This window comes from Indicator indicator, chromosome 15 (genome assembly GCF_027791375.1).
Source record: "Indicator indicator isolate 239-I01 chromosome 15, UM_Iind_1.1, whole genome shotgun sequence".
Classification (NCBI taxonomy): Eukaryota; Metazoa; Chordata; class Aves; order Piciformes; family Indicatoridae; genus Indicator; species Indicator indicator.
In genome coordinates, this window is record NC_072024.1 from 20,446,974 (window position 1) to 20,519,062 (window position 72,089).

Below are 72,089 nucleotides of genomic sequence, written 5' to 3' on the forward strand. Positions count from 1 at the left end.
CTAGAGAAGATTGTGAGTGAAGTCGAACAAAATGATTATGATTATTATTAATGGTTTTATTAACAAAATAAAGGACAAGGTAATGAGGAAACATTGGACAGTCATTATTCCTTTTGCAGTCTGTTCTCCACATTTCAGCAGATTTTAACCTAAGCAGGGCTTCATCAGCTGGATACATTCTCCTCTCCCCCTTCCTTCAGTTGAAATTGAAATCAAATTGCATTGTGCAGCAGATTACTAGTGAGTTGAGTAATCAACTTGCAGAGGCAGTGATGACCTGGAAGCTTGGCTGTAAGTTCTCTGTCTCCCCCGCCCAGTCCAGTGCAATGGCTTTTTCCTAGATGCTTCCTTTCTGTTTGAGATGTCTAGAAATGTATGCACAGGACTATGAGAATAAGATTGATAAGGGAGGAAAAAAAGGTAGCTCTTAGAGCAGTTTCTGTTCTCATTCCAAATTCTTCCTGAAGGTGGAAGACACATTTCCTTCAGCTACATTCATGTATCAGCTGCTGTGTGTCTGTGATGGTCTCATGCTGTAACAGGCAGGGACTGATGGCATCTTTTTGTATTGTCTCTTCTCATGCTTACACAGCAAGATTGTAGATGTTCAAAGGTGTAGTGACAGTAGTGGTAAAATTACCTTTGTTTTGGGAAACTGAGAATATTTTAAAGTCATAGGGGGTTCTTTTTCTCTCTCTCTCTTTTTTTTTTTTTTTTTTTTTTTTCTCTCCCAGTCTGTTATTCAAGATGATTTTTAGCACCACAAAGGCTGGTAGGAGTTGCACTTCTTTGCACATTGGTCCAGCTGTGGTAAATTTTATGTATTCATAGAAATAACAAAACACTATTTGTTATATAAATAGCTGTTTGAGATTGTTAGAAGGTAAAAGCTTACATTTAAGTACAACATACATTTAAAATGTACTTTAAAGGATACTTATTAATATTTGTAATAATACTACAGCTTTCTGAGGGACAAACAACTTTGCACGTATGTAGAAACAGGAATTAGAAGGAACTTCACAGTGAAGTGCTTCCCATCTATAAATATCTGTGAAACCCTCCCAACTAAGGTAAGGAAGGCTGCAGGCTGAAGATTTAATCCTAGAAGACACCAGTTTCAGTGAGGATGGTGCTAGAACTCTGTAGCAAGTGGGGCACCAAAGGACTATGCTTTTTATAGATCAATATTTGACTGTGATAAGAGACAGATTATTAATTAGTTTAATTTTCTCTTTCTGGCACGAGTTTTTCTGTGCATCACATCCATGATATTGGATTGTTTCCTTGCAATTTTTGGTTTCTGGATTCAGACAATACTGCAAAAATTATCTTCCATTTATTTTTTGACTTTGTTTTTACAGAAACATAAAAGCCTTCATAATCGAGCAGGGGGGAAAAAAGCCTCAAATGTTACTTTTAAAAGAAACAACCCCCCCATTTTTTCTTCCTTGTTTTTGGAAGGAGTGACCTGATTTTTTTTTTCCTTTCAATTTCTTGGTAATAATGTCTACAAGATTATTCTGGGGCTGCTTTGGAAGCCATTTCTCTGCTACAGTAGTCAGCATTAATACAGATGCATGAAATTCCCAGCATGTAGCATTGCCCTTTTAATGTTCAATTGAGAGTGTAAAATAGCATTTAAACTCACTGGGGCAGGAAGTGCCTATGAAGTGGAGTATCCAGTTGCCAGCAGGTTTACAGACACAGAATCATTTAATGAACTTGAGAAAAGTGGCTGAAAATGAAGAAAGTACATATTAAGTTTAAGCCTTGATATGCTCTGTGGTGCCTTTTCACTAGAAGAGATTACAGAAATCAAGTAGTAGCATTCAGCATTTTGCTGTACTGTTTCCTTTAAAGAGCTCTTTCCTCTAGGAATTAAATCCAGGTTCTGTTAGATAAGCTCAAACTTAATATCAGAGCACCATGAATAAGGCATTCTTGTCAGCTGTGTTCTGTTGAATTCCATTGTAGTTCTGGGGAGTAGAAACCGGGGTTAGAATAAATCCTCCAAACAATAATTCTAATTGTAGTCTTAAAACTTAAGAAGATTCACCCTTGCTGGCAGGCTAATTTGAAAAAATGTTTGACATACACAAAAGGCTTCTTAAGGACCAACAGGCAGTCCCAGATTAAGATATTCTGTAATCTCTATTCTCTGGACAGCCTCCCCAGCGAAGGGAATGTCATTTGAAGTAGCTGTTTAGCACAGTGTGGCTGAGTGTTGCGTAATCTTGTGCTACAAATATGACAAGTATCTCAATAGACAGCAGAGTTCAGTGCATCGTGTGGGTTTTCGCTGTGAAAGGTTTCAGGTCTAATGGCTGTGTGAAGTGAATGAAGGCAAAAGAAATGAATTGTAGTCCCACGACTCTTTCAAAAGAGCCTGCAGGGAAATCCTTGGTGGAGAATGTAAGTGAGACTGAGGTGTGAAAGAGTGTGTTTAGTGACTGTTTTTCTCAGAATCCAGCCTAACTTCCCCTGGCTTGCAATCACAGAGTCATAGAACGGTTTGGGTTGGAAGGGACCTGAAAGGTCATCTAGTTCCAACACAATGCCATGTGTGGAGACCCCTTCAATTAGATCAGATTGCTCAAATACTGGAATACTGTAAGGAAAACATAGGAGTGAATAGGCCACAGGAGCTGACAGCATTGGTACCAAAGGCAGCAGGGCTAGGGCAGGCAAAGGAAGTTTTCTCATGCCTTGAGCATGAGAAAATTTGAGATATAATATGAATGAAAAGTTGGTTTCTTTTAACCTCAACTCAGAGAGAATTTTGCCCAATTTCCTCAAGTGCTGGATAAAAACAAAAATAAACCTATGGATGTTGAAAAAGCTTCTGAATATATTTGTATTGGATTGTTCATCTAAGTTCTGAGGAGAGTAAGAGGAAGTGCTGGCTGATGAAGCAAACCCATTGCTGGCAATTATGGGGGTTGGATTTGATGATCTTGGGCATTGGGACTCAATGATCTCCAGAGGTCCCTTCCAACCTCTAAAAACCTGTGATCCTGTGATTATGCCTAAAACTACAAAAAAAACCCACACAGGAGCAGAGGACAGTGGCAGTGTTTTGTCTACAGGTTTTGTGTGTTGGCTTTCTCCCCTGGAGACCAAAGGTGGGTTACTCTGTGGGGAAGATGGCAAACAGGCCAGAAATCTGTGCATTGCACCCACTGTCCTGTCTGCGTGTCTAGACTTGCTTCAGGTATGGTTTTCTATTTCTGGAGTGTTCTGTAGACTGTAGGCAAAATGCAAATTCATAACTGCATTTGAATCACTTGGGTATCCTCGCTCTTGGGATATTTTCCATTTCTGATAATTCAGGTTTATTTCAGTAGAAGTGTTTTGTTAATCTGATAGTTTATGAACTTTCTCATGTAGCCACCAGTGAGGCAATAGAAGCATCGATTAAAAACCTACTGCCATGCTATTACATTAGAAAAATGAAAAGTACTATGAATAAATGTAATCTTCCACAGATAATTTGCGCATAAAACATACAGTAGGCAAAACAGTCCCCTCAAAATAGGCACTGTTACCAAAGGCAATAGTACTGCTAAGCAGACGTGTGAGTACTGTGTGTCAAAAACGCATTTTAGTTTCACATGTCCTTTAGGAAACTTCAGGATGGTGAGGTTTTTTTTTTTGCCTTCTCTATTGGTAACATGATCTTTTGTAGTTTCTAGATAGAAGCAAAGGAGAAAACAGTTAGTCAAGAAGAGTAGGTAGAAACACAGCAGTTGAGGCTGAATGTGTTTCTAAGCTGTGTCCAAGAGGACACAGTCTCAAGCTGCACCAGGAGAAGTTTAGGCTCGAGGTGAGGAGAAAGTTCTTCATGGAGAGAGTTGTTAGATGTTGGAATGTGCTGCCCAGGGAGGTGGTGGAGTCATCATCCCTGGAGGTGTTCAAGAGGGGATTGGACAGGGCACTTGGTGACATGGTTTAGTGGTCATGAGGTCTTGGGTGACAGGTTGGACTTTGATGATCCTTGAGGTCTTTTCCAGCCTTATTGATTCTGTGATTCTGTGAATCTAAAAAATACTAATTGCCCATATATCTGAGTTGTAATGGGAATCTCATGGCTCTGTTCAGATGGACACCCTGTTTCTCAACAGCTCCTGGAAAAAGTAAACATTCAGTTCAGTTTCTGCTTTTCAGAGTGCATTAAGTACTTTTAATTTTCAGTTAACTTTCTCTTTATTTAGCTGTTTTGAAAGATGAACTGTAAGCAGTTGTAAAATGTAATTATAGAGACATTTCATTGCTGTAGAAATAAATGCTTTTGAATATAGACACAAGAACTCTCCATGGAGTCACTTCATTGTGTGTGAACCATAAAAGTCCTTTTCTGCTGTGTAAGTGTAACTGGCTGGGAAGTGCAACCAGTACAAACTTCACATGGCTTTAGAGACTGAGGTTATAAATCTGGCAGTGACAAAGGGCAAAGTGTGTCGGTGTGAGCTGAAATTCCCCCCCCCACCAACAATAACCAGGCTAGCTCAGTCTGGAAGCAAATGAAGGCTGTATTTACAAGCAGAGTCTAAAATCTACAATGAAATGCAATGAATATATACAAATATACAAAATTCACAACATTCACAAATATATACAATCAACAGAAAAGCACAACCGATCTCCCTTTGCTTCCCCCCAAGGGGACCCTCCCAAAGGGGCCTCTCTCTCTCCCAGGAGCTTCCCCCCAGACCCCCCTGGACAGAGAAGCAGAGTTAGTTAAGCAGAAAGTTGTTAACTTAGCTGCCAAGGTCAGTACGTGTTATCTTCAGCCAGAAGAGAAGAAGAAAACAGCAGCCAGACAGCCCAGCAACTGCCCCACTGCCGAACGCAGAATGTGCCGAATGCCTACTTTGTTTTGTGTAATAGTTCTTAAACATTTCTATCTATCCAATGGAAGTGTTTAGAACAATCGTTATTTTGCTTTCTTACACCCAATAGTGACTTATTTACATTCTTATACTTTCTCTGTTCTGAACTTTGCAAGGAAAAATTAAAAAGACAGTTTCAAACCATCACAGTCCACCCCTTCTAAACAATTCCATTGGCTGCTACTACCATTTATCTAATCTAAAATAATATCTACAACAATAGGTGAATAAAGACCATAGTCCATTCCGGCTATCTCAGATGTAGATGATTCAAAAGAGTCAAATCACAGGAAAAACAGCAAACAGCTTGTTTCCTCGCAGATGGAGCGAAGGAAGGAACAGGGACTCTCAGGTGACTCAGGGCTCTCAGGGTTCGTGCACCGTAGATCTCATGGACTCTCCTCTTGGGCGCGATGCTGTATCTGCGCAACACTCTGAATTTAACCTCTCTCAGCCAAAGTTAGATTTCTTTGTGGAATACACTGAATTTCACCATTTTCTTGCATCACCCAATAGGTGTGACCAGGACCTTCAGCAGAAACCACCCCTCGGACAGGTTTGGCCTCTCCTGAAGGAGAAAATACCCAAACAGTTTTGCCTAACAGATTCTTTTCTCTGATAACAGGAACTCTATCACCTTCCTCCTTTCGCAACAACTCTGATTGGGCAGGTCCAGCTCGATTCACTGAACCTCTACTATTCACCAACCAGGTTGCTTGTGCTAAATGTTTCTCCCAGTTTTTCAAAGATCCACCCCCCATGGCTTTGAGAGTGGTTTTCAGCAAACCGTTGTAGCGTTCGATCTTCCCTGCAGCTGGTGCATAGTAGGGAATGTGGAATATCCACTCGATGCCGTGCTCTTTGGCCCAGTTTTTTACAAGATTGTTCTTGAAATGAGTTCCGTTGTCTGACTCAATCCTCTCTGGAGTTCCGTGTCTCCACAGGATTTGTCTCTCCAGACCAAGAATGGTGTTACGTGCAGTTGCATGAGGAACTGGATAAGTTTCCAGCCATCCAGTGCTTGCCTCTACCATAGTCAGCACATACTGCTTACCAGATCGAGAACGAGGTAGAGTGATGTAGTCAATCTGCCAGGCTTCACCATACTTGTACTTGGACCATCGGTCACCGTACCACAAGGGCTTGATCCGCTTTGCCTGCTTAATAGCAGCACAAATGTCACAGTCATGGATGACTTGTGTGATAGCATCCATGGAAATGTCAATGGATCTGTCACGAGCCCATCGGTAGGTTGCATCTCTGCCTTGATGTCCTGACGAGTCATGGGCCCACCGAGCTAAGAACAGCTCACCTCGGTGTTTCCAGTCAAGATCAGGATCAGGATCAGAGTTTATGTCCACCTGGGAAACTCTTGCAGCTAGATCTGCCTGATGGTTGTGTTGTTGTTCCTCAGTAGCTTTGCTCTTAGGAATGTGAGCATCGATGTGTCTCACTTTCACTGGTATTCTCTCAATGCAAGCAGCAATGTCTTGCCACAGATCTGCAGATTGGCTTTCCTTTCCTCTGCCAGCCATTCTTCTTCCAGTCTTTCAGCCAACCCCACAAGGCATTGGCTACCATCCACGAGTCAGTGTAGAGATAAAGCTTTGGCCATCTCTCACGTTCAGCTACGTTAAGAGCTAGCTGGACAGCTTTTACCTCTGCGAATTGACTGGATTCTCCTTCTCCATCTCTCGCTTCTGCAACTCTGCGTGTTGGGCTCCACACTGCAGATTTCCATCTCCGCTTGTTCCCAACAAGACGACAGGAACCGTCTGTGAACAAAGCATATTTCTTTTCATCATCAGACAGATCACTGTAAGGAGGAGCTTCCTCTGCATGAGTTACTCTCTCCTCTGGAGGTTTAGCACAGCTTGTGCCTTCTGGCCAGTTTGTGATCACCTCCACTAAACCAGGCCTTTCGAGATTTCCCATTCGAGCTCTCTGTGTTATCAGAGCCATCCACTTAGACCAGGTAGCATCTGTTGCATGATGTGGTGAAGAACCTTTGCCTTTGAACATCCAATTCAGAAGTGGCAATCTAGGAGCTAGGAGAAGTTGTGACTCAGTTCCAATCACTTCAGAAGCAGCTTTCACTCCTTCATAAGCAGCGAAAATCTCTTTCTCTGTTGGAGTGTAGTTTGCCTCTGAGCCTCTGTAGCCACGACCCCAGAAACCAAGAGGACGTCCTCGTGTCTCCCCTGGAGCTCTTTGCCATAAGCACCAGGTTGGACCATTGTCACTCGCGGCCGTGTACAGAATGTTCTTAATGTCTGGACCAGTTCGGACAGGTCCCAGACCCATGGCTTGGACTACCTCTCGCTTGATCTGGTCAAAGGCTGCTTGTTGCTCAGGACCCCATTGGAAACTGTTTCTTTTTCGAGTCACATCATAGAGAGGTTTCACAATCTGACTGTATCCAGGAATGTGCAGTCTCCAAAATCCCACTATGCCTAAGAAACGCAGAGTTTCTTTCTTGTTGATGGGATTTGCCATGGTGGAGACTCTGTTTATCACATCCATTGGGATGTGACGGCGACCATCTTGCCACCGCACTCCCAGAAACTGGATTTCTCTGGCAGGTCCTTTCACCTTGTCTCGCTTGATAGCGAAACCAGCTTGCAAGAGAATGTCAAGGATTTTGTTACCTTTCTCGAAGACTTCTTCAGCAGCCTCACCCCAGACGATGATGTCATCGATGAACTGAATGTGTTCTGGAGCTCCACCTTTCTCCAAAGCATCATGGATCACTGCATGGCAGATGGTTGAACTGTGAATCCACCCCTGGGGCAAACGATTGAATGTGTACTGAATGCCTCTCCAGGTGAAAGCAAACTGAGACCTGCATTCCTCTGCTATGGGAATAGAGAAGAAAGCATTAGCAATGTCTATGGTAGCATACCATTTGGCCTGCTTGGATCCCAGCTCATATTGGAGTTCCATCATGTCTGGTACAGCTGCACTCATGGGTGGAGTTACTTCATTCAAGGCACGGAAATCAACTGTCAGACGCCACTCTCCATTCTGCTTTCTCACAGGCCAGATTGGACTGTTGAAAGGTGAATGAGTTTTGCTGATGACCTTCTGACTCTCCAACTGACGAATCAAGTTTTAAATGGGCACCAAAGAGTCACGGTTGGTTCTGTATTGTCTGTGATGCACAGTTTGAGAAGCAGCCGGCAGCTTTACATCCTCTATCTCATGTTGTCCCACAACTGCAGATTCATCTGAAAGCTCAGGTCTAATGGACAACTTCAATTTTCCTCCACTGAATTTCCTTGAGTTCAGAGGCTCTGCCAGCAGTTGCTAATCTACCAGGGTCTACATCCTGACCTACATCTCCATCATCCATGTGGGGTCTCAAGAGGTCTACCAGAGTTTTAAGGCTAACCCTCTCTTCCTCATCAGAAGGATCTTTCTTAACAGAGGGACCCTGAGTAGAAGGACCCTCATCTCCATCTGCACCATCTCCTGCAGCATCTGCATCTCCTTTACGCTTTCTGGTTACAGTGGCCACCAAATTTACTGGCTTGGTTTTCACATTCACAGCAGAGTTGGAAGAGCAAGTAGCCTTATGTCTTTCTTGACACAGTGCTATCAGTAGCCATATGATTATTCCAAGAAGCAACAAAATTAAGGCAAGCACAAGATATCTAGGGTACCACTGGTTCCAAGGACCCTCTGTAGTTGTAAGAGGAGTAACGAACTCATATGTGTCTGCTAGCAGATCCATAGTTGAGTTACCATAGCTTCTTAGCCCAATAAGACCACAACAGAATTCACCAACATTCAGTAGCTTATTCTTAACCCAAAGAAACGACTTATATGCCACATATCTCACAATCTTGTCTATCATGCAGGTAACAGCCCATCTGTAGACAATTGCACCGATAATAGATGAAATAAAATTACTCAAAATCCAAAACAGCTTCATTTTGCTTCCTAATCTGAGCAGAAATAAATCAAACAAGCAATCGAGCCCCACGTTGGGCGCCAAAAATAAAAAGTGTGTCGGTGTGAGCTGAAATTCCCCCCCCACCAACAATAACCAGGCTAGCCCAGTCTGGAAGCAAATGAAAAGCTGTATTTACAAGCAGAGTCTAAAATCTACAATGAAATGCAATGAATATATACAAATATACAAAATTCACAACACTTACAAATATATACAATCAACAGAAAAGCACAACCGATCTCCCTTTGCTTCCCCCCAAGGGGACCCTCCCAAAGGGGCCTCTCTCTCTCCCAGGAGCTTACCCCCAGACCCCCCTGGACAGAGAAGCAGAGTTAGTTAAGCAGAAAGTTGTTAACTTAGCTGCCAGGGTCAGTGTGTTATCTTCAGCCAGAAGAGAAGAAGAAACAGCAGCCAGACAGCCCAGCAACTGCCCCCACTGCCGAATGCAGAATGTGCAGAGTGTCTACTTTGTTTTGGGTAATAGTTCTTAAACATTTCTATCTATCCAATGGAAGTGTTTAGAACAATCGTTATTTTGCTTTCTTACACCCAATAGTGACTTATTTACATTCTTTCACTTTCTCTGTTCTGAACTTTGCAAGGAAAAATTGAAAAGACAGTTTCAAACCATCACAGGAAAGATTGTAGCCTTTGTTTTGTTTAGTGCTGCTGTATCCACGTTGTTAACCCCACGCCAATGACTCAGAATGTTTCATGGTGTCATGGCAAATGTGGAAATGCCAAATTTTAAAGTAAATGGCATGAGTGAGAAGAATGATGACTTGTATGAGCTGAGAAGATAAACCTTTGTGAACGTGTTCAAACAAGTCAAAAGCCTCATCAGTTGCAGTTACCAGGACATGGCTGTGCTTTTTGAAGTGATACAGTGTATTAATTACTAACATTTCATACTGAAAGAATAGGAAAGTCTGAAACCTGATGCATTTTGCCTCTGTCTAAGCTGATTTTTCTGTACTGCTTGATCTGGCAAAGATAAGCATGTGTATGTACAAACACAGTGTCATTTAATTACAACTCAGAGTAAATGGTGAGTGTGTGCATGTACATAAACACACACATGCTGTCCTCAGTGTCATTTGATTACCACCCAGAGCAAACAGATCTTTCTGTTTTCTGTATCCTGGGGCACAAAAGGAATGTTTACTCCATTTTGTTTGTTTTAAGGGCAATAGGCTAAGTATTTCTCGGAGAGATGTCATTTCATACCTATTTACCGAATAGATAAATGTGATAGAAGGGACTGTGACAATTAGAAATACATCATGCTTTCATGACATATAAGTATTTTGTACTGGATGAGATTGGTTTGTATGTCTTCTTTGTGTCTTGCTAATACATCTGATACTTGCATATACAGCAATGATAATGAAAATTTTGATCTGGCCTGGATGCTATAGATATGTAGTGCCTATTCTTTGCATGTGGACACACATTTATATATGTGTATGTAGAGTTCTGTTTTCCTTATTTGGGATTTTTATAAAATATTTTACAAAGGAATTAATAGTAAAGGTAAGTATGAAATGAGCAGAATGCTTGGGCTGCAAAAAAACCCAAGTTTAATATTTTAACACCCCCCACTGTCATCCCCTCCCCCCCCTCTTATTTTTTTCCCTAATGGCTTTTGTTTTCAATATGTTTGTAGCGACTGCCTTTAAGATTGTTGGAGTGAGTACAGACTAGGGCCACAAAGATGATCCAAGGGCTGCAGCACATCTCCTGTGCGGATAGGCTGAAGGAGCTGGGGTTGTTCAGCCTTGAGAAGACTTTATGGTGGGACCTCAGAGCTGCTTTCTAATACTTGAAGGGAACCTGCAGGAAGGCAGGTTGCTGCAGGAAGACTGGAGAGGGACTTTTCATAAGGGTGTCTAGCAATAGAAATGGGGGATGGTTTTAAGTGGAGGGAGACTTAGGTTTAGACTGGTTCTTAGGAAAAAAACTTCAGTATGAGGGCTGTGAGACTCTGGAATGGGTTGCTCAGGGAGGTTGTGGGTGCCCTCTCCCTGGAGGTGTTCAAGGCCAGGTTGGATGAGGCCTTGAGCAATCAAGTCTAGTTGAGAGACTTCCCTGCCCATGGCAGGGAGGTTGGAGTAGATGATCTCTAAGGTCCTTTGCAACTTAATCCATTCTATGATTCTATGAAATTAAGCTGGTATAAGGTGGTACAAAGGCTGATTTTCACATGAGTCCATAAAAGAATTGTTTGCATCTCAGTTCTTAAGGTGTTACTTTTATAAATGGTTTAAGTTATTTATCCTAATTGATATTTTTCTTAAGCTCAGTTGGACAATGCATCTGGTTGTAGGAAATGAGGCTTGAACATATTTGATAAACTATTCTCTCAGAAAAGTTGTAGTTGACCTCAGAATTGAACATTTTTCTGTCTTTGATATCAACTCCCCAGGAAGGAGAGAAACCCAAGCTGATAGCTCAACAGCTTGATACAAGGCATCGTTATTTTATGTGCATCTCTTTGTTTATGTAGTCACAATCAAGCTGCTGATTCAGCTTCAGCTGAATGTTGCTGGACCATTCAAGTGGGTAAAGAGACCTCAGTTAGTTTACCCGTAAATAGATACTTAAAGTAGAGAAATAAAAATAAGATTAGAAAGAGATCACTAATTGGCATCCTGTTGGTTGTCTCAGCAAGAGACTACCGAGGCAGAAATAATATTTATGCAGTGCCTGGGTACCACTGTAATAAATGACTGAGCTGCTTTCTCATCCTTGGAAGTGGGCCTTCCACTTGTGGGTTGAAGGCATGTCTGTGTAGCAACTGCCCTCTGGGGTATATCTCTTCTGCAGGTAAGTAATAGACTTCAAGCAGCATAACCTTTTATCCTTGCTGAAATATTAATTGTTCTCAGCATTCCAAACTGTGCACAAAGGACTCAAAATACAAATGCTAATTCTTGAGGGAGGAGACAGAGAAAACATTGGAAGTTGCTATCCAAAGCAATCTGTATGCCTAGGTAAGAGCTTAGAGAGAATTTCCTGTTGATGGCATCAAAGACAGGAAATCAACTGCCCAGCATTTCCCAGAGGAAGCTGTGAAGTCTTACTGTGTTGCCCTTTTACTAATACCAGCATTTAAGAATAGCAGTACTTAAAATGAAAGTCCTTTGCATTATTTAGCCCTGCTGAAGTTTTGGTTTTGGTGAGATGTGAACACACCTGAGTCCTGAAAGGTGCCTCTTAGCTATGCCTGGCAGCATAGGTGCCAACTAATGATGGTGTTCCTGTTATTCATATGGGCACCTATGCCCTAAGAATCTTAACTGGTGGTTCTACCCAGCTATGAGGAGCACACTTGTATTCCACACTGGACTAAAATCACTGTGAATTATTGCTGAGCTATAGTTGGTAAATTTTGTTTGCTTTCATATTCTTAGTGGCTGAACCAAATATTTTTGCAGGAAACAAAAGTGGAACTGAACTGAAAGAGTAATTATAGAATTGTTGGCAAAACAATCTATAAGGCTTTGCTTTTCAGAATAACATATTTGCCAGCTCAATTAAAATGAAATGTATTCCAGATTTTCTTAAAATTAGATGGATTTTGAAATGAAAACAGAACTTTATAAAAATATTTTACAGAAACATGAAATTTTCCAAAAATAAGTATTTCATTTTGATTTCAACATGAGATGTTTTATATTCTGAAACTTTTGCTCTCACATTTTTTCCAGCTTAGCCTCTTGGTCAAATACAACTTCAGGTAATAATTAGTTTTAGTCATGACCTCTTTCTTCTACTCCTGTACTCCCCAGCTATCCCTGAGACACAATTTTTCCTGCAGCTTGCTTGCTGTGTTATTACTGATCCCACTGACTTCTGCAAAGTGTTCGTCTGCTAACTGAATGTCCTGAGGAGGAATGACATGCTCTTTGCTGGGGTTTTCAGTCGGCTGCAGTTTGATTGACTTCTCAAGAAGACTCAGTCTGTTTTCTTCCAGAATGACTGCATGATAAGCGATGTGGACAACCCCTTCCCTAAGTACTGAAAGCAGGAGCGATGTCATATTCCTTCATGTTCTAATTCTCAAAATGGATTTAAAAATCTAAAGCGTGTATTATATTTAGGCTCATCAAGAAATGCACACATACATAATTCAGAACAGAGTAGAACCATGCTCTATGCCAGTGGCCTTCAGCTAAAATAAATGTAGCTATGTAGCTTCAGCCAGGGCATTTCCCACCATCTGATTATTCCAGAAGCTGCAGGTGCTGTTATGTGATGTGTGTAGGAAGAGCACCATGTGCTTTTCTCTGGTAAGTACTCTAAAAGCATTTTTGCTTGTTGTACCGTCATCGTTGGAAACTCTGCTGTTGCAGACTTGGATTAAAATTGTGTAACTTTGGAAGAAATACTTAATGGGGAGTTGCTGAAATTAGTTTTAGCCAGAGAGATATCAGTGCAGAGGATGAGAAAAGGTGCAGTGTAAAGCTGCTAGTCATACCTCATGTACTGCAGTGACTATGTTGCTCAGTGGCATTTTCCTGTCATTTGCTGTGAAGACTTCTGTGTATCTGTTAATCATCATTCCTGGTTTTAAATGCAAACTCTGTCTTCGATCTCCTTGCTCTCCTGCAGCCCTAATGTAGCTGTTAGGCAGGCTTTTCACAGGCCAAATATTATTTGTCAAAAATTCCAGAGAAAATGTCTGCCCACAAATTTCTCATTTGCATATTCATCTGGGCATATTCCTGGCTCACACTTGGCTTTTCTTTCTTTTCCTTCCATTAAAATCTTCTGCTAAGCAATGAGCTCATTGCAGCACTTTTCCTCTCCATTTCTCCTGGAGGAGACTTGCCCGTGTAAATCACTGAAATGGCATCACTGATTGCCACAGTCTTGTAATGTGGCTGCAACTCTAACAATGATTCATCTTTGGATCTTCTCAAGGTCTCTGACTATGAAAGAAAGGAGAAACAGCCTGAATTATATAGTGAGTTTTGCTGTGAATTTTTAATGCTACTTGAAGTCCACTGACTGACTGTTGTAGGTGATCAATATTGTCTATCATGTTTTTTTTTTTTTTTAATCCAGCTATCCAATTAACTTTGTTTCCCAGTGATGCGTGGGTAAAATAAGACCAGAGTTTTGCTAGTACACTCAGACCCTGCAGGTATGCTTTACCAATATCCAGAAGAAAAAGGATTTCTTTTGCAAATTCGAGCTCACACACAAAGAACATCAGGGGATAGATTTCTCTACAAGGATGAATTAAAATTTTCTCTAGTAAATGTTTTCCAAGCACTTCTAAGCCTACCAGAGAGAAGGAACAAACCCCAGCTCTCTGTATCAGATATTCCACAGAATGTGAAGGTAAAATGCATGTATGATTACTTCTGTGTTGGAAGGTAGTATCAGAGACAATGAGGCAACTGTGTTGCCACGAGGGCAGTGTAGCAAGGGCTGTGTAGTTTTCACAAACCTCATAGCCAGAGTGAAAATGGTAGCTGCCAGAATAACTTAGTGACACAACTGTGTGGTGGGTAGTGTCTGCTGAAATGACAGTGGCGTTAGCTCTAATAAATGCTAATATGCTTCCAGTTTTATAAGTCTTGGAAATAACCCTCTAAAGCGCCACATGTTTGGAACTTAGTCTTCTCCAAAACAGAACACCTACGAGACAGATTAGGAGACCTAACATTCCTCCAAGAGCTGTAACTGACGTCCTCTACTTATTCTCCAAAAGTTTTTAAAAAATGGAAATGTATTCCCCCACACTCCTCTGCCTGCTAACTGAAACGAATCCAAACTTCCACTGCCAGTAAAGGAGAGAGGGGGGAACTGGATCTGAGGCAAACAAAAATGTTTTGGTGAAATAGGATTAGTTTTTAAATCTCAAAAAAGCTTGTGGAGTCATGCAAAACAGAAAAGAGAGGTTTAGCCTGCATAGAAACAGAATCACATGAGTGCAATATCATTCAGACTTTCACTCGTGATGTTTGGTTGTTGTTGGAGACAAATCTTTGAGAAAAGAAGTACAGTAGTTTTTACAGATAAGGAGCTCAGTTTCCTTAGCTTTCTGCAGTACATGAAATGCAATTATTGCAAGGGGATGAAGTTGGGAATATGGCAAATACTCTTCTAATTTGGCTGCATGTTTGTTTTCTTTAAACAGCTGGTCTTTTCCTTTTTTTTTTTTTTAATTTTTTTAGTTTAGGGTAATGTGGTTTGATCTGTGGGCTGTAACACCAGGTGCAGCATGTGTCGCTGCTGGAGTTCCACAAGTAGTTGTAAGAGAATGACAAGGCATGGGGGAAAGTGTCAAGAGCTGCCATAGCAAAGATGCAGTTAAAATATCCTGATCCTGGAGATAGTGGCTGTAGAGAATGTTTGCCTGTAGGAACTGCAAAGTCCTTCCTTAATTTTCTTGCAGATCTGTCTGAATAATTGTCCACATCCACAGTGCAGCTGAAGGTTAGAGTCTTCATGACCATCAGCACCTGCAGAGAGCTTTGTGTTTAGTATGCTCTGCACAAGAAGGCATGAAGGATATAGTGTACTTCCTGGGGCTCAGTTCCTCTCAACTGCCTCATTCTCTGAATGAGTGCTGTTTGCATTTGGACTGCAGGAATGCTTGGCCTTAGCAGGTTGCTTGTTAGTTTTCTTAGTGTTTTTAAAAAACCTGGGGCTTGCCTGGAATACAGTTTCTTGATTAGCTCATTCAAAGGAGGCATAAAAAATAACATTCTGTTTCATGGGGTATTACTGAATCTTGAAATTCTTCATTACAAGCCACATACTGGAACTGGAGAAGGAAATGGATTCGGATATGGTAGAAGTGTGAGGGACCTCAAATGGAAAATCCCCTCTGAAAAGGCTTCCTTAGAAAGAGAATTCTGCTGGTGCTGCTGACCCTGCCTCTTTGCTGAGGCTTGTGGCAGTTCTTGAGGCACTCACATTATGTTCAGGGTCAAAGATTAGATAAAATAGGAGGTCAGTGTTACAGGTGTCAGAACAAACATTCTGTTCCCTTAGCACTTCTTTGCATTTGAACTTTCCCAGCATAACCTGGCCATCCGCATCGCCTGTGCAAGGTTTGTGTGCTGTGGCACCATTCTGCAGTGATGCCTTTACATGAATTGATCAGCGTACTTGGAGATCCTTCAGATGTTGTAGTTCTAAGTATAGAATCATAGAATCATTTTGGTTGGAAAAGATCTTTACGATTGAGTCTAACCATCGTCTAACTCTGTAAGTATGTTCTGCAATGCACACTGGTCTCTTCTTCAATCTCTTCTTCAGTGTCTTCTTTGAAACCTTTCATCTGTAATTTAGGGAAAGCTGAGCTGTGGTGGGTGTATTTTGTTCTTTTTATTATCCTGATTCACAGTATGAGTGACTTAAGGAGCATTCTCTTGCAACTATATCTCAGACTGGGTTCATAAAACAGGAAAAATGTGGGACTGATGGGAAAATGAAGTATTGAGCATTTGAAGCTCATTTTAAAATCCCCTATCAACATCACATTGAGAAAAGGATGTCCATTAGTTGCTGTGCATGTTTTCTATAATTAAAATTTGTTTTCTTGGTATTAGTAGATTAGAAACCCCTTCTTCAATCCAGGAAAAAAGTAAATCTCCTTAAATTACACTGTCCCATAAGACAAATTATGTATTAACCCTGAGATGAAAAATCATACTTCCCAGTGTCGAGTGATGCTTCCTAGGTGCTCTTCCATATGAGTCTGTCATCCTTCTGGCAAGTGGGGTGATGAGTCATAGCAATTCCTTTCCTTTGCCTGATAGGTTGTACTTGGCTTTTCAGTCCACTTTCAATTTGACTGAAGTCCACATTATAAAAAAATACTCCCTGTGTGTCTTCTCTGACACCCAGATACAATTTTCACTTGCATGACCCAGGATTCAACATGAATAGTTTTTATCCACAGTCATTGATAGGAAGGAAATAATATTCTGATGGGAATGTGTGTGTTTGGTGGTGGTTGTTTTTTTCCTAGCACATGGTATGGTATTATCCTAAATGATGTGAAGCTCCTACACACAGCTTCTTGTAGCTTTTGGTATCCTTAATTATCTCTGTTGCCTTGCCTTTGTCTTTGACATTAAGGTACTAACTGGCCCATAGTGGGTAGAAGGTAGTGTCTTCTGAAACACACTCCCAGAGGCAATGAAAGCCAGGGTAGCTTTTGGGTGATTTTGAAAGCAGGCCAGGGAATGGATTTATCATTCCTTGATAGCTTGTATTTCACCAATACAATTTTTGTCAAATCTATATTTTAGGAGAGAGACTTTTGTTTGTATTTTTCAGTAGAACAAATTACAAATCCAAATCATCCTGAATATAAAGTGGATTGAGGCAGTATGGTTGAAGGGGAAAAATATTTTCTCTGGTTAATAATTCTTACAGAAAAGTAAGCTTAAAGGAAATCAGTGTTGGGGTGTTAAATGAATGTTTTATTTAAATGAAGTAATGCCGCCAGCTATAAATCACTTGGTGACTCTGCCTTGAACATTTTTTCTCTTTGGGTAGACTTAACTGACTTCTAAAGGCAGGAAAGCTTTATTTGCATTGATCCCACAGTACTGACCTCAGGCTAAGTGCCATCAGCTTTGAGTTTAATAACATTTATTTGGATGGATTTCACATGATTGATGTGAAACTTTTTCATACCTTACAAATATTGAAGCTTTTCCTCCTCTTTACATGAAGAACAAACGGGAGTGTATAATCTTTTTTATAAACTCCACTGAGAAACCTCAGTGAAAATGCCACTTCTTTTCACCCTTTTTTTTTTTTTTTTTTTTTTTGGTAGTGAAATAGCCTCATGTCTCAAGGATCAGTTACTCAGTTGCCAACTCTGGACACCAGTTCTGTCTCAAGGGTCCTCCAGTACAACCTGTGGGGCAGTGGCACCAATATTTTCAGCTCATCTTGAGCTGTGCATTGATCTTGAAGGAGAAGACACTCCAGCACAGGTCTTTTTCCTTCCCTCTCTACCTCCAATGCCTGCACCAGTGGCTGCAGATAGATGCTGAACTCACAGACACACGTTTGGCTGTGCAAGAGTTCGAACATGAATAGTTGCTTCCTTGTTGCTCTGGAGGGAAGGCATAAAGTTATTTTTAATCTGGTTCTCAGACAGCACGACCATGCTGTGCTCTCAGATGATCCTATTATTTGAAAACAGGGTATGCTAAAAAAAAAAAAAAAGGAACAGTAATTAAGACATTGCAAATTAGCAATTTTTTTACTCAACAAATTAAAAATGGAGCATGGCCAGCAATATGAGCGCAGGGGAAGAAAGCTGCAGGCAGAGATACAACAGTGAAGTTCCACATACATCTCTGAAATTGCTGCCATAGTGGCTTGGAACCAGGAGATGCTCTCTGGTATGTCCCTTCAAAGAGGAAACAAGATATGGTTAGTGAGCTACAAATGTTTTCAGCCCTGTGTAGATGTCAGCTGGGGCTAGAGCTCACTTCACTAACAGATGAACAAAACAGTTAATACCAGTTGTTTGTGGCAAGCTTCTGAGACAAGGAAGTCCAAACTTTAAATCAAAATGGCAAAAGAAGATTTTGTTTCACTGAATGAGCTAGAACAGGCAAAGAGGTTTGTTGGGTTTTGCTCATTAGTGATTGAAATCAGTCACAGCTGACTTGAATTGGGTCAGAATTTCATCCAGCCTGCTTTTCCTCTCCGATTTGTTCTCTTGTTACTCCAATTTCCAGTGATTCTCAGCAAGTGGTGGTATTACAAAGGTACTGACACCAGCAAGGACATAACATGATCTGTTGTAAACTGTTTTGGAAGCCTGTGTGCAGAGCATACCAGAGGATCATTTACAACAAAAACAATAATGGGCAAATAGTAGCAATAGCAGGTGAAACTTTGAGCCATTTGAATGCTCTGATTCCAAGCTGTGAAAAGGCTGAAAGATGTGCAAAAGTGTTATGGACCTTGAGGCTTACCATTTTTTTTTTCTTATTTTGGTCTTGTCTTTGCTGTTCATAGCTAGCTTTCCCTTCCTCTCTCTGCTTACAGAATGTTTTATGGACTTTCATGGTCTTTCTCTGGCAGTTTGTGTTGTAACTTCAAACTATTCATGCAGTATATTCAACATGTTTCCAGTCGGTGGATTTCAGCTAAGGAGATTAGTTGCTCTTAAAGAATGCTAGTGGACAATATTAATACTTGAGATTTATTGTGTAAAATAAGGTTTAGACTCCCTGGGTCGATGGTGGTAAGCTGTAAATTACTTTTTTTTTTTTTTCCCCTGAAGTGCTTAATTTTCTCTTTTGCTCCAGATGGATGATTTCAGTTAGAGGCAAAGGTATCTACTGGGCATGCATGATGCTGAAGCTTTAGCTTAGTTTTATTTTGGATGATTATGGAATTTCTCAGAAACATCTAATCTAGGACCTTTGCAGGTAGTCTCTGGCAGTTTTATTTATGTAAAAACAGTTATTTAAATGGATACTGCAGGTGGTAAAAGTGTTATTTTATAAAGCAACAGTGTTATTTTATATGTTATGTCTTCTAGTGCATTGTTGTAAATGAGCTTAACCAAATATTTGCTTGAAGTCCCTAAAACAGCACATTACATTTCACTTTTGGTATAAACGGGTATAATTTCATTTGAGTTAATAGCATGTCATTCATCCTAAAATTAGCACATATTTAGTGATGATAACTCAAAATTGCCTGTTGGTGTAGTTTCTGGAAAGCAGAATTAATACTTCAGGTGTCTTGCTTGCAATGAGCAAGAACACAGAGATAGAAAGAAAAGACTTTTCCCTTTTGCCTTCTTCCTCCCCCTCCTCTTACATATTTGTTTCCTACTTGCTCCCCACAAGATGCAGGACATGGAATTACAGTGTGTGCTTGCACTAGTGAGAGATGCTGTCCAGTCCTTTGAGGGGAAGTTGATCCCACTGTGAGGGAATATTTCTGTAGTAGAAAGGGCTGGTTTGGAATTGCTTTTATACTAAAAAGTGATCTTAATGAATATATTATTTTAATGACTCAGCTTACTGTGCAATGCCCTTAAAAACTGTCAAAAGCACACTTAGCATCTGAGTGCTGCCTACAACAACCTTTTCTGGGCCATTCTGGTATTTCTAGCTGCAAGAGCTGATGGCTCTAAAAAATCTTACTGAATCCTAACTCTGTTTCATGGAACTGCGACTTGACATGTGAGAACTGTGACTTGACATGTGCATGGGCAAAGCCTCTCTTCAGAGGGGTTGCATCACCTTGTGCTTTTTGTTCTGCTGATTACATGCTATAAAGGAACTTCTGTGCTGAACTTCAATGTGTGTGTGAAGCTTGATCACAATAGCTTTATGGTAACTGCAATGGCTGAAAGTTAAAGAGAAGATTGGGAGAGTGAATAAATTTTATCAAAGCAGTTGATATAGCTGTAACTTGGAAATTTTAAAGTGTTGTGTGTGAGTGGGAAGGCAGAGCTAAATAGAGCAAACAGTTTGCCCTAAAAAAAAACCAGCAAAATGTAACTCTCAAAGAGTGTAGCCTGTGAAATTCTAGCTTAGAATATTCTTTTCTTATAGGAGTTGAGTGGAGTAAGAAAGAAGATTAAAAACTCATTTGCGTAGCTGTGAAATCTCTTTAAATGCTTCTTGTTCTTTTTAACTTTTAGCTATAATCTGTCTTCTAAAGTTTCTATTTTGGACCAAAAAAAAAAAAAACAAAAAAACAAACACAAAAAAAAAAAAAAACCAAACCCAAAAACCCCGAAAAACCCAACCGAACCAAATAGTTGTGCTGCAGTTTTGCTTCTCTTAGAATTCAAGACAGGAAATGAGAAAGTGTCAGCTAAAAATTACAGTGGCTGTTAAGGAGCAAAGGATGAGCTTCCACTTCTTTGGTACTAGACATATGCATGTGACTAGTCACAGTTTTGTTGAAGATTGTCGATGTTGGTGGCTAGTGATGAAGTACCAGTTTTGTTAACTTTATGTACATTTAGAGACTTTTTTCCCCCACTGTTCTTGCCAACATGGGACATGCTAACGCTGCCATATATCAAGATCCTGAACTGGTGACTTTTTCAGTATATTTTCAGGTGCCCATAGAAGGTGTAGGGTAAGCAGGAGAGGGTGAACAAGCCTGTTTAGATATAGGTTAGCGTCTCCCTAGGAGAAAAATGGTGTTTAGCTCTTTCTGTGAATGGTTCATGTGTTATCATTGTTATATTTTCATATTAGTGGGTTTATCAACCATTGTTACCTGTATGTATTTGAAGAACTAAAACATCTGTCTTGATCTCTGACCCTTCAGCACTACTGATGTTTACGCAGTAGCTAAACCAGCTGTAAATCAACTTCAGTGCCAGTGTGGGAGGTCACTTTCCGTGCAGTTGTTAGGACAAAGTACTCATTGGTGGTGGTTATGCCAAGAGGGTGAGATAAGAGCAGAACAAGTTGATATGGTGGCATTATCCAAGAAATTTTTTACGCTGTCATGCACAGAACTATGCCACCAAACTTGTTTTTGTATTTGAGATGCACAGATAGCCTGGATGCTTGTCTTCTAACTAGAGAGGTTGTGTGAGTTTGCCTGACACTTCCTCATGCCTGGGAATTGGCATTGTTGCTTGAGTGTTGCACTTGCTCCTTGGTGGGTGTCATGGGCTAGCTTCTGCTCTTAGGCTCTCCTGCTTGAGCTAGCACCAAAAATAAGTTGAGGCAAATGTAAGCCTATTCTGCTTTTGCTGAAGCAGGATGGGGAGCAGGGTGACACTTGAGAGCAAGCTGGGGTTATTTGATCTGGACTGAGCTGTGCAGTTGTGCAGGTTTAGTTTGTGTTACAGTGCAGGCAGCAGAAATGCTCATTTGATTACAAATTGTTATTTAGAGATGCTCAAATTTGTTTGTAAAACTCTTTACAACAACAACAAAAAAACTCCTCAGTGAGAGACTGGTGCCATCCAACCAAGTGCTTGCATTGTCTGGTTTGTTTCCATCCTTTCTGTTTGGTTGCTCAGAGACTAAAGACATTCTCTTTCTGTGGTGAAAAACTCATAAATACAACCTGTGCCTTTTTTTTTTTTCTTTGAGGTTTCAAGGAATTTGGTATCTCATCCAAACAGTGGGTCAAAATCCATGTTAGTGAAATTCCAGTCATGGCTTTTCTGTGCTGACCATCTCTTGTCAGCGTCTAGATGAGTATGTGTGTGCCATTCTGTCACTCATGGCTATGGTTTTTGAGTGAATGCTTGTCATGCCTTTAACCTTTGAATAGAAAATGTGGGCTTCAGGTGCTTAGCAGGTTTGTCCCTGAGCTTAGTAGGCAGATTTTTCTGAGTTGTTAAGCTCTTCTTTTCTTCAGCAAAGTATCTTCTTCTTATATACGTAAATATATATTCATACGTGTGTGCGTGAGTACTAATATATATATATTTCACTCCTCCACTTAATGGCATTTTCTCAAGTGTTTGCTATAGAAAGCCCTTAAGCTTCCTGGTGATGGAGCACTTGCATAGGGAGGAGGTGAACACTTCCCTCATCCTTTGCCTGATCTTCAGTTCTGAATTATCTTCCACTGATGATTGTATTCAACTTCAAATATTGAACTGTCATCTATTTAAGATAAAAAGAATGTGGTTTTGGAGCTATTATTGTTAAAAATGGTTTTAACATCCAGTCTTTTGTCCCAGGTCTTTAAACCTCAGAGAATTCATTCAGGAGCTGATAATGTGATCTGCTCACGATGAATGAAGATAAGAGGTCCAGGCTCTGTCAGCAGCCTCTGATGCTGTGGAGGTGGTTTTTTTTTTCTGGTGCTGCCTGGGCTAACATCACTTACCAGCTGCAACTTCTCTCAGGTTGCCAGCAGATGCAGCAGTGCTGCTCTCATCTGGATGGCTGTTCAGCTCCACAGCATTTGATTTATTGACTGCAGACCAAACGCCCAGTGTTGGTCCTGGGCCCTGAATGCCACTGGGTTTGGTGCAGTCCGAGGGGGAACTAATTCCTGTCTGAAGACAGCAGGGCTGCTCCTTGTGGGTGACCCGAGACTGCAGCTGGGCACAGCTCGTGTCCAGGATGCTGTGTGCCACCTGTATCACTGTGCAGGCCGAGGTCGGGTATAACTCGTGTCCGGGGTGCTGTGTGCCGCCTGTGCTGGGCAAAGCTTGTGTCCGGGATGCCTTGTGCCATCTCTGCAGTGCTGTGCAGGCTGCGGGCGGGCACAACTCACGTCTGGGATGCTGTGTGCCGTCTCTGCGAGGCAGAACTCGTGTCCGGGGTACTGTGTGCCGCCTTTGCGGCACTGCGCAGGCCGCGGCCGCACACCTCGCTACCGCTGTCCAGAGGTGCCCGCACGGCGCGGCAGGGCCCGGGCTGCCTCTGCCCTCTGCAGCCAGCGGGGGGAGCCGGCGACACGGGCGGGCCGAGGAGCTACGCCTGCTGCTACCCCCGGGCCTGCCTCCCACCGCCCCCTTCCCGCGGGGCTGCATGATGCTGCTGCCGCCGCTTGGCACCGCGGTCTCCGCTGCTTCCTGACGATGCGGGATGTAACAAACCTAAAGTATTCCTAAACCCACCCGGAGGGAGCTTGCGGATTTCACTGTTTATTGCAGCAGATCCGTTTCTCGCCGCGGCACGCCTGCGGGGGCTTCCCCACCTTCCAGCTGCGTCTGGACTGCGACTTGTTCCAAATCCTTGGCAGACCTGGGACCTCCTCGGCACGAGAAGAATCCCGGGCAGGTGGTGGGATGGGTCTGCTGCTCGTCTTCGGGTGGCTGCAGAAGAGGAAACCTGGAAAGGAAGCAAAAAACCGAAGTAGAAATGTCAAGATCGCTCCTGCCCTGTTTATAAATCTTTTTGGCACCATCTTAATAGTGTTTTGTGCTGGTAATCTCCTAGTTCCCAGACACCCGCTTTTCATGGCGTGTAGTAAAGCACTTAGTGCTGAGCAAAGAGCTGCTTATTCTTTGTTTAGAACAGAAAACGCAGCATGCTGTACCCATTTGAAAACAAAATTTGCACTGCTCTGTGTTGCCGTTTATTTAACACTGTATGGAAGGAAGAAATTTGACCTTTGATTGTGGAATGGTGTCCTTGAAGCAATTCAAGGACCTGAATAAACACACAAGGTTTTTTTTTCCTTCTGTAATCTCTGTTTTTTAGTACAAAACTTCAAGTGAAAGCAGCTGATTATATTAAATCCAATTACAACCTAATAGCTTTATGGAATCTTCTTTGCATTTCTTAAAACATTGCACATGCAGGACACGTACTGAGAGAGGATGATAGCACCTGTACTCTTGGTGTTGCTATTCCTGTCATCAAACTTAAATATATTTTTCTTCCTGAATGTTATTGTTAAGGATGCATCACTAGGTTATTAATTCCTAACTTTAGTGGGAGAAAAATAACCACAACTAGTGGTTTAGGTGTTAAAATCTAACTATTATTCTTCAGAAAACTGTAATTATGAATCTGAAGATCGTGCTGAGATAACATAGAAGTGTTTCTTATGAGGAGGGAGATGAGAGTATATTGACTGTCAGCTCAGTCCTGTCTATAAACACTGCAGCTGTCCTGTCTGGAAACATCAGTCTCTGCTGTGCTTCAATTTTTGCCATCCACTGATGGTGACCTGATTGTATATTGATGACATAAACATTTTTTTATCATCTAGGCACCTTTCTATCTAGCATCACCTGCACAGTGTTACAATTCTTGCAGTGGGTTGCTGTGTAACCAAGCAGGTTGGTGGCCAGAAATTATTTTTTTTTGTTGTTGTTGTTTTTAAGTTGTGGCCAGAACTAAAGAAACAACTTTAGCGTTTGGGTGGATGCTGTGCTCCAATGTCAGAAAAGTTCATCTGAAGTTTTTGTGAGCTCTGCTCAGAGCACTTTTTAGAGGAGGCTGTTCTGAATCTCTCTGGCTGTGGGAAGCAGCTGAAACTGGGCAGCCCAAGCACATAGACTTATCTTGGCCTGTTTCAGAGCTGGGATATGACTATGCTTTCCAGTTTAGCTGTGGTGCATCTGCTTGGCACACTGAAATTGCTCGCTCATTATATGACAATTAATAGTTTTGTTGATGTATGTTAATATTTTCTTTAACATTGTCAGCCCCATTTGCATATCGGTGAAATGAAATTTCATGCCATTTAGCATTTTTAATGTAGCATAAATATAGCTGTTTGTGGCAGTTTAGGCATCCTCCTTTGTAGAAATGCAGCTTCTGGTTTCACACTAAGGGCTCTATCAATAAAAATGAGATAGGAAGCTGTCTTCAAAAATGTGAGTTACATAACAGGTAGAAATCCTCTTTGGCTATAAAATATTTATTCAGTATTATGTAAGAAAATGGAAAGGCTTGGAGGTGGAGAAAGAAAAAGAAGGAAAAAATCTAATATAAGATTTGAGTGGGAAATCTGAGAAAATAAGTCTGGTGATGGTGAAAACAGTCTATTTAAGGTTTCCTTCATGACTTCGTCACTAATTCCCAAAGTTTTCTGGCTGAGGAGAGAAAATATGTACAGGTTCTGAGCTTTCCAATGCACTGCTCTGGTGTATTCTGGAATTCAGGTTCAGTAAGAAATAGCCCTTTTTTACCACCACAAAGCTTTTGTCATGTCATCTGAAGATCAAGTAACACTTTTTTGCAGGCAAGCGTGACTGAAAGCTCCCTGCCTTCCATGTCGCCATCCACCTGCTTGGCCTTGAGACTCAGAGGCAGGTTGTACCTGAGTTTGAATACCTGAGGAAGAGGATCTTCTCCTATGCCAATAAAGAGAGGTGTGTGCTGTAAAGTAGATGGCTTGAAAGTTTGGGATACCAAGTCAAAATTCTTCATCCTGTGACTGCAGTTGCGCTGCTGTTCTGCTCTCTGTGACTGGGCCAAAGCTGTCCTGATGTATGTCGTGTTTTCTGGACGTCTCAGAGGAAGAAGCAACTCCAAAGTTTGCTTTCTCTCAAGATGGAAGGCTTCACACCTAGGTCTCTCAGTGAGCAGTGTGGTGTAGACAGCTGAAGAACATTGGCTTCAGTATTTGCTAAGCAGACGTTGCAAGTTTTGTTGGTGTTGCTTTGTTTTTAAATGAGAGATTCATGCTATTTTTCTCCAATTTTAAAGCTCTTTGATTTAAATCTATAGTGTAGGGGAGGAAAAGCCTGTAGTGGATTTATTTTTCCGTAATTGTTGCATTTCCTCTTGTGAGAATCACAGTGGAAAGCAAGGGTACTATATATGCTACCTGTTGGCCTGGTAAACGATGCTTCTAAATATTGGCCAGGAAGGTAGGGATGAGTTCAACTGGATAATGTTCCATGGTTTGAATTAATATATGGGCAAAGGATCCACACTGGAGAAAAGCTATGATTCTCTTCTCTTGCTGTCAGAACACAAGATGATGAAAATGAAATGCACTTGTAACAAGCAAAGTTAGGTGCAAACTCATCTGCCTGAAGAATAATTCCTGTAAGCATGACATCTTCATTTAAAGATGTTTCTGACACTGCACAGAGAATTTGTCATGCAAATGAGATCCTCATTAGGAGGTAATATTTTTAGAATACTTTATGCAAAAGGAAGCATGTTCTTCTGAAGGCTTTCTACACGTAGAACAACTTTATAAAAAGGAAGATGAGGCTGGACATGGTTATATTAATGTGAGACAAATGTTTTCCCAGATCATCTCATTAGGAAATCTAAAGATGGAGTTCCTACATGGCCCATCTTTCACACAATGTTATGCTTTAAAGGCCTAGGTTTTAATATCTGAAATGTAGCCTATCTATACATGATAACAAGGGACCATTGCTTTGCTGCAGTGCATCACTGAGTGGTCCTCCTCATCATCTTGTTAAAGAAGGAATGTGACTGTTTTACTTGCTTTTCAGTAGGGTGAAATACAGGAACTTGGGTGCGGTGTGCCATTGATATAGGTCAGACAACGGCAGTATTTATTGGAGGGGGAAGTGACAGCTCTAGCACTGTGTAATATTTAAGGCTCCAGTGTTAAAAGCATGTGATGCAGTTAGGCATCTGTGCAGCTGAAATGGCAGTGTGTCTTTTGGTAGGTAAGACTGGGAATGCTTGCTGCTGAGCAGGCCTGGATGGATAAAATGCCTGCTTCTGAGCTGTAGTGAGCGAGGTCAGTTTTTTTTCTCAGCCCTTATTTTGCAGTCTTGCAGGCAAACTGATGGCTCTGTACAAGGCCATCAGTTGAAGATGTCTGTGCTAACTGCAGGGGGGTTGAACTAGATCATCTTTAAGGTCCCTTCCAACCCAAACCATTCTATGATTCTAAGAAGAAACTCCAGCCCCCTACTCCTCTTTTCTGTTCATGTGGGAGGGTGTGGAGCTCCACATACCCCGAACACCCTGTCCTGATTCACTGAAGAGGCAGATTCTCTTGAATGGGTGGGACCTGGCCACAGATTCTTCTATGCATGCCTAGAATGGTAATTAGTTTGAACGAGGCTGTGCCTTCATCTTTATTGTCTTTCTATTTGTCTTGTTATTTTAAGTACGTACTTCTGTAGGTAATTTCTGGTCAGTTCCAGAAGTTGAGGACGTTTAGTAAGTGTCAGCAGGAGGAGCTTTGGCTTGGTTTCTACAGAGTCTACTGTGATGTGCAAGGCAGAAGAGTGGGAGGAGATAGGTTTTCAGTGAGCCATCCCACTCTATTGCAAGAGCTAGAGAAGTCCTTTGTGTAGCACTCGAGCAGTGTCAGGAACAGAAATGATTACAGTAGATAGGAAAGGTGGTGGTGGAAATTAGGAATTCAAGTCACTAGATGATAGGAGTGATGAAGAAGCAAAATAATTAGTACTCGCATCACAACATCTGCTACTCTGAATCCCTTGCCAATAAGACCAAATAGGTATTGTTGAGGAGAAGCAATTTGTGTGAACTCTGAAACTGTGAAGGGGAGGAACTGATTAACATTAATGTTTAGGGTTGGTGTCAGTCTCCTGTGAAACTGGTAAAGCTTCAGGAACTGATATGATCACTGGTATCTGTCAGCCTGACTATCAAAGCAATGAAGTGCAGGAAACTTTCTGCTCTTTATGCTGAGAAAATGTATGAGTCATGTGGGCAGTTCTCCTGAAGTGCAGAAATGGGAGCTTTTGTCACCTTAGGTGGGTTTAGGTTCTGTTGTCCAGTTACTTGGGGGCGTTTGAGGCAAAGCTTGGAAAGTGCTGTTCCTGACCAGACTGCCAGGCACACATGTGCTGTCCCAATTCCACTGTTCATCCATATCCATGCTGAGATGCAGTACAAGTATTTTCTTTTAATACAGATTCTGAAATTAACAAAGATTCATAAAGCGTTGGTGTTGTAGTCATGTTAAAAAAAGCCAGCTGTGAAACTTGTAGCTTAAATAATGTAATAATTTCTTAATGCTTCATTCATTTTAAGGTTTAAGGTTTACTGTAATTAAAAAAAAAAAAAGGTAAGTCTTGGTTTTGAGTGTACAGGCAATAGAAGTGGGCAGAGAATTGCATGAAATTGGCTTTGTGCTGGTTGCAGGACAGTTCTCAACTGGTGAGGAAAAAACCCAAACCACCTACCTCAAAACCCCAAACCCACCAACCAAAAAACCAGACCAATGCCACTCTTATGAATCTGTTTAGCTGCAGGCAAAATGAAGTAATAGGGATTGTAGATAGCAGGAAATGGAAATGCAAATTTTATAATCATGCTAATTCTTTTTCAGTGGAGGGACATACAGGATAGCATTTCTTACAGGTCCAAACAGATGCTAAGTGACATGGTTTAACACCAAGCTTGTTAGAGTTATATAATTGTTGGACTTGATGATCTTAAAGCAATTCTATGAATTTATCATTGTAATTAAGTATACATATATTTGTGTTTGAAAATCTACAGGTAAAGAGCATGTACATGGACTGAGTAGCAATGCAGTCAGGTAGATGAAGGCTTTAACACATAGCTGTGTCCTTGATGAAGACAGGAAAATGGGAGATGGGAACAGATATGGTATATAAAGGGTAGATAGAAACCTTAATAATAAAGGAAATAAGAAATGCAGGCAGGTATTTGTGTATGTCTGAGAGAGACAATACATCCCAGGGCTGTAAGACCACCTGAGTGTAGTTCACTAAAAAGTTGAGAGACTTTCGTAGTGGCCAAGCTTGTGTCTTTGAGAATGTGATGGAGGAGATACAGAGCAGTTGGGACCATAGGTGCTGCATTCCAGGCTACATTCCAACTGGCAGGCACCTGACACCAACATTTTACCTACCTGCAGTGTTGACAAAGATACTTGTCACATTTCTGGAGAGGAAAAAACAGTCCTATAGCAATCAGCATAAAGGGGATTCCTTCCTGAGGCACCTTAGTGCAGGTGGGCACCTGTTTTGAGTGACACAGAGTTTGCCTTGGTGTTGTCACCTAGGGCCTATTCAGTTTCTGTTAGTACCAGTGAGAAGAGAGATTATTGAATGTGCTGCAGATAATTCAATGATTCTGCTTTGCAGAATCACATGGGTGACCTTATTCCTCTTGCTTGTGGTCTAGGACATGAGTGCCTGCTAGAACATGTGCTGATGTCACCACTGTTGTTTTAAATGAATATCTTATGTTTAAGGCTCTCGTCACAGTCTGCCAGTTTCTGCAAGGACTAGCAAAAGCTGCCACCAGAAATGATGAGCCTGTAGCCTGAACGCCTTGGAGAATATGCCACCGTGTGAATTTACTGTTAAGATTCAGCTTCTATGTTTGATTTTCCTGAAAGGATAAAACCAAAAGTGCGCCTTTATCAAAGGAAAATTAAGAATGAATATGATTCTTCAGTAAGGTGTTATTTCTGTGAGGGTAATCAAATGTTTTGAGACAGATAACTCAAGTTTGGTGGCATTTCTGTAAAGGTTGTCTGAAGTCACGAGCTCTGGCTGTCTAGATAGAAGTAGCTTAATAACAAAGATTTTATCCTCCCAGTTATGATACCATAGGGGACAGAACTGCTTCACTAACACAAGCATAGAAGCAGATTGAATGACTGGGCATGTAAGTGAGACAGAATAATTTCATCAAGGTCAATGACTGTCTGGGGGTTCAGGCTCAGTTCCATACTGCTTTGTTTGTAATGTTGTACTTTGGTGGTGTAGTATTCAGAATAAACAGCTCTTCTAACTGCAGAGCAAAAGACACAAGATGAATTTTGTTATTCAGGCACTGAACAGAGCAGTAAGTACGCAAGAAAATCATTCTCTTGCCATCAACATTTATTTTTTAGGGCTAAGAAGTGCTGATGGCTACAACTAATTCAATAGCATGTGCAGCAGATTTCTCTATATCTGGTATTCCATAATAGGGTAGTGATTGCTTTTATTAATATCATAAAGTAATTTTATGGTTTTTGTTTGTTTGTTTTGTCAAACTCACTTATTGAAGTAGTATCTTAATCATGTCCTAACTAACCATGATCACAAATTCCAGTCTGTTAACACTACAGGTGGACATACTCTTTGGTTACCATACAAGTTTGTCCTGAGTGCACCAGCATTTAAAATTCCCTTCGTGCTTGCTGCTTAATGAGTGACAGAAAGTATAAACCATTTTGAGCAAGGACACTCAGGTGTATTTGATGAGAATTTCAACTTTCCCATAGCTGTTCATTCTTTGAATTCTGTTACCCAAACTAATCTGGGAAGCTATATTTTATGTTATTTATTTATTTATTTATTTGCTTAATATCTCAAGACAGAGTTCCCATGACCCTGACTATAAATAAAGCAAGATTATTATTTCTGCAGACTGATTCTTTTAATACTCTGAGTAGTTTTCATGGATGCTTTCTTAAAATGAAAACAAGTAACAACAACAACAAGAAGAAGATTAATTCAACCAGGTTTTTTCCTCCTTTCTTACCTACTTTCTGTCTTTCCATTAACTAAATCTGAACCTTCTAACTGAGGCTGTGCTGACACAGCATAGCTTCTTGGGTTTTATTGTTTGCTCTTTGGAAAAACTGGTGGTAAATAAGAGGAAGGTGAAGAACTTACAAAGTCATATGATGTATGCAACTGCTTTTCATTTTGCGTTCCAGATCCAAGGCTGGCTGTAGTCTGTGTATAAGTTCCCAATTCCTCTTTCTCAGAAGATGAAAAAGCTGAACTGTGACCCACATATTCATGCCTGGACACTCTGCTAAGTTGGCCACAGTTAAATTTGGACAAGGTTAAATGCAGGTAAAACACAGTCTTAGGGAGATATTCTTTATGCCATTTCTCTTTGATGTATTTTCAGTGAAAGGGTTAGATTCATATTTCTAACAAGATACTGGAAAAAAGAAAGAACTTCCTGGACTTGCTGTGAAATGATTTATCCTTATGATGTCTTAGTCTGTAGATATAAACCTGCAAGACAGATCTTTATGAGATGTCTTTCTGTCCCTTCTGGCTTTTGGGAGAATGAGAAAGATCTTGTGCTCTTAATGTGCTAATTCCTTAATGGAAAAAGGGTAACACAGTGGGATAAGAATCACCTGGCCTCATAAGTAATACAAATTCTTTAAAGAAAAAGTAAAATTGGAGAATACCAACACAGCAATATTAGTTATGGGTGCTGTGATTCTCTGAGCAAAGGACTTGGCTGTGTTGTTTGTTGGTCCTCAAAGGTAAATAAGGCAGCCAAGTTGGGGGATTTGATGACAGTTTGCAAAATCTGGTGACCTTGACTGGAGGTTGTGAGCTGCAGGTATTAAAGGCAGAAGTTTTAGATCCTTTAAATAAGGTTATTTGTTAGGTACTGAGATAAAAAATATCTGAATCATACAGAAAGGGAAGGTAAGTAAGAAAAGACTTTAAGAATGGGGCTCATTCTACCTAAACAGTTCTGTAAGCAAAGCAAAAACGGGCTGTGGGGATTGGGGGTGGTGTGGTGTGTGGGGGGGGGGGGGTAATATATTGGTGGAGGGGGGGGGGGGGGGGGGGTGGGGGGGGGGGGGGGGGGGGGGGGGGGGGGGGGGGGTGGGGGGGGGGGGGGGGGGGTTTTGTAGGTATTGTGGTTGATTCAAATGATTCTCCCCACCTCCACTCCATACCTAACTTCGCCTTCAAACGACAATTCCCAAATCATCACAATCTACTCAATCCCTCACCCACTTAGATCCCAAACTTCCATTCCCCTAACCAAAATAGCCAGCCCCGGCCCCTCCCAAAAAAAAAACAAAAGCCCTTACCCACCCTCACCACTCTCTAACAGGCATACTCCCCCAAACCCTCCTTACCCACAACATACCCGAAGACTGTAAACCCCCCCAAAAAAAAAATCCCCCACCACATCCTCAATCGAAAGTCACCCTCCCCCCATCCGATTAACCCATTCCTCCCTTCAGCGGACTATGACTCCATGCTCACGGACCAAATTCTCTCCGCTCTGCTTTGTAGCAATTCTCCTCCCCCTCCCTTCATCCTAGATCCTGAATCAGGGGCCTGGACCTCTGCCCAGCCCTCCAAGCCCTCACCCCACCCCTCTGCCCTGGTGTGATGGGTTGGTCCCACCTATGAGCAAAGCAGTCACATAGCTTGTCACTCACTGTTTCACTTCAGAGGGAGGAAGGGGAAAATGGGAAGAACAGGAGTCAGAAATCTTGTGGGTGAAAGTAAAGCCAGGGACATCTCTCGCTAATTATTGTTGTGGGCAAAAATGCCTGAACTTAGGGAATCTGGCATAAATTTAAATGATTGATTGCTGATTGGGAAACTAAGATGACAGGCACTGAAACAATGAAAAGACCTTTCCTGCCAGGCTCAGCTTCACCACGAACACCCTGCTCCTCCGCTCTTTGTCGCTGCAGGTCACACTCCCTTCCTTAGGTGCGATGAGGGTGGTGCAGGAGATTGGAGTCAGGATGTGGCCATTTCTCTTTGCTGCTCCTTGTTCCCCACTCCTCCACCATTTCCCACTCCTCCATCATTTCCTTGGCTCTGGTGACCACCCGCTGGCTGTAGTCCCTTCAGGCGTGTCCCTAGCTCCACCATGATGTCGTCATTCCTTTTGCTGGTGTTTGCTGCCATTTCCTACAGGTGCTCTCAGAGGGGCGCCATGTGCTGCCCTGCTTGGCTCAGGGGTGCCACCACCTGCCCTGATTGGCTCAGCAGGGCGGTGGAACCTGCTGGAACTGGCTGGCACAGGGCAGCCCCGGCTTGTTCCCTCAGAGCCTCTCCCACAGCCCCTTTGCCAACAAAACCTGGGAATTTACACCCAAAATGCCAGGAAAAAAAAAGCTTCCCAACTCCAGGCTTGTTGCTGGGCTGTCCCCAGGCCTGTGAGCAGGGCTGCTGCGTGTGGGCAAGTGTGAAGTCAGCACACTTGCTTCTCAGGGCGCTGTGGGGCAAGGTAAGCATATACTTATACTCAGAACAGCTTTTAGTGATCCTTTTTGTGTGGCAGGTGGTAGGATCCATTCAGCCTGAAGGCTAAGCGCTGCATTCTAGCAAGGTCAGTAAGTCACAGCTCTTACTTGAGGAAGGCACCTTGTTTATGTTGTGTTGCTCTGCTGGAGGAATTAATTCTGAACCTGCTGGCAGTTCCCTTTGCAGACACTTGTTTGCAGAGGCTGGGCGTATTGAAAGAATAGAATTAACATAACTAAATTCTTAGTTCCTTTTTGGCAGTATCTGGAACAAGATGTTGCAAGAGGATAAGGAAGCAACTATGTGGTTGGGATCTGCTGATTTATAGCAGTAAACCCTGGACGTGGGAAACTGGCCAGGCTAGAGCAAACAAGAACTGTGCCAGTGCTTGCTTAGCATGCCTTAACATGAGAACCAGCAAAGCAGCTTGCTTTCTTTCCCTCTGCTATTATGTTCATGCCCATGTAGCTATGAAGAGTAAGAACTAAAGGATTCCTTCCTCTCCCTCCACTCCCAGCAGTGTGGCAAGTGGGATGCAACCAGAGCAGCCACTGCAGGCTGTCTTCCTTGTGGTGTGCTGAGATGCTGGCCGGCCAAGCAGAGCTTCTTGGAGATGCTGTGGCTTACCTTAGCCTGGTCCTGGGGCTTCGGAAAGCACCAGAAGTAGTTGTGAGGCTGTGGTGCACAACCTCCAGAGCAGTGTTTGCATTTCAAAATCTGGTAAGAAAAGTTTCAAATCTGAAAACCACAAGTCGTCTACACACCACAGTTTAGACATCTTTGTCATGTACTTATGAGATGTTTGGGGTTTGTTTCGTTTGCTAGCAAAGCATTTTTCTTCTTGGTTTCCTCGTTTGTAATCTGCTTAGTTTGTGTTTGATCACACTAATTGCTTTCGATTTATATAATTCGTCGGTCATTCGGTGGCAGGTGCATAGTCACTCAGATCCAGTAGGTAAGAGTATGTGGGAAAATAACACTCATCTGTTTGGCTTTATCGTTTCTTTTTTAGCTGCTCTTATGAAAATTAGAGGGAGGAGATTGTTCTGAAATTTGTTCCTCTTTGTAGGTTTTGTGTTCCTGGGTGGTTACCAGAAATAATTTAAAAATCACATTTGAAGGGTTAATTTTTAACTATTTGCTTTATGAAACTGATTCTTTCCCTCTCAAATGAGCCCAGTAGTATTTAAAAACTTTTTTTGTGTGTGTGTGTGTAATTAAGGTGTTATATTTCTGTGTTTTCAGATTATATTCTTGTGGTTGAACTTAAAGCTAGAACTGCTCTGCTAATGAAAAACGAGACAAATTCCTCACTGTTTTGCATTTGGTTACAAACTCTATGGCAATTATACTATATCTCCCAGTGCTTTAATCCATAGAAAATGCTGTTTCTTTTATGCCACTGAAATTCTGAGGCTTGGAGGGGAAATCCAGTGTGAAGGAGCTGTCAGTAGCACAAAGCCACTTTCTTCTCTCCTACTTTCCTAAGGACATGAAGCTTGTGTACAAAGACCCCTTCAGTGGGAAGAGGTATCCTTCATTGCCCCACAGATGTTGAAAGTGATGGTTCTTCTCAGCCCAGTGGTTGTGATAACATGGTGAATCTAGCTTTGCACCTCTGCCTCATATTGGAGCTCTGCCTCCTGAGAACAGATTCATTAGCGATGGCTGGCAGTGTTTCCAAGGCTGTGAATCTGAGAACAGCAGTGCAGTACAGACTGGAGTTTTCTTCCTGAAAAACAAAGCAAAGGCTATCAAAAAGAAACAGAAAAAAAGAAAAAAAAAGAGGAAAAAGAAAAAGAAGAGCAAACCTGGGAGTACTCATGGCATTTAAAACAGGGCAAAATGAAAAGTTTGTGTTGTTACCTTGGAACTGAGACAGTATGATTACCATATGTAGATAAATCATAAAAAGAAATAATTTAGAAAGTTCTGTTTATCTAAATTTCTACAGTTTGACCAGATACCTTCTGTTGCCCACCTGCACAAGACTTTCTGTGTTTAAATGTAGATGTTTGTATTTTAAGGTCAGAAAGTTTGGCGTGCTACAACTTTATGGGCTCTAGAGGAAAATAACTCACAGCAAAGCTGTACACGACCTCAAATCATAGCATCATAGAATGGCTTGGGTTGGAAGGGACCTCAAATATCATCTTACTCCAACCCACCTGCCATAGACAGGGGCACCTTCCAGTAGATCAGGTTGCGCAAAGACCCATCCAACCTGGCCTTGAACACTTCCAAGGATGGGCCATCCATAACTTCTCTGAGCAACCTGTTCCAGTTCTTCATTATCCTCATGGCAAAGAACTTCTTCCTTATATCTAATCTAAACCTACCATCTTTCAGTTTAAAGTCCCTTGTCATATCACTGCATGCCTGTGTAAAAAGTGACTTTTCCAACTTTCTTGTAGGCCCCTTTAGGTACTGGAGTGTTTGGTCCCAGAACTGGACACAACACTGTAGATGGGATCTTGTCTGAGTGGACTAGAGTGAGAGAGCTGTCTTCCTGGACCTGATGGTCACACTGCATTTGATGCAGCCCAGGATATGGTTGGCTTTCTGGGCTGTGAAAGCACATTAGTGGCTTACGTTGAGCTTCTTGTCAACTAACACCCCAGACTCTTTCCCTTGAGCACTGGTTTCTATACATTCTCTGCCCAGCCTGTATTTGTGCTTGGGATTGCCCTGACTTAGATGGAGAACCTTGCGCTTCACCTTGTTGAATTTTATGATATTTGCACAGGCCCACATCTCAAGCCTGTCAGGGTCCCTCCGGATGGCATCCCTTCCCTGCAGCCTACTGTACCATGCAGTTTGGTGTCATCATCATATTTACTGAGACTGCCTCGATCCTAGTGTCCATGTCACTGACAAAGACATTAAACAGCCCCGGTCACAATACCTGTCCTGGAGAGCAGTGACAAGTGGTGTTCCTCCACTTGGACAGAGAATTGTTGATGACAACTCTTTGAGTGTGACCATCCAGTCAGTTCCTTATCCACAGAGTAGTCTATTTATCAAATCCACATCTCTCCAGTTTAGAGACAAGGATGTCATGCAGGACAGTGTCATGTGCTTTGCACGAGTTCAGGTAGATGATGTCAGTTGTTCTTCCCTTATCCACTGGCGCAGAAGCCATCTTGGCTGCTGGTAATCACCTCTCTGTTTTCCATGTGCCCTAGCATAGTTTCCAGGAGGATCTGCTCCTTGATCTTGCCAGGCAAAGATGTGAAACTGACCAGTGTGTAGTTCTCCAGTTCCCTTCTTCTTTTTTAAAATGGTACTTGTTTCTCTTTTTCCAGTCAGTGGGAACTTCAACAGACTGCCATGACTTCTCAGACAGTGGCTTAGCCACTTCATCTCCCAGTTCCCTCAGGACCTGTTGATGCAGGTCTTAAATAAGCCTAGACTTAATTTAGAATGCGTTAAGATTTCCCAAGGAATGTTTTACTGTTTTGCTAAAAGGATGGAGCATATTGTTTGTATCTTGATTTGTAAGAGGATTTTTAGGTTTATTTTTTTAGCAATTATTCAGTTCTTGTTATTGTGAGATTTGATCGAATTCCAGTTTTATGGTTGTCAGTGCTGAATTTGAATTCACTGTCTCACAGGTACATGATAAACATCTCACTGGGTTTGCTTTTGTTTCACCTTGTTATTTTGGAGTAGTATGTTCTGTGATATTAATTTGTGACAAAGATAATAACAAATAATTAGTTAATGGAAATAAAATGTTTTGTGTTTTGGTTGTGTTGCCTCTTTTCTATCATAGTGATGCTTTTATTTTCTTTTTCTATTCATGAAGTTAGCTTTTTGTCCAAAAGAAAATAATTCAAAGTGTAATTATAAAATATGTTATAAACCGCAATTTTCTCATGAAAATACCCGTCTTGTTAAATGTTAGCATACAGGGTATTAGGCAAACTGTGTAATCATTGTTGTGCAGCAATTATTTTATTTGTTTTCTGAAGTGGTTTTTCCATTAGCAAAAATTTGAAGTATTGTCTAACTTTATTTTTCTGATTGCTGTATTATTTTTTATCTATTGCTAAGATATTTATTTGGAGAAAAGTAGTAATTATTAAAACATTATAACAGGAGCTGATTTTGGAAGTTAACTTGCTTGTTTTTTTTTTTTTTTTAAAGAGATCTGCATTCTAAAGTATTTCATTCCACTTTGCCTTAGGCTGGAGAATTAATTCTCTTATGATGGAGTGAGGAGTAATTTGCTTAGTCTGGTGTGCTGTTAAAAGAGGTTATGAAGTAATGAAAGTCAGTTTAGAGGGATAGGAAAATAAAGTTGTGCTTTATCTTAGAGCTTCTTTTTATAACTCTGTAATGTATAATATCTATAGCATGTTATTAAAAACAGGGGGTTTGAGATGAGTCCCTGGCTGTATGGGAAGAAAGCACTATGCTTTGGTGAAGGGAATGGAGAGACTCATAGTCTCTTTTGATTTGGGACACATGCCACATGATCTGGGATACAAAAATGTCTCTCTCTGGAAGGTAAAACATGCAGTGACATGTGAAATGCTTGTTTTCTTATGTTGCTGGCCAAGTGCTTGTATCTTATCATGTTCTTTTTGCATCATAAAATCTCTTATTTCATTTTTAGTGCTGAGAGAGGCTGATGAAAACAAATTTCTTTCAATTAAGCCTGTCCTCATGGACAAAAAGTGCTTCTGATGTTTCTGCAGTAGGCACTAACACCAGTACTCTGGGCATGCAATTGTTCTTTCGCTACATTACAGTAGACGTGATTTTGTTGTTGTAAGTGACAAATAGAATGTACATCATTTCACACTTTTGTAATGCTTACTTTTCATTGAGGGTCTTGATTTTATCCACTATTTTCTGAACAGGCTGTTTTCCCAAATTTTTGTTATGCTTTTTCCTTTTGTGTATTGTTTTCTTTCTCAGTGATTAAACCAGAATTTTCAGATGTCATTAGAGACTCTGACTCCATGAAATTTTAACAGATGTGATACTTGAGAGGCTCTGTAGTGAGCAGCGCTCGTTTATCACATAATACTTCTTAAGACCTGCGTTATTATTCAGTAATTAAATGTGCACGAGAGTGAAAAGATACCTTTGTAAATATTTTTTTTCTTTTTTCTTCCCCCCCCATACTGGACCATGCTTACAGTGAGGTAGGAGCTGGAGACCAGAGTATTTAAGGAAATGGCTTAGCATGTTGGATTGTTTCATAGAGTGTATGTGGTCATATTTTTTCAAGAATGAGGAAAGCAAGGTATCCTTTTAGTAATGTGCATATTTTTCTTGTGGTATTTTGTTGAGATACTGGTAAAGCGTTAACACTGAGTGGAGTTGGGAGCTGCTGGAAGAAAATGCATAACATTAACATAAAATATAGTTGATCATCATACTGCTAACTCTTCCTAAGATGTAAATGGATCAAGTCTTGGGCATTGTTTGCCTAATTTCTATTTTTTTTTTACTTCTATTTCTACTGTAGAATGTTGACTGAGTTTGGTTTTTGGACATCTTTTCCTTACATTCCACTTATGCTTTTCATATTTTGTGTGTGCTGTTAAAATGCTGTTTTAACATGGATTCTTGTGGGAGGGTAAAGGTCATGTAGGTACTTCTGTGTTCAGTAGGTAGTTAGCTGTAGCATTGTCAGTGGAAAGAAAAATGCCAAAGTCAGCTGCTGTTTGAACACCTGGAATTCCAAACCACAAGCCAGTAAATTTCCAGCTGATTTACAGTATGTTGTGTCACTGGAGAAGCTGGATCATCTCTCTTTAGAGTTTTGTTGGTTCTAGCTTTGGCATCATCATTATATTCCTTGTTGCTGTGTTGGCTTTGATGCTGAGTTGTCTGCTTAGGACAGTATCAAATTCTGAACTTAATTCTCCTGTACTTCTGCTTGTGCGATTAAAAATAGAATATTTTTTTGTTTGTTTGTCTTGAAATACATCTAAATACAATCCTCTTACTGATGCAACTGAATATAATACTGAGTTTTTGCAAACATAAGACTTGCACTATATGTATCTATATTGAAATAAGCTTGCTTTTAACATCTATCTCCAGAACTCTAAGTGATGTTTCCCCTTGCTTTGGAAAGATACGTCAGTTCTGTTGTTGAAGTATAATGATTGTAACTTGATAACTAATTTTAGAGGAAAATTCAGGTTAGCTGGACAAAATACTGGGGGCTTGAAAAGAAAAAACAACTTTTTCTTTTCTCAAAATAACTTTTTTTCTCTCTTCACAAGTTCTTTCCTTCTGCTTGCAGCCTTGTAGGTCCAGTATTACTTTCTGCTCTTGTCTTTCTGCTATTCAGGAGTTTTCCGATACCTTCCTAGGTGATGATTTCTAAGTTACAGCTATGTTAGCTTTTGACTGACTCATAGTAATCAGTTTTGTAGTACATAACTCAGTTTTTTTTTACTTTCTGACATCGTGTCTAAGATTGTGACTGAGTCATATGCTTTTACCAAATCATGTAGAAAAAAATATTTCTTCAAAATCTCCTGTAGAAAATACCATGTGTAGAAACCTTCTAAAAGTATACATGAAGTATGGCAGGACAGTAGTTTAAAATCTCTCTTCATAACATAAATTAGAGCTGTAAATAACAAATGGTATTTTCAACGTTGTTTTAAAGTCAGGAGTAGTGAGATGGGACAGAGTTTATAGTCATGGAACTATATCCAAAAATTCTAGTAAAATTTTAAGGATAGTCTTTTAGGTTATTTCTCTGCTGTTCCCCTGGAAAAAATTATTTATTGCTTCAGTGGAGCAGTGTATGAAAGAATTGATTTGTCATCAGAGAGGAGAGCTTGTTGTATTGTCAATATATACATTTCAGCTGAACCAGTTATTTAAGGAGTTTTCATCCTGGAAACATCAAGTTTTATGAGTTTTGGGGAAGGTAACTAAAACTTAAGATAATTGTGCTACATGGATGTTTATTTCTTTGTTCCTAAATGTACCTGGATGAATAAAGGAGATTTAAAGAAAGACATCCTTGATTAATGCATGCTCTAGGTAGGATCCTGTGGTCTAGTGAGTGCATCTGTAGTTGCTTCTTTGGCCTGTATGAACTGTAGGAATTTTAGGTGAACCAGAGGAAAACTGTTATGTTAGGGGTCCTGTCTTTATTTTTGGAAAGCAGCATTCTAGTTTGGAGGGCAGCTGTGAGAGAAGCACTGTAAATAACAGCTAGTGAAACTTTTGTCCTCCATGTGTTTCACTTATGCTCTGATTTAATTATTTTGCCATATACTGAGTGGTTACAGTGGCATATACATGTTGGCTGCCTGTTTCTGAAAAAGAGTGTTAACACAAAATATGTTTAAAATGTACTTTGTTCACCTAAATATTTAAGGTGGCAAGAGATTGTTTGAATCTCTCTCGATGATCAAAGCAGCTTTCCTTTTCCTTGGATTGGAATGATGGAAGCCCAAGTATTTTCATTTTTCCTATACAATTCAGGTTTGTGAAGGCTGGATCTTTGATATTCTGGATTTTCTCCTCAGGTGGAATAGCAAGGCACTATTTCAAGGGTACTGAGGGGAATGTGCAATACTCATAAAGCTACTAGCAAGGAAGCAGGAAAATTGTTTTAGAAAGCAGTTGAAGCAAACTGGTAAAAATTAAGTTAGTGCACAGCCTATACAGAAACTCTGGTCACTTAAGAGAGAAAACGGAGAAAATAGCTTTAAAAAGTTAAGAAAATATATGTGTTCATTTAGATGTAATATCCATGTTTTCAAATACTAAAGTTTTTGGTTTGTTGTTTTTTTTTCCCACCCTCCTGGGTGATCTTACGCCCTTGACTAAGCAAATGGCAGAAGAATGCAAAATAAAATAGAAATGTTTATAATGCTCTGAATTTTGGCCCAGTATTTGTTTCTCTGTTAATCCCTTGGACTTCTAATAAACAAATTTAATAGTACCCATAGGTTAGGGTTTTTTAAATGGAGAGGATTTTTTTCACTGTTTTTATTTGCTCTACCTCAGCGAGAAAAGCTAATGCTAGTTGTTTGATGGGATTGTTTTTTGAAACTGTATATACTTACAGAACGAATGTTCAGGAGGCAGTGTAATATATATGCAAGTTATTCAGATATACAAACTGAAATCACGACAGTTTGGTTTTTAGTTGATTTCTTCTTGGTAAAATAATTCTAGTTACTGCTGTGGGATGTAGATAGGTTCTACATGAAGGGCTTCCTATTAGACCTTTGTGTTGGTGAATGCAGAAAGCAGTGTTTGCTCTGACAATGGACTTGTGTCTGTATGAAAGATGTACTGAATTGTCCTCATTGTGCTTCTGTTCCTCTGAATCTATTCATGCTTCAAATAATAAAAAAGGCATTGTGAGAGCCAAACACTTTTATGCCAACATAACAATATTTGAAGAAGATAATCAAAGCTGTTTGTTCTGCTTTACTGCTTTCACTTTGTCTGCAGTTCAGGTCTTCATTATGAAGCAAGATGGTGCCTGAAACATTGTCTGTAAGAAAAAATTAAATAATAAATTCCAGAATAGAAGCAGGGCTAAAGCACCAACAGAACTAGCTGAGGTATTCTTGGTTGTGCAGTGTATTCTCTTTGTTCATGGGCTGTTGCGGGCTGTTGCTGGTCTCCTACACACACTGTGGCTGTCGTCTTTAGAAAAGAAACATACTGAAATGTTGACGTGTGAATATGTCCATATATGCACATATTTATATATAACATATACATTTTGTAGACCCGGAACAATGCTAGAAAAATTATCGGTGAAACCTCCTGCAGAGCAGAACCAGAAGTATTGTTTATATGGCAAGAAGAGAAGTGGCAGTGAAGGAAATACTGAGAGACAGGCCTAGCTAGCAGTGTTACTGTTTCTGGCATATTCTTGGGTTTTGGATGTTTGTGCGTTTGTTCTGTTGTTGTTGGTCCTTCAGCCTTTCATATGGCCCTCAAAATAGTGGTTCATATTATAATTCAAGACATGGGTAAGCATATTTATAGGACACCCTTCTCTATCCTAACTTGAAAGTTGTTTTTAATTCTGATGTGCTGTGGAAAGATATATATGTAGAAAGAGATGGATTGTTTTGGCACATTTTACAGGCTTAATATGCTAATTTTCCCATGAAATTCAATGCAGTATGAGAGCTTTCATACTAAGAAGTGCTTGTAGCCACTGACGCTTTGAACAAATTTGTACTGATATTCATTTGGCTTTTTATACTTGAGTTGAAAGAGTGCCTCTTAACTAGCTGTAAATGTGTAGGGATTATCTTTTTGGGAGTTAAAAACCCACCTTGCAAAAAAGCCTAGACCAAACAACCTAATACCCAACTGAAACCTGCCTTTGGAGACTTGCAGTTCCTGAAGCTGTTTGGAAGGAATAATGATGATAATAATAATATCAAATTACTGATTGATTGGTTTTAAAAGTTAATTATTCTTGGAAATTAGAGTGGAGGTGGGGTTTTTGTTTTGTTTTGTTTTAATGCTGACTTTTTAAGGAAGTGCCCTCCATGACTCAATATGTTAACCGTAGCCTGAAAAAGTAGTTAAAGACATGCTTAGCATTAGCTTGTCTCATATCATTAAGCTTTGTTGGATTATAGCCAAATTGCTTGCCACAGTGTAGAACTGACCTTTTGCATGGCACAAATATACAAGTATTTGATACTTATTTGTATTTTGTGTATTTTAATGATGACAGTCTTCTAATACTCATGCCTTTTGGAGATTTTGTGGAAGATTATAGCAGATATCTGGAAAGCTGGACAAATAATTTATGGTGTCTTAGTAAATGGCAGTTAATGTTTGTGCTGTGGCACCTGTTAGATTAATTTTAACTTCTAATCTCCAGCTGTCTTGGAAAGGAAAGTTGTCAATAATTGTAGCTGAAACTTTTTTCTTAAACCTCACTTTGGGTGAGGTTGATGTTCATACGTAAATGAATAAAGGCTGCAGAATAGTCTGGCTTTGTAGACTAAAAGTATTGGATACTTAAATCACTGTAAGAAGTTTTTAAATGTTCCTGTAACAGACTAGGGTTACTTTATACCAGTGCTTTAGTGAAATAAAAGTGGAGACTAGGGATGGTGAGAGATTCCTTTATTTGCTGCAAATGCTCCCAAAATTAGTCAAACTTGTTGTAGTGCTGAGATGAGACATTAGGCAGTATAACAACACTGGAGAGGGGATTTGGTGGTACTGGAATATCTGCTGGACGTTAACCAAAGCCCATGTATGGTTGTTCCCAAATGTGGTAATAAGTTTTAGTATAGTAGTTTCTTTTCAATAGTCAACAATTATCTGTTTCTGATTTCACAGAACTATATGGCAGTTTGACTGCTTGGTTTGAGGTGTGCCACATAATGTCCATTGAAAGCCTGAGACAGTGGGTGTAAAAGGGAAAATAAATAAAAATTAAAGGGGTTGGTAATGATGTTACTGTGAAAATGACTACATTTTGCCACTGATTTTAATGAATTCAGAACTTAGGTTCTTTAACTACAATATCAAATACTTAATTTGTTTTCATCACAATCATATGTCCAAAAAGATAACTTTGATGTAGACTTTTTTTTTTTTTCTTGGAGAATTTCATATCGATTGTTTAGTTTCTTGAGAGAGTTTTTTCATTGCTTATTTCTTTAGTACTACTTTCACTATTTGATATAGCATTTCCATAGTTTACTACAAAAAGCCAAGAGGCCATGCTGTGGTGTACAGGTAGTACTCACTCACCCTGCACGGGCGAGCAAGCTCCAATGGTTTTCATGTCCTCTTGTGTTCTTATTGTGTATCTCCTGGGATGTTGCGGTGGATGTAGAAAAGCAGAATGGAACCTAAAAACTGTAACCTCTAGTTAGTTGGCATTTTAGTTCTTGGTGATTACGGTAACTGTTCTTTGGAGTATTTATTCAGCTTATTACAAGATGAATTATTATTTGAGCTGAACTTTGTCCCTATGTTTCAAAGTTTCATGAAGTACTTTATGATTACTGATACGACCATTAAATCAAGATGATTTAAATAGTTGAAAGGGTACATTGTTTTTCAATGACTTTTTTTTTTAGGCTGCTTTCAGCCAAGAAGCCATAAAGTTGCTGAATGTGTGACTTGTTAGTACCTCCCCATTTCAGATTTTAAGATTGCAGCTAATACTTCTTAATTTTCGTTCAGTGATCAGTACTTGATGAGGACTTTTGAAGTTAGTAGATCAGTTGCAGTGACAGGCACTTGATAATTCCTTTCGTTTTGCAGAGTCCATTTGTGGTGACCTTTGAGCCTGTTACAGTGTGTAGCCCTGCAGATGCTGGTGTGTGTAATACGTGTAACAGTCCAGCCAGTTTTTCTCATTTTGGCTATGTGAAATAGCAGTGGTGTTGCAGAGGTGTTAGTCATACATTGAAGCCTGGATTGCGAGAGAACTGCATGTAGAAAAGGGAGGGAAGGACCAGAGTTGTGAGGTAAACCAACCTGTGTTTGGGTATCATGAGGATGAATTGGGGAATAAAAATCATATGTGATACTGCACACTGCTTGATTGAATCGCATTGCTAATGGGAGGAACTGTGTGAGGATGGTTTGAAAATCCTTTCCAGACCTCATGCTTTATATGTCAGAAAAAAATTTTCTTTCCAGCCCCAAATTAACCAATTTATTAGTGTCAAGGTGTAGACTTGAAATAATATTTTACTTAGGATTTTTCTCCCTATTACATCGGAAAAGAAAGAAAGCATAAGTGCAATTTGGATTTTATTTTGCTCAAACATTCACTGGAAGAACATTAGGATTTAAATATGTAGTTATGAGGTACTACAAGAAAAAGTATTAGACTGAACTTTCATTTTTAAAAATTTTTAAGCTGTATGATGCTAAATTATTTACTACTGAAAGATACAAAACAACAGGATTAATGAAACTATCAACTGCATCTTAAAATTAAGTTTTCACTTGTGTTTCTTAAATAATGCTGAGGAACACAACATCTAGTCCAAAAATTTAGTATGCAGCAGGGTTTCACAGATTCTAAGGTAAATTGAAATCATTTGTGTTTGGAATGAGCAATAATGTGTCATGGATGGCTTCTTTTCTGTTTACCTTTGGTTTTGTTTTTTCCAGATTCTAACCTGTAAATGTGGACTGAGTGCTGAAGAACACTTTCTGCCCCATTGCCCCATTCTTTTATTTTTTTTTCCCCCACAATTTTTGCGATACTTTTGAGCATTCCTGGTTCTCAAAATTGTATAATCTGAGGGCTTGACACTTGTTTTACTTTAGTCAGATCATCTGTTGTCTTTTCCACTGACAGACCGTTAGGACTAAATTGTTCTTAAGAGCATTTTGTTGTTTGTGCTGATTGAAAATGATGAAAATGGTGATAGATGAAATTCTGTCATGCTCTTCTCTTTCCCCTCCATTTTCTCTTAAAGGAAAACTGTGTGGTGATTTGAAAAAGATCAACACTGTTTAGCTCCCTGTGAAAATCTAGGCTACTTACATTAGTATTTATTCTGAATGCATTCCAGGCCACTTGTACAGCCGCTTTAAGAAGCTGAATTACGTCCTCCAAGCAAGAGATCTCTAGTCTGCTGGAGAAACTGATTTCTTTCACAGTGTTCTAATTTTTCTGAAACTGATTTTGGGAAATCTCTGAGTTCCTCTGCGCTCTCAGAGGTCTTAACTTGTATGCTGTTGTGAGTGATGCCTTATCATTGTTGTGATTCTCTTTCTGTCAGAGAACCAGGCACACAAACTATGAGTTTTGAGCTTGTTTTGGTAATTTTTTTAATCACAAGTCATGAAGCAGTGGGGAAAAATAGAAATAATCACTGTGAATTTGTTCCAGAAAACAAAAATTCTATTACTTTCACGTGGAAACTATTTATTTTAGAACTATTGAGAATTAGTTTTTCTAAATGCCTGATCTTGGAGGTGTTTGTATAGAGTTTTGGGCTACAGAAGATGTGGAAAGGTTAGGGGTTTTAGTCACACTACCAGCTGTCTGCAGTAATCAATTAACTTGCATCTCTTGCACACTGAAAACAAGGTTTATATTTCAAGAACTACTCAGCTGTGGAGTAGATAATGAACTGAGCAATTGTAAAATAAATAACTAAAAAGACCCCTTTCATTCTGGTAAGCCTGCAGTTCCATCTTGTCAGGCTGGTGACTGTACACTTATTTTTTTGTTGTTCACATATTAGTTACAATATCCTCTCTTTAAAGTGCTACACTTACCAGAAAGGAACAAGTAGTTCATTTATTGCATCTGTATGGATTTGGAACTTTTGCTTATTGTAATAACAATAGGAGACCAGAGGAGACCCTATCCCCTCCACCCCCCCTTCATTCTAGCTGATAAAAGAAAGAATATTATCATTGGCAAACTTACCACAGCATTTCACATAACTAGAATCAAGTTAGTATGAGTGGTAGGCAGCTTTGGAGGTATGCCAGCAAAAGGTCTTTCAAAAAGTCTTTGCTCCTTTCTTCTTTTTTTAATTTTTTTTTAACCCCCCCTATCTGCTGTAGCAGTGCTATCTCTGTGCTAGATAAAGGCCTTCCTCCACAGATCAATTATCTTCATCCCTGAAACAGCAAAATCCATTAATTATTCCAATTTCATTTGCCAGAGAAAGCAAGTGCAGTAGTCAGAAAAGCAATTTATTTTAAAATTTATTTTTAATAAATTCATCCATCATACTATTTTAAGAGGTTATTTACTTAATGTTCCATGTATTTCTGACTGACCTCTTTAATATTGCCTCCTTTTAAAACATTCATCAAAGTGTTCCTGGTGCTATTAAGTGCATTTCAGTCTTTCCTTACCGTGCACTTACAACCATTTTTGTGCTCAATACACCTGTGTTTGACATTACTGATGTGTGATCAGGCTGCCACACTAGCAGGAATATACCAAGGGAATTTGGTATTAGTAGGTAATACTAATACTTTTTTTAGAGCAAACTTTTTTTTTTTTTTAACTAATTTTAAAATTTTTGCTTTCTGGAACAGGAATTGTACATCAAAGTGAAGAGTTACATAGAGAGAAATGTGATTGGTTTTGTGAGTGGCTTTCTTTCATTGTCTTAAATATGGAAGAAATAAACTAAGACCCATTTTCTTCGAGGTTTTATAGAGGTCTTACGTTTTCCTTATGGAAACCATTTCATTTGCATTTGAGTGTAGTCAATTTTCCTGTTATGCCTTTGCACTTGGTGGATGAAAATATAAAATGTGCTACATTATTAGTTGCCGTAGCTAAATGGCTGAAAGGTTCACCAGTGAAGCAAGGTTTATGTTTATTTCTGTCGAGAGAGTAAAATGTGGCTGTAGTTGTTGTACTATGGTAATGTTGACCTTTTACTGACCACTCAATCAAACTTCTTCTCATGGTCAAAATCATAGCAAGCTTTGCAGCAACAGAATCTGTATGTGTGCTGAGAACCCTCAGCCTGCTGTCAACACTGCAGTCTAGGTGGAGGTGGTTGCAGAACTATGCGGTTTATATATCTACTCATCTATCTAAAATATGTATTTATATACATATCATTCTTTCAGTAGGAAAAAGTAACTTTTTCTGATTTACTCACCCCCTTTCAATAGATATGTTTGATTTATTCTGTCATAATTGAGCTTATCCATTTGGTGGACTGTGTTAAGCCAAAAGATGAGACTGGACAGATGGCTGTGTACGAACAACAGCCACATACTGTAATAAGAAAGTAGCAGTAGAGGAATGAACCCTTTGTATTTCTTTTGCTTCACTTGTTTAATTTAATCATACTTCTAATATTTAGTTCTAAATAAGACAGAAACATGAAATCAATTTGGTCAGCAAAAATTGCCTATTGAGAATATCTGCTTCTTGCTAAATTTTAAGTTTGTCATCTTCATGAAACACTACACATTCCTGTCCCTTCTCCTACAAAGATGTGTTAGAGATCTCTGAGAGCAACAGCTCGTAGGCCTCCACAAAATACAGTGTTAGATACAAAGTAGCAGCATGGAGCTCCCAGATACAAGGTTAGTGGCTAGCTGTGAGGATTTCTGACTCATCGCTAGGGCTTGCAATGAAACTATCAAGAAGTTGTGTCTTGAGGAGTAGTAGATGTAAGACGTTTCCCTTGACACTAGATGATGTCCTGCAGCACTTTTGATTGATGATGTTCAAGTTTGCAGAGGTGACGTTGTGCAGTGTTATGGCTTCATATTATTCTGTGTGTGTTCTTTCTTGATGCTTAGTCAAGAATGGTTTACAATAGCACATAGAGGTGATACGGTCTAACTGAACTGAGCAGGAACTCAATTATAATACCATGTGGTATTTAGTGAGTGTCTTCCAAAGGCTGAATACAACAAAATATTGTTTTTCTTGTGACTGTCTTTCTTGAGGGAGTATTTTGAACATGCTTCTGCTTCTTTTGTTTAAATGGATGGTACATGCTGTACTGCCTTCTGTGTTCAGCAAAACTGGTGATGAGGAACGGCTGGGCTCATCCTGCCTACACAGCCATTCATTTTAATTAAAATGTAGCCGACTCTCTCTGCTTTCTGTATGATTTGTATAAATGACTGACTTTAATTTGACCTCCTGGAGTGTGAAGGGGTTTCAGATTTCAGTTAAATGTTACAAGTTGCTGTCTTTCCTGGAGTGTATGGAGAGTGGGAACTGATGAACTGTTTCTATTGGAGAAACACCTGTTCTAGAGCTGGGTGTGACAGCTCTCCGCTTCTTCTCCATTAAGCATAAAATGAAAATAATGGTAGATTTATAATAATTATAAGGAGCTATCTAGCATGAAGACAGCCATTCATTATACCTATTATAATTATAGGCCTGAACTTTGATATAATTTTAGCAAAATAGTCTCCTACTTAGGTCTTCTGGATATGTTCTCTAGAAGCACGTATTTCTCAATACTCATGCAGTCCACATGAAGATATTTCACTGTCTGATCCCATGTAGTTTGTAGTGACCTTGAGGACAGGAGAAAAGGGCTGAAGGCACTTCCAATTCTGCAAATGCCAAGGGAGGGACTTCAGTGTATTTGAGGTATTGGGGAGACATAAGTGAGTGACAGGAGGAGAATGCCTTAAGCAGTTGAAGTTAGGATAAGTTAGAATAACTTTTGTTTAGGACTTCACAGAGGTAATTCGGTGAGCCAGGTCAAGTGAAGGCTCAGCGGTCAGAAGGAGTTCTAGCTCCAAACTTTGAGGTTTGTGAGCTACAAATGGACATGCTCAGGAAGACGTGGAATTGGAGGAAAGACTGTCACTGATGACTGCTGAAAGGACACTAAACCAAGAACATCATTCCCTTCTTCTGGTAAAATATCGAATAGCTCCATAAAGCTCATAAAAATGAGAAGCATTAAAGGATGGATTCCTATGTGAAGAGACAGTGTCTTCTGCTTGTTAATGATCTTGTTTGCCTGTAGAGGTGGTCCAGCCTTTGTCAAGAACAAGATTAAAATTACAAGCCGATTTCCATTTTAAAGGGAGAGACAAAGGGCATGGAAACAAGGTGAAACTCTTGGTAGCTTACTGAAGACAATGAATTGAAAAACTGATTCCATAAAGAATAAGAGGTTGTGACCTTAGTCAACTAGAAACCAACGTGGCAAAAAATACCAGCTCTGTAAGGAAAATGTTTTGGTTTTTTTCCCCTCAGTAAAAGAGGTACTTTAAAAAGAAGTGAAAACAATGGCTTTGAGTTTTTAACTAGCTATAAATTCTTATCTATTTGCTTTTTAAAATTATTTATTTCCTATCCAAGCATGATGAGTGAGGGGGAGGGGAAAAGGGAGACACTTTCCAGGCGGCTGGTTTTAGAAATATGCAAATAGACTTGACTGTCCCTAGTCAGAGAACAACAGGACTCTTTGGTTGCTGTCGACATATGTAGCACATATAATAATAAAGGTGAAAAGTACAAGAAAGAGATATGTGCTGTAGTTCAGGTGACATACCATAGCATTAGCTGAACAGAATTAAGTTCACCAGAGTTTTTCTAGGTGAAGTTTTGAGAATTCATACCGAGAGGAAACACAGAACATTGGTAGATACCAGTGTAAAGATGTGTGAGTATCATAGCAACAAAAGAGTTCTAGAACACCACCTAGATGTTTGGGGACTTCAGTATTAAAAGACCAGTCTGTAGGAGAAGAAGATAGATCCAAATATACATAATTGTGTAATGCAACCATCCATAAATGCTTGATGTACTCAGAGGTCAAAGTAGGGCAGGCCTGGTTGAGATGACAGCAGTGAAACGTTGACTGAGTAGATGTAATAACAGCTAAGAGATGTAATCTTTGAATTAGTTCTTTAAAATAAGTAAGATCAAAAAACACCCAATCTGAAAATTTTCTCCCCACACCTTTCCTGGCACTTTTTTACCAGATATTTGCTGTGAGACGTGCTAAAGCTGAGCTAGTGTGAGAAAATAGATAATATAGGTAAAATGGGTGGTGCTTGAAAACAGAATTTATGGGGCTGCTTCATCAGTGTTCTGGTATTTATGAATTCTATCTAATGCCTATAAATCCTGTGCATAAGATAAAAATTGTGAGAGAAAAGTGACAAGGGTTATCTTGAGATAGCTCTGTAACCTGCTGACCATTGTGCTTGATCTGACTTCTAGTTCCTAAAGGTCTGTGTTGACATTGTATATACAGTTCCTTTGGAAAGAACTGCAGCGATGAAAGCAGGTTTCAGGTTTCTTAGTATGCGAAACAGTGGCTGCTTGTTATCATCAAGGAAATGGGGAAAGCTTTTGAGAGCCGCTGGTTCAAACAGATTGCGTTTGTTTGCCCCTGTGTACTACTGCCCTATGCCAGAAAGTTTAATTGTGTAGTTATCTCTGCTTTTTCAGTTAGGTATGTTTGGTTTTATGCATCTATGTTCAAATAATTTACTTAAAACTTACCAGAAACTTAGAAAAGCTTTTTGATAAAGAGTTTTTCTTGTTGCTCTCTGGATAGTACAGACATATATAAGAACACGCATGGGAACATGTACTCCTGTGAAGTGTTGAACACAGCAGCTGTGCCATCACTGCTGATCTCTAAATGACCAGAGTACATTGACAAACATGAAGTCACCTCAGGTTTTCAATTTGTTTAACTATCACAGAATGTTCTTTCCAGATTTCCTATTTGATTGTGAATCAGGGTGAATTAGAAAGAAACTTGTGCTGTTGTACCACAGTGCCTGTGGTACATCTGGCAGTGTTTATTTTTAGTATTCACTGTGGTAGATACACATGGAGAATATTTTGGTGAAATATTCTAAGGAGGTATTTGGAACCTGATAGCATTTTTCAGATATAGTTTGAGTCTTTAATTTCAAAGCAATTAGAAATAATACAGCATATAATACAGATCATGAGTTTGACTGCTTAAGACTTAATTGCAAAAATAATTCTATATTAATTGCAATCATATAAAACAAATAATTGCAAAACACACTACATCAGTGTTCTACCTTTGCTAGCATCAATAGGTTCCTCTGAGAAACATCAAGAGGTTTCCTCTCTGTTAAAACAAGAATCCCAACCTTCACACAATACATCTTTTGAATCTTGTCCGTGGTGCCAATTTATGCATTGGCAATTGATGGAGTTAGCACAAGGGACACAGACATCAGGCGAAAGAGGTAAATCTATAGTTTTACACATAAAACAAAATCAAGGAAGGAATGATTATGTAATAAAGGTAAAATGTTTCAAGGTAATGTACCTATTCATTGATATGTAAGGTTAGCCATGATTAAGAAAGACACATCACCAATTGTCCCAATGCTTTACCATCATCCAGATCTGCAATTGCTGGGGGAGCCCTGGTTGCAGCAAGGATTTGGGGAACCTTTCCCAGCAATTGGAAGGTTCTGTGCAGTGCATCCACTTGTAGGTGAGGCTTCCAAAGTTGCTGCAAGAAGACCCAGCTTTTATTTTGCTGAATAAACAAGTTTCTGTAACTTAAAATGTGGGAATGTCTAGCTTTGTTCTTTTGTTAGATTCCTCCCATAGCCTGGCCAGGACCCAGGGAGGAACTAAGGGAGTGTTGCTGTATATTTGGTTTTGACAGCATTCTTCCCAACAGGGCCACACTCCTGGCTGCATGGCCTTGACAATCTCCCAAATATGGTCTTCATAGTCTACCATCTGCCTACAGGGCCTTGATGCCTTACCAAATAAGGACGGACATCTGCTTACGTGGCCTTGATACTGTACTAAACAAGGAAAGTTAAATACATTCTGATGACATCTCATCCTCACTCATGACTGTGTTTTGTGTAAGCTACATCTTTCACTAATGAGCGTGCATATTTTGGTAATGGTTATATACTGGGAACAGATGCATTTTGCACTAATGGGTGAATACTAAGAATATTTACCATTTAGTTGGGATGTTCACCTAAAGGTCAGCTTTGGTTTGGGGCCTATTGCTCAGGCCACAAGAGTTTTTTTTTTTTTTTTCGCTAGTGTGTGTATGTCTGTGTCTGTTTCCCCCCCATTTTCTTGCACTGGAAGATAGTTTAAAGACTTGGAAAACTTCCCAGGTATCTGAAATAAAATCAAGAACAGAGGTTTAAATTCCTTTTAATATTCCTAGAATATTAAACTTGTGTTGCCATTCAAATGGACTCTTTTTGGATACAGAAAATGCTGAAACGTATTCATCATTATGAAAGAAAGTTTTCTTCCTTTTACAGGTGAATATGTGCTTTGTGAACTAGCTCTGCTCAGCTAGGAAGTGTTAACTGAAGGTTATGATTTTCTGTAGGTATTTATGATGGACATTTGGATACGGTGGTGACAAATGCTAAACAGTAAGCAGACATGTAGATGCTGATGTGAAGGCTTATGCCACTCTTTGCTATATTTTCTTCCCACTGTTTTTTGATTTTTTTTTTCCTGTAGAACATCAGTGGAAACTGATGTTGTGTATTTATAGTTGGAAAAAGCTTGGCATTACTGGAATATTGGGGGATGTATTACCTCACATCCTTGATTTGACAGAATGAGCAATGACAGGGTTACAGGTGGTGGTGGTGGTTTTATATCTGTGAACAATAGAGAATGACTGGAGAGATGCTGACAAGCACATAATTTGTACATCTTTGCTTGTATTTCTGTTTACGATGAGAAAGAAAAGAGGCTTTCACCTGGAGTGTGCTGTAGGGATTAATTTAGTGTGTTCTTAGTTCAGTAATTCTGAAAAACTGATCCTGTGATGTGATATTCCCACCATTTTAGTCCTCTAAATTGAGGTGGTGCTGAAGATAATATGTACGGAATTCTTTTGCTGCAATTCATTAAAATAACCTATTCTGGGAGGGTTTTGCCTTGGTTTATGAAAAATCTTCTATAATTTAACTAGCTTCAATGCTTGGCAATGTATTTTGCTAAGACTTCTTTAGTATTATCTTCTCTTTTTCTGCAGTAACAAAACCTCTTAACAAAACATAAGGAAACATACCTGTAATCTTCCATACCCTTTCCAAATACATATTCTAGTTCTTGTACCATTTGGGAGTTTAGAACCTAAACTCAGCCACTGGTATCATTGTCTCTGAATGGTACAGATGGTTTTACCCAAACAAGTAAGACATAATATGAAACTTTTGTACTTTGAGATTCACTTGATTCAGTATTTATTTTCAGGCAATGAACTGATGTGAAGTCAGAAGAAAATGCAAAATCCTTAAATTGGACAGGATTATCCAAAACCTGTCTGCTAGGAAGACAACTGACTTGGAAGGTGACTGGGATTATGGCTCTCTTTAAAACCCAAAATATATTTAATCTGTGAAGCATTGTAATAAAACTGTAATAGTGAGGATTGTGAGATAAAAGGTTCACTTAAATATATGCTCTGTTGCTGTACTGGCCAGCTGTAGTGATTTAATCTCTTTGGTTAAACCAGAAGTTGCTTGGATACAATTAGAGATTTGCTAACACTGGTGGAACACTAGGTTGAAGTGCAATAATTTCTGTATGTTTTGTCCCCCAAGTTGTATATCTGTGCCTGATATCCTGCCACGGGCCTATCCATACTTAATAAACTTTTCTGTGATTTTGTGAAGTATCAAGTTACTTGCAGATGCACAACAGGGTTATACTTTGTATCAGGTTTAACAGAATGTGACAGTTCCTACCCTCATGTGTATGGAGTGTCTATAAAGTTCTCTGTTTTATGTGAGATGGCAAGCCATTGTTATTTTAAGGCATCACTACATCTGCTATTATACACTTCGATGACTTTATTCTTTTCACTTTCCTTGTAAGATCTTTTTTTCTCCTGGTCAAAGACCGTAGAGACCAGCAGAGAATGCTCACCAGAGAGAAGCAGATATAAGAATATTTTCATATTCATATTATCACTATTAAAAATTTTAATTTCCACAAACAGCAGAAACTAAAAGAAGTTCTGATTTAATAGGCTGCTACATATCTTTATCATTCTTACTCCTTGATGTGGCTTCAGCAAAGTCCATTCTGTATATTAGTGCATTCAGTCATTTGTGTGACATTACTGATCAAAAAGCAGACTTTTCTAGATATTCTTGTTACTCTTTTTGTTGTTGTTTTATGAAGCTGATAAATTACATATTCTAAAGTAGATTATGCTTGGAACTTAGAACTTTGCTTGTCTTTCATATGTTTAAGGAAATCAATGCTTGATCCACTAAACATTTTCCTACTTAAATTTCATAACATGTATTGTGTTTTTCTTTAATGTTATGTACTGATTTGCTAAGATAATTTAGACATTACTAAAACAATGGGAGTTGATTAAGTAATTTGTTATTTCAAACTCACTTTTTAAACTGCAGACATTGTGTTTGCCCTCCTTCTGGATACCACAGTGCTGTCTGTGCATGTTTGAAGGAGGTTGATGCTTTCTGTCGTATGCACAAAACATCCGTCAGCCCTCTCCCAACTGGAACTAATTTAGTTGTAGGCTTATTCCTCCACTGAATCTAAACATGCTGGCTCCAAAACCTGTGTGAAGAAATCTGTTTCTATGTTGGTTTTTGGTGTTTTGTTTTGTGTTGTTTTGGTTTTTTTTTCCCTCCTGGATGTAAAAAGGGGAAAGCTTTGTCTTTTCTTGATACTGTCTTGTCAGATTCACCTTTCCCCTCTTGCTTTTACTGGAATCCATTTCCCTTGACAAGCTCAGCTAGTGCATGCTGAGCCATACAGACTGTGAGTTTTGATAATAATTTTTGGAATTAGATATTGTTTGAACTGAAATATTTCAGGGCAAAAGGCCTTCAATATTTTATCAGGACAATCATGAAAGTAGAGGTTTATTCTCAGCCTTCTGACAAGCATTAGAGTTACAAGATTTAAACTGTGACAACCTTCCCCCCCCCATTATTGTACTTTTCCTTCCTTCATTATCAATGAAATTAGAGGGACCTTATTGCATTACTATTTCACAGCTTGTCATTTCAGTGTCAAATATTTACTTGTCATGTCTGACTGTAGTGCCAGGCTTTGTCTGATTTGTGTTTGTTTCTAATTTGCACCTGATTCTTTGATGCTGTCAGAATGTGTGTAATCGGATCTGTGGCTTTATCTTGGGACTGCAGATCATTTGCTGTCATTCAGTTGCTTCACTGGGATGTGCAGAATTAATACCGAAGTCTATGGGTATTTGTGCTGAATGTATTCAATGCCTTAAACAAGAAAACCCAATATACCCTGAACTTGGCCAGCTCATGACAAGAAAATGTTTATTTTGCAGGAAAATACTTTTTAGCTTCATCTTCATTATGTTTTTAGGATTATATGTTAAAAATTTCCATTTTTTAGCTCTGATTTTGGAACATTATGGTGAAGTGAGGTGGTGTGTGAAGTCACAATTCACCTTGTATTGACTAAGGGAGTAAGTATAAACATCTGAGATGTTAATGTGACTTGGACTGCATCATCCTTCTATACATCTCTGTCTAGAATTTTAACCTATGTTTTATGTATAAGCTGTATACAAACCCATGCTCATCCATAATAACCATATGTACATATGCACAGTGTGGGAAGGTTGCATTTACTTAACTTGCAAGGCCAGAATAAGGCATTTCAATCATCGCTGAGGCTTAGTTACTGAGTAATGCATGTGAAGCAATTCACTTGTTCACTGACCTTGGAAGATTTGTGGAAGAATAGAATATTCTTGATTTGTATTTCTAGGCCTTCTGTCTGCGTTTACTGTGAAGTTCCAACATCTGTAGAAGTTTGTAGTTAGCCATTTATGAGATTATTTTTATCCTGAAAATCTTTTAAAAGATATTTCTTTCTTTTTCTCATGTTTCTGACAGTCTAGAAGAGAAGATCCTAAAATGTTTTATTTCATGCATCTGAAAATAATGATTGATGGAAAGGATAACTCCGTATCTTGAGATATCTGCTTACTCAATACATGCTTGCCTTGTGGTCATTAGACTTACTGGACGAATCCCTCTTCTTAGATTGGTGTGTGGAGGTGATCACTTGAGTTTCCATTTTCAATATTCTTAGTGTTACAGTCAGAACTGTGGCTTCTTCCACTAAATTGTCCCTGATTATCCTAGCCAGAATCCATTACTGATGTAGACTATTGCTTTCTCTCTGGCTGTGAGAAGGGACCACAGGCACTGAGAGCACCGGTGCTCATCACCAGCTGCCAGGACATCTGTATATAATTTATGGTCATGTATATGTATAAATCTTTTAATGAGTTAGAAACCAGAACTCTTGATTTGTTTCATACCAGCATTTTTTCCAATATGCTGCATTTTAAATTCCGTATTCCAGAATATAAAACCTAAGCCAACTGATTTGTCTGGGTTTTTTTAATTGCACATTGTAATAAGTCCTGACTTTGTGGTATGTGTTATAGTCGCTTTAATCTGAAAATAGTTAGTGTAGCTAGTTTTCAGTCCTTATCAAAGGCGGCAGCAAAAAATAGTTTAGTGTTCAAAAACTCCAAAGTCAGTTAGGGTTCAAAACTTGACTTAAATTATAAATACTACTTCTTGTAGTAAATTTTCAAACATTGAGGGGGGCCTGATGTTTAAACATTACCCAGCATGGGAAATCCACTTGGACATTGCAACTGCATTCCATTCCTTTGGAACCAAAATAATTTCTAAGTGGAGGTTGCTGCCTGACATAGGTGATGGCTTCTTTGTAATACAAATAAGTGATACAAATGTTTGCTTTGAGGTTAACTGATAATTTTAAAAATAATGGTTTGATCTGTCTGGGGGTTTTTGTGAATGCAGGTGGAATTCCAGCTTCATTCAGGGACACAGTTATGGTTTGTTTGTTTTTTGTTTTTTTTTTTCCTGCGTATGAGGTTGTAGCCTTCCTTACATTGGGGAGGGCCTGAGAAAGTTAAGAAATCTATCATAATTTAAAAATATTCCACAGTATTTAGTAAATGATTGGTAACTAATGAACAAGTGATACAGAGCTCTAGGCTGTAAATGCAGAAGTTAGATGCCTGTGTACAAAATGTGGGCAGGAAACAGATCTCTCTGATAAAAAGAAATTGTTTGAAGTGCCAAACATTGCTTAAATAGCTACAGCTATATCCCACTGCTGGGAAAGTTTAGATGGTGAATGTAGAGCATCTAGGGAGATCCACTTACGGATGCATTTAGAAATTAACTAACTGCGTTGCAGTGGTGCTCTTTCCTGAAATTTCTGTCCACTGAGCAGTTTATCTCAGCCAAGAATAAGGTCTGTGGTGTTAAAATGTCAGTAAATATCATCTCTACTAGTTTAAGGTTTGTTTTTGGTGTTTGTTTATGTGATTTTTTTTTTTTTTAAATGGAGAATAGTAATATGAGCAGGTAAAGAGAGACTGTCAATTGTCCTGACTTCATCCTTCTAAATAGTTGCAAACCTTTCTAAACTTCAACAGTACTAACTTTATTAATTTCCATACTTAGGTCCTTGTATTTTCAGGTTTTAAGTAGATAAGGAAAAATAAATTCTTTGTTGCTGTTGGCCATTGATAGCTTGTGTTAAGCATCAAATTTCTGTCTTGTTTTCATAATTTCAAGATAGTTTTAGAAAAGCCTAACTAAGTGTGTGTTTTTCACCTGAGTTGCAGGGAACCTTTTGCTGTAGAGCCCAGTGGAGAACTACTGAAGGACAGTGTCTTCAACAAAAGAAGTTTTGTGTGTGTGAGCTTGCCAAAGGTAGAAACTGAAACTTCATTTAGTCAACGTAGTCTAACTACCTGTGGGCTTCTTACTGTTTGCCAAAAGGCAAAGTTAACATATTACATATACTTAACTGATAGTGTTCTTCAGAGTTAAACAGTGATTTGCTTTAAAATTATGTTCAGCAGTTTTGGTTCTCTACAAGCTGTTAGTTGACTTCTCCAATTAAAATAGATGGAGATGGTAATTGGGACTTCTTTCCATGATCACTGTCTGGTCAAAGCTGAATGTTTGCTATCTTTAGGTCTAGAAAGAAGGAGGTGTCTCATTCTCCTAGTGAGTGAGATAAAAAAACAGATGGAGAAAGCTGAAGCATGTAATTTTATTTATTTATGCTTGTCCTATCCAGGAGACATTCTCTGTGATCAGATGCTTTATGTAGCGTCCAACTAGTAGTGCATGCCTGAAGAAAGGCATGAAAGGCTAGAAAACATTTAGGTAATTTAGATTAATTGAACTTGGTTAGGCCCAATGAAAAGACTGCCATTTAACATAGAGAGTTTATTGGAAGGAAAAATTCCCAGAAAATTGGATGGTGTGGGTGGGAATCTATATTGCTTTTCTTCTGGAATACCAGAAGAGGGGTAATGCCCATATGTGGTCTCGCTGTGGCATTTGACATGGTCTAATATGACTTTTTTATAAGAATAATCAAAATTTAGGTGAAAGGACTGCAAAACAATTAGGCATTTTCAGGGGAACTGATGGTTTAGAGGAATGTTCCATTTTTAATATTCATTGATCACTCAGGAATATGTTCTAGGCCTGATTCTTTCATGTGTTTTTTTATTAACAGGTTGATGCTAGAATTGAAAAACATGTAAAAATTCTACTGCTTCTAGGTTAGATGGGGATGATGCACTATCCCCAGGACAGTAGCAGGATTAAAACTAGTGCGTACAAATAGGTGGAAGTAGTCTAAAGCACTGAAGAACAAATTAAAAAGCAATTTGATGTGTGAATTACTATTAAAAATTAAAAGTACAAAGCTAAAATAAAAGATAATTTGGTTAGCGGATGGAGAGACAACTAGGGTTAGAGTAGGGTATAGTATCATAGCAGGCTACAAACATGGCAGCATGGTGATTGATACAGTTTTTACCCTGGGATGTTTGGAGTTTCACTTTGTAATATACGTGAGCTCTAAGCTCACTCCTGGAGCTCATTAAGGCCCACTTACCTAGCTTCTAATTTGGGGCACCACTCTTCAAAATGTGGAAGCAAAAACAAACTGTGGAGAGTACAGTGGATAAAGGAAGGATAAAATGTTGGTGGAAGGTGATCTGCAGGAAGAAAAACACATGAAGGGCTTGGAAGAGAAAACTATTGTCTGGTGACATGATTCTTTAAATACAAGGTTTCAGAAAAGAGGTGATCAGTTGCTCCCTGTTATCCAGGAAACCTATCACAGAAAGTCATCATCAGATGAGACTGCAACAAAGATTTAAATGGGATACCAAGGGGGGGAGTTGTGCTACACTTGAAAGAGTTGAAGTGGGCATTCTGTGGAGGCTGTGTGAAGGACTGGAGGCACATCAGGTGGCCCACGTCTGAAGCCTGCTATATTCTGTCCAAGCTGTGGGAAAGGACTCTGAGGTTCCTTTCAGCCTGTTGTCTTTTTCAGTTAAGCAAAACTCACTTCACACTTCCTGTGTGGCCCCTTTAGCTTGCAGAGTCTTAGTGGAGGGATTGAAGTGAAATGAAGAGGACTGTTCCACAACAACAAATATCCATCTATTTCTCTGGCGTAAGAAGATTGGTCTCAACAAATACAGTCATGTATTCCTTTCTGTAATATATTTGAATGGGCATAATAGGAAAATCTCAGGCATGCTATGAATTTTACCCACTGGGTCTAGAATGTTCCTTGCAGCTTTGTGAAGAGATATTGCATCCAGTAATTACTTGTGTTGGTTTATTTTCATAACTCAAGATGAGCTAACAATAATGAGACAACATATTCATATGATGTGCTTTTGTGTAAGTCCATGATGCTGAGTTGCCACTGCTGCAGCCCCTCTGTTGTGTGCATGGAGAGGTCAGAGTGCTGATATTATCTTAGATTTAAATGGATTGTTTCCAGATACTGGAATGATGGAAGAGGCTCTGCCACTTTCCTCAGATCTTTAGACTTTGGGATTTAAGCCCTAAATAACTCTCAGACCCCTTCTGTCATCTAAAAGCTTACCAGCTTCATGTAACTTTTAACCTATATGCCTCAGCTGCATATTTTTGAAGTCTTAATTGTTTGAGGCTGTCTAAAGATGAAGAATTTATGGTATCTGTTGGGGAAAGGGGACAGAACCAAGCAGCATTGCACAGCATCAAAGCAAATGGCAATGCATTTTGATTATGAAAATTAGTCTGAGTAATAAAAAAAGATTATGAAGTAATAAAAAAGACAAGCAAGCTGAGAATTTTTTTTAATGTAAGTCTTTTCGAATGAGGTTTGTTAACAGCTTATAACAACTTCAAAATCTTTGTTGGACTCACCATATTTCACTTGATGCTCTCCTTCATGCAAACAAGCAAGGCAAGTGTTTTCTGCTGCTTATTTTGGAAAGCTGTGCATTTTTACTTGTGGTTTGAGCCTTTTTTAATGTAATTTATTCAGGAATGTTTAATCTAAATAAATATGCCATTCTTTCCATTAGCCCATACTCATGTATTTGTATGATCTCTGTTTAAGTAGCTGCTTAAATCACTGCTTGGTGCAATCTACTAATAATGTCAACCAAAAAATAATTAGGGATCCTAACAACCCAAAGTATACTGTTTATTTCAAGTTACCCTTATGTTTACTACTTTCACATCTAAAACCTCTCATGTGACTGTGACTTGGCCTTCTGCCTTTGCATGTTGTGCTTTAGGACCAAGTGAAACATCTGTTTCCAGAGATCTTATTAAATTGAGCATAATCCTGATTCTGTGCTTAATCTAAAGCAGAAGAAAAAGTCTTCTTTAAGAAGACTTTAAGATGAATTTGTCACCAATATTTTGAGTCCTTCCTAAAGATTTCAGCTTGGAGTTTTAAAGAAAGGCAATGATTAGTATAATGTTAAGAAACAATAATTCTTGTTTTGTGCTCAGAAAATTACATTAAAGACATATTTGTAAGTTTGAGTAAAATATAGTAACTCTTTGCAAATGTGCCCTTAATGTTAACAGGTATTTTGTAATACCTGAAACAGTTCACAATAGATTCTGGTAGCAAATCCTGTCAGATTGTTTTCTCAGGTTGTTTGCTTGACCTTAACCTATGGATAAAACTTGAGGGAGAAGGCAAATGCTCGAAACATGGAGGGCTCAATTTCAGCTGTGTTTAAATTTTTTAGGTTGTTCAGTGCTCAGTTAAAGAGTTCAGTCTACATAAATGTGTGACTTTTCAACAGTTAAAAGTACATATAGAAAAATACATTTCTGCTTGTGGAGGTCTCTTGTCCTTTGGAATCTCTGAAGCAGCAATGCTGAAGCGTTTTTACATTTTATAGGTTGGGGTTTTTTCTTTGAATTTTCAGTGCTTCCAAAGGGGGGAGCTAGAGAGACCTTCAGTGTTTGGCTAGAGTAGACAGTAGCAGTTTAGCATGCACCAACAAACAAAACAAACCCCCAGAATTATAAAAAATGCCTGTATTCTAGATTTGCTATGGACACAAATGGAAATTGCAGACAATCTCAGAGCTATTGAAATGTATATAATGTCAGCCTATATTTGAGCTAGAACAGCAAACATACAGGCAAAGGCAGCAGTCATTAACTGGACAATCAGTGTTGATGAACACAACTGAGTGCTGTCTCTATCTCAAACCTCTCCTTCCTGGTAGACTTCTACTGTGATGCATATGTTGCAGCTTCATGGGACTGCACAGTAGACAAAATACTATGAAGTGTTTTAAAATTATACGTAGCATGGTTTTAATAGACTTTGTCTTGTATGTTCAGGTGCTTTTCTTCACTTTTAGTACTGGTCATTTAAAATGTATGGTGAGTTCAAGGGATAAATACCTTCCTTATGTCTGATATTCATCACTCCTGCTGGACAAAGATATTTTCACTATCCATATAAATTTGGAGCTTGACAGTATATTTTCCTTATTAGCAATAAAGGTCTACATATGGGATCTTTCAGGATAAATTAGGTATTGTCATACGTTCACCATATAGGTTAACAACTATTTTGTTAATTTCACTGTCCTCCTAAATAAATTGTCAGCCAAAAATCTCTTCCATAACATCCTTGTAGAAAAGCTTGGGAAATGTGGCATAGATGATTGGTCTATGAGGTGGATTCAGAACTGGCTTGACAACAGAGTTCAGAGGGTTATGATCGGTTGCACAGTCAGGTTGGAGGCCTTTGGGCAGTGGTGTTCCTCAGGTTTCAGTGCTGGGTCCAGTTTTGTTCAATATCTTTGTTAATGCCCTGGATGAGGAGATTGAGTGTATCCTCAGCAAGTTCTGATGATACAGAACTGGGGGGGGTGGGGGGTGTGTGTCCTGTCAGCCTGTCCTGCCATCCAATGAGATCTGGACAGGCTGGAGAGCTGGGTGCAGACAAATGTCATGCAGTTCAATAAGGAAAAGTGCAGAGTCTTGCACCTGGGGAGGAATAACAGCAGGCACCAGTACAGGGTAGAGGTTGCCCTGCTGGAGAGCAGCTCCATGGAGAAAAACCTTGGAGTCCTAGTGGACAGCAATGTGCCCTTGTGGCCAAGAGGGCCAATGGTATCCTGAGGTGCATCAAGAAAAGTGTGTCCAGCAGGTCTAGGGAGGTTCTTCCCCTCTACTCTGCCCTGGTGAGACCGCAAGTGGAATATTGTGTCCAATTTTGGGCTCCCCAATTCAAGATAGACAGGGATCTGCTGGAGGGAGTCCAATGGAGAGCCACAAAGATGAGTAGGGGACTTGAGCATCTCCCCTATGAAGGGAGACTGAGACCTGGGTCTGTTTAGTCTTGACAAGACTGAGAGGGGATCTGATCAATGACTATAAATACCTGAGGGGTAGGTGTCAAGTGGAGGGAGCCAATCTCTTTTTAGTGATGCGCAGTAACAAGACAAGGAACAATGGATACAAACTTGACCACAGGTTTCACCTCAACATGAGGAGAAACTTTACAGTGAGGGTGATGGAGCACTGGAAGAGGCTGTTCAGAGAGGTTGTGGAGTCTCTTTTTTTGGAGACTTTCAAAACCCATCTGAATGCAATCCTGTGCAGACTGCGCTAGGTGATGCTGGTTTTAGCAGTTGGGTTGGACTCAATGCTCTCTGGAGGTCTCTTCCAACCTCTAACATTCTGTGATTCTGTGAAATTAAAATAATTAATAAATATTCCTAGGTCATGTATCTAGTAAGCAAAATTTTTAGCTAGTTTTAAGTTATTATCTATATTTATGATTTTTATATAAATAAAAACACTAGGTTTTGTCATCTACATCCTTCTGAGGGAAGAAGGAAGCTTTTATAAAGTACTTTTGATGCCTGTCACAGTTGGGCAGCATGTCTTTGCTTTACATAATCTTTCATTCCTTTCTGTGAAAAAGCTTAATATTCTGATGCTCACCTTTCTAGAATGTCACTTTAAGAATGGTAAAAATTGTCTATTCTGTCAGTCTTTTTCAAATGTGTGTGGGTTGCATTTACTCCTAGTTAACAAAGTTACTCTTTCTTACCTTACACTATTGAGTAGGAACAGTATGTGCACTATCACTGTCCTGTAATATTTGCTGTTTTCATTTGTCCTGTCCTACTTGGTCCACAAATCATGAAACTCCTGTTTCAATGAAACAACAGCAGAAAATTTTGGATCTTTATTGGAATAATGAAAAACTTTACTTTTCATATGATTGCTAGGGAGAAAGCAATTGCAGTTATCTTAGTGCTGTACTAACAACTTAGTTGTGACTTCCCCAGCTAGAATAGATTTTTTTTTTAATGATTTCATAAAATCTGAATAAGAATGGCTGCTGGGGAGGGGGAACTTCTATATTTGGATTGATTTTTTAAAACTTGTCCCATCTGAGAAGGTGTCAGATTCTGTGCAAGAAACCTCTTTCCTAAGAGGAAGATCTGAAAGCATTATTTCCTTTAATAGTCATTTCTACTTGAAAGTTGAAGGAAATTGATTTAAATATTGAGGGTTTTGGTGCTATGGAACTTTACAGCTGAGGAATGACTTTGTGAACTTGCTCCTCAACAAGTGGGAGGCCATACCCAAATACAGTTCCTTGAAAAGCTGCCAATTCCTTCTCACTTGGACAGAGGAACAGACTATGTGCCAACATGCCCAGCAGTTTTTAGCCTGAGCCAGGGAGGCTTTTGGATAGACAGTACTGTCCATTTCAGAAATAGGTAGGTACTGGGAGGTGAACCTTCCACTGAGAGAAAGGTGCAGTCTGTTTTGATGTGATGTTTCATTGGTCAGTGGAAGTGAGATAGGAGTAGGAGTCCAATGAAATGCTGAAGTTTCTACTTTCTTTTTCTGAAGTCTTTGTCGGTGGTATATGTGTATGTGAGTGCATGTATGCATATGGTCTATAGATTTGGTAAGTGCTCTTATGTTGTTTATGACTGTTCTTAAACTCTTTTTATTTGGAGTGGCTCCTCTTTTCCACAACACAATTCCTAAAATCACTGTTGTGAAGAAGCCAATATTGACCTCAAAAAATTGCTTATGGTTTTGATATTCCAGTGCCTGAGACTATTTTTGAACCAGAGACCAAAAAACAGTTAAAATTGAAGTGGCTTCTTATCCATTAATAAAATTGTACCTGCAAATAAAATGAAAATCTGAAAGTGAACTTCCTAATAGTGCTATTTTAAGTACCATTTTTCAATGACTTTACAGTATATATTTTGGTTATGTTAAGCAAAAGTAAGTCTCAGCTTTCAGTGTGTACACATTATATTCAAGAGAGAATGTGCCTCCTTAAATTTAAAACAAAGATCTTGCAGTTACCTGAATATTAAAAAAATTTAATCTTAGTCTGAATTATAGCTGATATTTCCTCAAGACCCTTTTTTCCCCCCTTCACTTTCATTTGTTCATTGTAATTTGCTACAGTGATATTTTTAGTTTGCCTTAGTAGAACAGAAAAGACAACAGTTTATTAATGTAATTTGTTGGATTGAGGGTGTTTCCGTTAAAATGCGGTTTTACTTTACAGCTATGCTTTGAGGATCTTGTTGGCTCAGATCTGCCATTTTTAATTACCATTGCTGATATGAATGGGCCTGCTATCACTTATAGGTAACTAGTGTGTCCTTGTATCTCTAAGAGGCTTAAAGGAAGTATTTGATTGTGGTGCTTTTTTTATAAACCATACCTTTTGAGAATAAGACTGGACACTTATCTTGCACAGGGTTTAGTTAGAAGTTGGTATTGAGACATTGTTAATTTTCTTCTCTTAAAGTACTTGTGTGAGCAACAGATGAAGCAGAAAGCATCGTTGCTGCTTTTGCATTATTTATTTTCCCCACTCTCTTCTGGGGCTTTTTACAACTTAACACAGTTCCTTATCTTGGTGCTTCAGGACTTGATGTGGTTTGAACGAGTGTGGAGGGAGGAGTAAACATGGTATTACCTACCTAAATAATTCTGTGTGAACTAAGAAAAACCTGATCTGACTGTAGATTTTTGAAGTACCCTATTCACAAGTCATTACAGAAATACTTTCACTTCTAGTGAGTGTGTAAAAGAGAATTGTGAGGGGAAGGAGAATGATTTGTGGACAAAACACGAGATTATATTGGCTTTGCTTGACAGACTGAGAGACTGGGTCTAGTCTGGAAACTAGAATGTGTCCTCATGCTTCTCTTTGTTTTTTCTGGTCTCTAGAGGTCTTCCTGTGAGTTGAGGCAAAGTAAAAAAGGGAAGGCACGCAGGTTGAGTTGATGGGATGTGAAGAGGTCTATACTAACCTTGATATGATCATTGAAGATACGTAGTATTGTACCTATGTAGGAGACATAGCAGAATTGTTTTACTACTTGCAATGAGTTTAAAATCAAAACAAACACACTCATCTAGGTCAGATGGTAGTAAGAAAGAAATTTCACCTTTGCTGTGTAGCATTAAATATTGTCCTTTTATATAGTACTGCTAGTGATGTCTTTTTCTGAACATGGATTCACAACTACAGGATAGAAGTACTGGATCGTGATGTGTTCTTTTCCTGTTCTAGCTGCTGCTCTGCAACTGGGATGGGAAATGTTGAAGGACTTTCATTGCTGTGTATGGTTTCATTGCTTACTACTTGCACCTGTCTTTCTCTTTAAAGCAGAAATATCTTCATTATAAGCAACTTTTTGAAGCTCCAGCAGGGGTTTACGGTCCTGTCTTCACAAATGCTATTTTCATGCATGATGCCAAGAGTATTATGTTGAGTAGTGCTTAAAGTTATTCTTGATTAAATATACTTTCTATTCTGCATTTTCTGTAGAATTCTTCAAATCTAGCCTGCAGGACTTGACAATGTAATGAATAGCTGCTCTTACTCTTGATTAATTTCTTTTTTTCATTATTATTTTGCAAAAACATGATTAGGTAAAGCTGATAAGGCTATTTACCCAGTGATGGTGGTGGGAATATTAATCTCAAATTGTTTATGTTTTGAGTAGTTCGTAAAGACACTTTGTTTTAAATTGATTTGTTACTCATCATTCTGACTTTGTATTTTTGCCAAGTTAAACCCCCACTATGCCTTTGTCAGCATTTTCCCTGGAAGGTAATTCTTGCTGCACTGAAACTGAGACAGTTGTAGCTGTACTGAGAAACAGTAACTGAAGGATTTCTAGAAGGTGAAACTTTCATTAACTCAGGAAATGAGTGTAGGAAATCACACGTCCTGCAAAGAGGTAAGGATGTATAGAAGTCAAAGAGATGAAGAGTTAGTGTTTGTTTTTGTGGCAATAGCTATTTTTAACTAACACAGTTGAAATATTTTGCAGATAGAATTCATATTTCATCTTTAAAAGAAGATGATTAACAACATCCTGGAACAGAGGGTGCAGGTTAGAAGGGAATAATTATTGGGGGGAGATGTAGTTGGTATCTTTGGAAGGAAGAAAAGAAATATTAATAATAAATGCTATTTTTGAGAACTTCTTTTCTGAAATGAGAAGTTGAACTATAGCAGAGCTGATTCTCCAGAGACAGGATTTTTGTGTGTGTGCTTGTGCTTTTTCTCACCCATAGCAAAGAGAACAGGCATATTTCATCTGTAGTTACTGATTTTCAGCATAGTATGAAAGTTATGGGAGGAGGAGGAGTGAGTAGAAAGTTTGCTTTCTTCTTTTGGGAATGTTGTTTCAAGATTTAAAACCACAAAGGGAATAATTTTCCATATGATACAATATTCCTTAGAAATTTTACAGAGAATATAGATTAATGAGTGCAAGACAATTCAGTGAAGAGTGTGCCCTCAGGAGGAAGAGGGGAAGTGGTACATGCATATGTTGTGAAAAACATATGCAACTAAATTTAGCTCATACTAGCAGATTCCACTTATTTTGAAATTTGTTTGTGGGATACTGACAACCTTGTATGAAAAAGGGCATGGGAAGTTTTTTTTTTTTTCATTTCTATTTGGGTTCCTGCATCTCCTTTTCTCCTTTTTTCCCTCCCCCAAGAAAAAAAAGCCTCTGAACAGAAGACAAATTATTTCTCTGCCTACACTTGTATCTTAGTAGTCTGATTTTAGCACCATGTTGTCATGCTGCAAGATTAATTGGCATGTGCTGGTTTTTGGTTTTTGGTTTTAACCTTCTTCCATTTTATACAGTAGCTAATGCTTCCATAAATCTTAGATGGAACTGTGAAAGCTTAACCTATTATCCACAACAATTTCTTTCCTGTTCTATGGAAATGAAGCAACATTAGAAACTGCTCTTTATTGTCTGCAATGTATACTTTGTGTATTTGATCCTAATACTACTGGATAAAAAAAAAAAACCCTGGGTGGTTTAATATTTATCTACCAGCTCTTTGGAGTCTCTATGAACTCTCTGAAGTGAGTGTGCTGAGGCACAAGTGTAGTTCATGGAAACACAGCATCTCACTGACTTCTTCAGCTATTATTTTCAGAAATTATTCCCCCACCACCATTATCAGGGAAGTTGAACACTAACATAGGATGTATCATGAATCTTGCTTTGATTCAGTTGGAAAAGTATTTATTGCTTTCCCTTTTGAGGGGAGAAAATCCCAACAAACCCACTAGTATTATAATTGCCTGTCATGTGTAGCTGAAAAGAAAAAATACTTGGATCCTGATGCTCTTCTGTCTTTCAAAGTACGTAATTTTTTCTTATCAAAGATACTTACTCTTCTGCAGATTTTGCTTTGCATGTGGTGTACTGCTGCCTTTCTAGCTCAAGCTAAGCAAATACTAGTTAGTTGAAATAGATTTTTCAGGATTCTAATTGTTTATAGTCTTCTTATGGAGTCAGTGGCTGTAATATATTCAAATTCAGGGATTGTACGTTGGATTTCCAACCAGTAAAATAAGGTTATTTACTTGCTGTTCTGAATCTTTTTGGTGTATTCAGAGAATCACTTTTTAGCACTGCACTTCTTAAAGCTGTTGCTATTTCTTCTATTTCTTCCTTGACAGTATGTACTCTTAGGTGTTAAATGCAGAGATTTTTGGCATGTAGATGGTAAAAGGATTTATAAGACACTGTTTTGAGGAAGGTCACTAATGAATGCTGAGTTGCTGTTTTTTGAGGTGACTATCCCAGCTGCTTTTAAAGCTGTTTGTCCTCTGTCTTTGGAAGACCTTGTTTTACAACAGAACTGCTGAAGGTTGAGTCTAGTTTGTTCAGAGCTGTATCCCCTGGATACCTATTGGCAAGAATGATTTAGTGCTGCTTGTCTTAATCCTGTACATTCCTGACCATGGCAAGGCTACACATTCAGCAAGCTTTATTCCATGCTGTACTTTCAGTCTTTAGTTTATAAAGCCAAAGGCATTAAAAAGACAATATGTGAAACGGCTATTTTCTTTTTCTGCTATGTAGATCTAAACTTTAAAACTCTCAAAAGGAGACTACTACACAATGTGAAACTATAGGTTCTGAAATATCTTAAGAATCAATCTGAAATGTGAAAAATGTGTGAAGCAACACAACTCTTTTCAGCACCATTGGATTCTAGAAGTATTTGGGGCAGTTTGTGCCAGCAGTTCACATACATAAAATTGGTGTGCAGATGAGCTGGTTCTAACTTGTTCCAGTGACTGCTTCATTTAAGCAAAAGACCTACCTCTTCTCAGAAGGGTAAGCTTCTAGGACAAATTAAGACACTTCCAAAGTATTGATAAGTTATTCAGTAGATCTGTAGAGATGAAGAGAACATTTACATTTTAAAACCTATACAAATATAATGGCTTGAGGCAGTCTTGATGGCAGGAGGCAATCAGATGATTGTGATGACTTCTGTCAATGTAAAATGGGTAGAATAAGTTTTATAAGTGTCTGATTATTGCTTTTAAAACACAAATAATATGGCTGGCCTCTGAATTACTAGAACACCTAGATTTCATTTGAGTCAGGCATGTCCCACATCAGGATGTAATTATGTCTTCAGCTAAAGCCTTGGGTTTTTTTTCAGGAAGGTGGACTATGTATTTCAGTAATTTAGGCATCTAAAGTATGTTCCTGAAGTAGGACTCTGCAGACAACTAAAACTAATTCCAGTCCTCAGCAAATTCTCCAGCAGAGTCAGATTCTTTTAGGAGGTACTAGAATGTGATGTGTTATCACTTTGTTGTGTTTTATGGTAGTTACACTAGTATTTATGATGGTACTTCCACAATATTATGACATGTTGTCTCAATAGCTCTGAGAAGTATGGGAATCACTCCTGTGTACAAAGAGAAAATGAGTCATGCAATAACTTGAGAAATTGCTTGTGATCTTTGGTAGATCATGTGGAGCAGGATAGATAGTCATTACATGGTGTCAGAGGGTTGTGAGCCAGGGCTACTGCAGCACTTAAGATATATAAAACTATATAAGCAACACATTGTATGACTGGGAATGCCGCTGTCCTGTTTCTCATGTGTGTTAACACATCACCTAGTTTTATTTTCCATTAAAAAAAAAACAACAATTATTTTAATGTTTAAAAATTTGAGTTGGTAAAAGGAAATATTCCTGTCACTGTTATTCTCCTGAGACAGAATGTATACTTTTAGAATGGATGTCAAGTGAGCAGAGGAAGAATGTCTGTTCCCAGATCATCTAAAAAGTTATTCAGGGTGGTCAGGGTGTTGTGTTTTGTTTGTTTGTTTGTTTGTTTGTGGGTGGGTGGGTTTTTTGTTTGTTTTTTTCATTTTAAATTTTATTATTACTGATGTTTTATTAAATGGCTAAATTAATCATTTTATTAAATGATTAAAAGTAAAGTAGTTCTCTTGTTACTCCTTTCATGGAAAAACATTCTAACTGTTAGAGTACCACCACCATTCTTCATTTCTTCCTTATGGCTATTCTGGGCATTGCTAGGCTTTGAGAGCCTAGTCGGGATGGGGAGGAAGAAGCTGGAGAATAAGTACTTACAATAGAATCACTGTAAAAAAAAAAAAGAAAAGAAAAGAAAAGATACTAAAACCCACCAAAAAACTCCCCAAAGCCCAAACCCAAAACCCAAACCAAAACAAAACCCCAAAACACAAAACCCCATTTGTGACATTACTAAGTGTTCTCCCCTAAATCTTACAATCAGCTTGCAGCTGTTGCTTGAATGCTGAAACATTGTCTACAGGAAATGTGAGTTTCTGCCCATGAGCAGTTCAGAGTTTCAATAAATATGGATTTTGAGAGAAATTTTCATTTTTATAGCTGTTTTACTTGGTGTTTCAAGCCACTTTAGTTTTGGAAGAAGGAAAAGTTGAGAGGCCTTTTAAGGATAACCTCTTTGTTGCAAAATTGTATGGTGATATATCAGGAAGGGGCTTCTGGTTTGTGAGTAGAATCCAAACAAGGTTTTGCTGCAAATTACTAAACTCCTTAGCTCAATCCATGGCCACTTAACTATCATCTTTAAGTCTTGGGCATCTCAAAGAAACTGTATTTGAAACATTATTTGAAGGGAGGATTCAAATATTTTCAGTACCTTTACTCAGATTTGGACCCTACCATTTCCAGACAGCACATTAATGCATTGCAGATTACTACTGTTATGTGTAAGTTTGTTCTCTATTGTTCCACTGTCATAACTGTGTTTAAATTACATGGAGATTAGACCAAGTATCTAACAATACCTGTAAGACCCAGTTTTCCATATGGGAAGATTTTCCTGAAAGGAAGCATTACTAGAACCTTTACATTAAGGCAATACACTAAAAAATGATCTCATGGAGTTTCAGAGGTAGCCTGCATCAGTTTTCTTCTTTGTCAGTAAAAACAACTAAATGCAGTTGTGTTTCTGTGTTTTATTGTTGCTGTGAGTTGTCTTATTGGGAAGTCAATATTGTGTTTAAGATGAAAATATAAAGGCTAGTCTAACTCATGCTTTAATAACTTATATTTGCTTACATTTGGCCTGAAGCTGTGCCAGAGGAAATTAGGTTGGATGTTAGGATGCACTTCCTCACAGAAAGGGTAATTAGACACTGGAATGGACTGCCTGGGGTGGGGGGTGGTGGAATCACTGT